The following is a 72089-nucleotide window of genomic DNA, read 5'->3' on the forward strand; positions in this document are numbered from 1 at the left end:
TACCACCGGAAACAAAAACGACCACTTCCGGTTATGAGAGAAAAACTGCATTATTTGAGTATTTTTCTTTCCCATAAATATTTTTTATAGATAAAGTATTTGTAATGATTTTTGAATATGTTATTTAGACTGCAACTGTCTACAGTATCGTCAAATATCTTTGTTAAATTCACTTCCGGTTGCGTGATTTTCTATCCTCAAAATGAGAAGTTATCATATCTAAATCTCGTAAACGGTAAGAGATTAAGACATCTACCTTATAGGATTGATAGATCTTGATGAGGAGGCAAATTTATTTGGGTTAACACTGTCCGCCGTCACTTCCGGTTTTCAAAGGAAGTGAACAAATAAACCAAAAATTTCGATTTTTTCTATAGAATCTTTCTTAGTAATATGTTATAGCATCTTATTTATAGTTTTGAAATATGTCAGTCCCACTGGAAACAAAAACGACAACTTCCGGTTATGAGAGAGTAACTGCATAAATTTTAGTATCATACTATCCCATAAATATTTTTTTATAAAAAGAGCATTTGAATTGATTTAAGGACGCGTTAATCTGACTTAAATGTCTAGATTAACCTCAACTGTTTTTTCAAAAAATTACTTCCGGTCATGTGAATTCTTGTCCTCAAAATGAGAAGATAACATTGCTAGATCTCTTAAACTGTAACAGATCAAGACAATAAACTTAAACTAATAATAAACCATGAAGATTTGGCAACATATATAGAATAAAATGCGTCTGCCCTTACTTCCGGTCGTCACAGAAAATAATAAAAAAAATTGAAAATGATTTTTGTAAATGTTATTAAGACTATAATTGTCTCAAGTAATGTCGAGAATCCTGGTAAGTTACACCTCCGGTCGTTTGTTCTCCTGAAATCATTTAAAATATTATATGCCTTTTTTAACATAGATAAAAGCTCAATCATGCAGATAAATAGAGGAGAGCGGAAGACCTTCTTTGTTGCTGCAGCAACAAGAGTTTCTAGATATTATTATTCTTCTTATTATTATTTTTCTTCCTGGGAAAATTTTGTACGCGAGTGATCTTGTAAACTACACATCCGACTCAGGTGAAACCTTTTTAGGGTAAGTAGGCATGTTATGTAGATTTGCGGAATCAAGGTCATTTTGCGCGCACGTGCTTGCAAGAGCGCGCACGTGCAAAACTTAAAATGACCAATATATAATGGATATAACCGTAACTTTTCTATTTTGTGACGAAATGTTTTGAAACTTATAATGTAAGGATATATTAGTAATATGCACAAGATGAAATCGTCAAAATAGCAAGATCGCACGCACATGCACGTGCGCTTCGCTCTGATTGGCTGAAACTAAAGCCTCAATATCTTTTTTGTTTTTTGATAAAATCATTTGAAATTTTGAACATAGTCATACATTAGGGAGATCTACAGCCTGTAATATAAGATTTATCATGAAAGCATGTGCATGCACATGTGCTTGCAAGAGCTCGCACGTGCAACACGAGAAATGTCCAATATAATTGATACAGACGTAACTATTTAAATTATTGATGAAATGCTTTGAAACTCATATTATTAGTATATATTAGAAGCATAGACAAAATGACATGGTCAAAAAAGTAAGATCTCACGCGCATGAACGTGCGCTTCGCTCTGATTGGCTGAAACTAAAGTCTCAATATCTTTCTTGTTTCTTGTCATAATCCTTTGAAATTTTGAACATATACCTACATTATGAAGATCTACAGCATGATGTATAAGAATTTTCATGAAAGCATGCGCATGCCCGCGTGAAGAAATCTGATTGGCTGAAACTTTAAATGGCTATATCTCCTTTGTTTTTTGACGAAATGCTTTGAAATTTAAAACATAGTCATGTATTAGGATATCCTACAATGTGATATAGGAAAAAAAATCATGAAATCACGTGCATGCACGTGTGCCGCAATCTGATTGGCTTAAAATTAAAATGGCTATAACTCCCTTGTTTTTCAACCAAACAGGATGGGATTTAGAATATAGATAGATATAAGGGACTCCTACAAGAAGGTATGGTCATCATGCACGTGCACGCACGTGCGTGCATTTGGAACGAGTGAAATGAAAAATACACTTGAAAGAGTGATTTTTCATACTTTTGGACTGAATGCTTTAATATATTGTATATTAAAATATGTAGATAGTGTCGACAAGATGATATGATCATAACGCACATGCATCACATGCGCACGGGTGCAATGCTAAAATTTGAATATAATTGGTATCCTTCTGAGAAAACGTTGTTAAAGTCAAAAGTGCACAGAGTTTGTCTTATTTAATGAAGCTTACAGGGAATATAGGACCAAAAAGGAGTTGGGGAGCGTTTGGGGAACATCTGTAACGGTTCCCGTTACAATTAGCACTAGTTACCATTGTCTTCTACGATAATTTATCTACACAACCATATATGGCATGCATATCTTAGTTTTCATTCAGCTCCGTAAACAGCGTCAAAACTCTGCCCGCCGAGTGGAAAGTCGAACTCAACCACGAAACGGTATGTGCTAATCCCGCACGAAGATTTTGACTGGTTAAAAATCTGTATCTAAGATTATATGGAAAAAATGTCGTAGTGTTATTATGGAAAATGAGACGTATTCAAATTTCATTTGTTCAGTGCAATATTTTAAATCTGAAAATGAATTTTTAACTCACTAATTTTTTTAAATTTTGCTCTTTGCCCGAGACTAGCACATACCGTTTCGTGGTTGAATTCGACTTTCCACTCGGTGAGCAGAGTGTTGACGCTGTTTACGAGGATGAAAGAAAACAAGGATATGCTTGCCATATATGGTTGTGTAGATAAATTATCGTAGAAGATAATGGTTATAAACATTTTGTTAGTGCATATCCTCTGAAAGTGTAAATGGGTGCGTTTCTGAGAAGGGGGGTACTGAGTGTAATTTGGAGTAAAATACCCTGTGTTATTATTATACTATATGTTAAAAATTTATTTCTGAAACAAGTGCCTGTGATGTGTACATGTACTCTGTATATAGACTGACATCAAATACTTTTTATTTTAAAAGTAAAGTAAATTTAATATGTTCTTTCTATGACTTTTACAAAAAAATTAAAATTGTGGCCCTTGACAAAGTCTTTGTTTCTTACTGAGCTAGAAAACAGTTAATAAGATGAAAAACAGCAAACGTGAAAGAAAGTCTACAGAAACTATACAGGCTATCACAAAAATATGTAAATACGGAAAGAAAAAAACTTAACAGCCAAGAAGTCTGTATACAATAACGATGCCTTTTAAGTTTTGCCTGAAATACTCAAAAACCAAATCATTGAGATAAATGCAAAATTTCTGGATCAACATATTTTAGTGTTTAATGTCCAGCTGATCTTTAAAATGCAACTTAAGTTATCATGGTAAGGCTGAAAGGGAAAGGGAGGACGAACATGATAGAAGTTCGAAATCCCTTGTTTGGCACAATATCTATCAGCATCCATAAATTTAATATTGATTTGACAGGAGCAAAACTAGGGAGAACTATATTGAATTGCAAATGTTTTATACGATTTTATACATTGTATTCCTATTTCTCTAATGTTACATGACTTGAGGAGTGCGACAGGGGCAACCGTGTAACACTTTTTAAGCTCACATTTTGCATGGCTCTAATTTTGTATTAAGCTCTATTGCTTAATAGATCTAGCAGGGAATGTTAATTTCATTGATTGATTGAAAATTTCCCAGAAGCATTACTATAGGGTCAGTAATAAGGTGGACACTTACTCAAATTATAAAGAAGGCCCAAAGGTTAATCATTTAATGCTATCCATTAAAATAAATTACGTGAAATCTATGTTCAGCTGTTTAGGACAGCAGAACCATGCAACAAGTTAAAGTTATATGTATTTTTAATAACAGTACGCATTTGAATAAAGCACCAAACAAATTAACATTTAGGATATATTCAACAAGAAAATATGACCTACCGGATAATGCACAGAACAACGATGGAGTCATTCTACACTGTACAAGTGAAGTTTGGCTAAATTAAACGCATGCGACGAGTCAAGATGCATATGTCTGAACAAGACAAGAATAAAAAAAAGTAGACTTGTATGATTGCATACAAGGATAAGAGATAGAAAATGTCAAACTATTTGGTCAAATAAAGAATATTTTTATATATAGCTCTCCTCTCTACATGAGGATTGTAGGGAATCAGCCGTACATCTACTAACATAAGGGTACAACAGAGATTTCAAGCTGACATATATGTATCATGTTCCTTGCATATAAGTAAACACATAAATATTGTTCATTAAATTAATACAACACAATGATCAAAGCCATATTTATGTTGTGTGTACATGTGTAGTTATCGCCCTTATAACTTTCAATTACATTATTTTTTCTTAAATAAACAACTCTGCTCAAAAATTTTCAAAATAAAAAAAGATCAACAATAAATATGTTATACATTTAGAAAAATAAAGTTAAGAATTTTTCTTTGTTTTAGAATAAGTATTTTTCAATTTATTTATTCATTATAAATAAACTAAGAAACATCTATGTATTAGGGATATATATAGTCTATTTCATAAGTTTTACAATAGATTAGTTAGTATGACAATAAGTAAATAAAGAGATGGTACAAGAGTGGTGAGAGTGCGGGAAGATTGAATTGGAGTTTGGAGAGGGGAAGGGAGAGAAGAGGAGGAGTGAGGGAGGAGAAGTGAAAGAGGAGGGATGAGAGAGAAGAAGACAGGGGGAGGGAGAGTAGAGGAGGAGGAGGATGAGAAAGAGAGGGAGGAGGAGGAGCCAGAGAGGAGTGGGAAGAGAGAGGAGGAGTAGAATGAGTGAGGAGGAGAAGTGTGAGAGGAGGAGTAGGAAGAGTAAGGAGGAGGAGTGTAAGAGGAGGAGGAGTGCGAGAGGAGTAGGAAGAGAGAGGAGGACGAGTCAGAGAGGAGTAGGAAGAGTGAGGAGGAGTAGGAAGAGAGGAGGAGCAGGAAGAGTGAGGAGGAGGAGGAGTGAGAGGAGAAAGAGGAAGAGAGAGGAGGAGAAGAGGAGTGAGAGAGGAGGAGGAGGAAGAGAGAGGAGGAGGAGTGAGAGAGGAGGAGGAAGAGAGAGGAGGAGGAGGAAGAGAGAGGAGGAGGAGGAGTGAGAAAGGAGTAGGAGTGAGAGAGGAGGAGGAAGGGGGGAGGACAAGTCAGAGAGGAGGAGTAGGAAGAGTGAGAGAGGAGAAGTAGGAAGAGAGGAGGAGTATCGAAGGAGAGAGGAGGAGGAGGCAGAGAGGAAAAGGAGTGAGGGTGAGGAGAAGGAGGAGTGAGTGGGAGAGGAGGAGATGGCAAGTTAATTTGTTAACGCACATTTGTTTTATTTTACGTTAATTTAACAGGTTATTTTTTAAAATTCAATTGAGTCAAAACAAATTCATTTTGGTGTTTCCTAATATTGAAAATGCATGTAGTTCCTACTGTGTGTTCTACCGCGCGGTAACACGGTTTCGCGTGTGTTATAGAGATTTGAACGTCTTAGATTTCTAATGGATTTTATAAAGAAAATTACACCGAATGTAAAAATATTTAAATATACGATAATTTCTGTGCATGTGAAATCTAATATTGTTTATGGACATCATGTCATACACATGTACCCAGTGTATATTTTAGTGAAGTAAACTTACACTTATGAATTAATATATATTTCACGACAATTGGACTCAATTCAAAAAAGTAAATTCAAAGAATTGTGGTCCTCCACTTTCAGTGTCTTTGTGGGTGGTATGTCATTATTAATATTTATGTCAAAATGTGTCAAATATGAACATCCCATCATATATCATTTAAAAGTTATCACCAAAGTTTATTTTTTAAATTAGGTCAAACATGAAGGTCAAGAGGTCAGAAATCGGAACATGCTCGGAAATATCTTCTCACAGGTAATGGCAAATATGAAATCCTTATCTCTTCTCATTCAAAAATTATGACCAAGGTTAGTTAAAGTTTTTGAAAAGTAAGTCAAATTTCAGGACCACAATGTCTAAAATTCAAATATTATGGCTTAAAGTAATGTTTACATTTTTGAAAAGTATGTCAAACTTCAAAGTCAAGATCACGGGGTCAAAAGTCATAGTGTACAACAGAAGATTCTCCTCAAACATGGACATTACTACAGTATTCTATATCATTCAGAGCCAATACCTTTCAATTACTTTTTAACAATCCACCTACAGCCTATAAAGTGATAAGATTTGGAAAGATTGTCCGTACTGAATATATTGTTCTACATACATACTAAGTATCAGGTCTGGTTTTATATGGATGCCTTGCTATCTATTGCATACCTCTGTCTCTCAGTGGATGTATACCCAATAACAGGAACACAGGACAGCGTGATTTACTATACCCGTGTTAAAGATGACATACTGTAAAATTGTTTTGGGCTTTGATTGAATTAAATGTGGTATGCGTATCAAATTAATTTTTTCGATATAAAGAGTGGATTTAATTTACAGCTTTTTTTTCGGGGAATTGTGTATCCTCTTTGCAATTAAAAAATTAATATTCGGAGCGATCGTTTTACTGTTTCTCCGTTTTCATCGAGTACCAGACATTGAATTATTAGCTGTTCTAAGATGTCTACATCTTATTCGAGTCAATCAGACCTCGTGTCCAATCTGTCCGTCCCTGCACCAAGCCAGACCATCAATAAACGGATCATCTACGGCTTCGCTGGGGCTTCCTTTGTTATTATCCTCTCTCTTTCCATTTCTCTTGGTGTTGTTTCAAGTAAGGGAAATGACAAGCCTAATATTTACTATGAGCAATCCAGTAAAGAGCCCACCACCAAAAGAGAGCAGTCGTGTTCAGGACAGACTCAATCGTGTCCACCACAGATACTGATGTGTCCAGAATCAACCAGACCAGCGGAGCCAGAGAAAATCCAAACGGCCACATCCTGTACGGAGCAATACGGATCGCACCCGACCGACCCTCAAATAGCAAACTGTGTTTTAGATAGCTATCCACTTATAGACGGGTATGTTTATATCAAGTTATTCATATTAAACATCATTCAAATTAACAGAAGTATTGAACATTAAAAAAACCACGATTTTTTTTTCTAAATTCTGAATTGTATTACAATAATCACGATTCAAAATAAATAATAACAAGCACATTCAAAAAGTTATGAGCCCCAGCTGTCGGCGTCTTGGAGGATGGGATGTCATTATTTATGGCAGATTGTGTCAAATATGAACGCCATTCAGAAGTAATTAATAAAATTGAGTTTTTTGAAAATTAGGTCAAGGTAAAAGGGTTAAAAAATCATAGCATGCTCGGAACATCTTGTCACAGGTAATGCAGAGTCATCTCAAAATATGACAGGTCTATTTCTTCTCAATCAATTGTTACATGGAAAGATTTTTGAAATGTACGTGGGTTAACTTTCAAGATGAAGGACACAAGGTCAAAAGTCATAATATTTAGAATATTTAGAAAGACGTCACAGGTTAAATACACTGTACAATTATTTTATATGAAAGCCCCATTATTTTCTCTTTTAAAGTCTGACTACTAGTAATTTTAAATATTGTTAAAATATTTGGAAAGTTTGTCAAACTTCGAGGTCACAGGGTAAAAAATCATGGTATATGTGGAATATATGATCATAGCTTTGGAATGAGAAAAGAAATGGCTTTCATATTTCACGACTTGTGCATTATCTGTGACAAGACCTTTCCAGATATACTATAATTTTGTGTTCGTGACATTGAAGTTTAACCTTCTTTCCAAAAAAATTAACATTACTTTCAATTGGTCATAACTTTTAGTGTATTGGGGTCTTATGAGCCAGCACCAAGAGAATAGGGTGAGGTAAGAGGTGAGGTCATAACTTTTGAATGGGAAAAGATAATACTTTCATATCAATCATTTATATTACCCGTGACAAGACCTTTCTAAATATTCTATACCTTTTGACCCTGTGATCTTTAAACCTACTTTCATATTTGAAGTGTTAATACATTTAACCCGTCCTGTTACAAGATGACTCCGAGCATGGTATGAGTTCTGACCCTCAAGCCTTTATGTTTGATAAATAATGGCATTCCTTCCAATAAGACACCGAAAGAGTGGGACCACAATCCTTTAAATCTAATTGTTTGTGTTACTTTTGCGAAAAATGTAATAGTCTGCTTTCATTATACATGTATATATTTATCTTCTTTTACGTGTTACTTTTGCAAAAAATATGATAGTCTGCTTTCACTATACATGTTTATATTAATCTTCTTTTACACTGTTTTTAACAAGTTTACATCACTGAAAACAGCTGTAACTCTCCGAAAAAAAAAATATATTTACCGAACAGAGAGCTACAGTGCCACCCTTTGAAAAAACTGTGGCAACGCACTTTGAAAAATTTTTTCAAAGTGCGTTAAAATTAGGACAAATTCAACGCACTTTGAAAAAAATTTTTCAAAGTGCGTTAAGAGTGTACATAAACATTTTTGCCATGGGGGCTTTTAACGCACTTTGAAAAAAAAATATGTATAAAACAAAAACTCTAGACTGAGATTTTTAGCATCTTCCAATGTCAAGGGTTTCTGATCCGCTCCGCTCCACATATGAGATTTTAGTAATTGACAGAATCAAATTGTATTAATTATATCTTTCGAAAAACGTTTTAATTTATACTGTATGTACTCATTTGACCTCACTGGGAACAAGGAGAAGACGAGTAGAAGGGCTATCAGCCCAACTCTTATTTCTTATACATTGTACATAGCCGTCGGTAGCAAATTGAAAGTGGACACACCCCCCCCCTCCACTTCAAAAGTAAGTCCCAATTTTCAATGCTTATATATCTTTGCAAAACATTTGTGTGCCCAAGACCCCCCTCCCGGTACCGATGCCCATGCTACACCCAAATATATGTATTTCCATAACTGGTATGACGTTGAAATCTTTCAATAAATTTTTAGTTTACATATAAAATGCATGCAAACTGGAAAAATTAAGTTCAGTAAAACATTTAAGAGAGAAAGAATTTTCAAAGTATGGAAAAATCAAAATCGCTCACTTTCACATCCTTAAGATTTGCAAGAATATTGACGAAGCCATACACATTATTTTCAAAGTGCGTTAATATCGTCGATATTAACGCAATTTGAAAAGAAATTTTACTTTTCAAAGTGCGTTGATTTGGTCCCAAATTTAACGCACTGAGTGGGACCACAATCCTTTAAATTTAATTGTTTGTGTTACTTTTGCGAAAAATGTAATAGTCTGCTTTCATTATACATGTATATATTTATCTTCTTTTACGTGTTACTTTTGCAAAAAATATGATAGTCTGCTTTCACTATACATGTTTATATTAATCTTCTTTTAACTGTTTTTAACAAGTTTACATGACTGAAAACAGCTGTAACTCTCCGAAAAAAAAAAAAATATTTACCGAACAGAGAGCTACAGTGCCACCCTTTGAAAAAACTGTGGCAACGCACTTTGAAAAATTTTTTCAAAGTGCGTTAAAATTAGGACAAATTCAACGCACTTTGAAAAAAAATTTTCAAAGTGCGTTAAGAGTGTACATAAACATTTTTGCCATGGGGGCTTTTAACGCACTTTGAAAAAAAAATATGTATAAAACAAAAACTCTAGACTGAGATTTTTAGCATCTTCCAATGTCAAGGGTTTCTGATCCGCTCCGCTCCACATATGAGATTTTAGTAATTGACAGAATCAAATTGTATTAATTATATCTTTCGAAAAACGTTTTAATTTATACTGTATGTACTCATTTGACCTCATTGGGAACAAGGAGAAGACGAGTAGAAGGGCTATCAGCCCAACTCTTATTTCTTATACATTGTACATAGCCGTCGGTAGCAAATTGAAAGTGGACACCCCCCCCTCCACTTCAAAAGTAAGTCCCAATTTTCAATGCTTATATATCTTTGCAAAACATTTGTGTGCCCAAGACCCCCCTCCCGGTACCGATGCCCATGCTAGACCCAAATATATGTATTTCCATAACTGGTATGACGTTGAAATCTTTCAATAAATTTTTAGTTTACATATAAAATGCATGCAAACTGGAAAAATTAAGTTCAGTAAAACATTTAAGAGAGAAAGAATTTTCAAAGTATGGAAAAATCAAAATCGCTCACTTTCACATCCTTAAGATTTGCAAGAATATTGACGAAGCCATACACATTTTTTTCAAAGTGCGTTAATATCGTCGATATTAACGCAATTTGAAAAGAAATTTTACTTTTCAAAGTGCGTTGATTTGGTCCCAAATTTAACGCACTGAGTGGGACCACAATCCTTTAAATTTAATTGTTTGTGTTACTTTTGCGAAAAATGTAATAGTCTGCTTTCATTATACATGTATATATTTATCTTCTGTTACGTGTTACTTTTGCAAAAAATATGATAGTCTGCTTTCACTATACATGTTTATATTAATCTTCTTTTACACTGTTTTTAACAAGTTTACATCACTGAAAACAGCTGTAACTCTCCGAAAAAAAAATATATTTACCGAACAGAGAGCTACAGTGCCACCCTTTGAAAAAACTGTGGCAACGCACTTTGAAAAATTTTTTCAAAGTGCGTTAAAATTAGGACAAATTCAACGCACTTTGAAAAAAATTTTTCAAAGTGCGTTAAGAGTGTACATAAACATTTTTGCCATGGGGGCTTTTAACGCACTTTGAAAAAAAAATATGTATAAAACAAAAACTCTAGACTGAGATTTTTAGCATCTTCCAATGTCAAGGGTTTCTGATCCGCTCCGCTCCACATATGAGATTTTAGTAATTGACAGAATCAAATTGTATTAATTATATCTTTCGAAAAACGTTTTAATTTATACTGTATGTACTCATTTGACCTCACTGGGAACAAGGAGAAGACGAGTAGAAGGGCTATCAGCCCAACTCTTATTTCTTATACATTGTACATAGCCGTCGGTAGCAAATTGAAAGTGGACACCCCCCCCCCCTCCACTTCAAAAGTAAGTCCCAATTTTCAATGCTTATATATCTTTGCAAAACATTTGTGTGCCCAAGACCCCCCTCCCGGTACCGATGCCCATGCTACACCCAAATATATGTATTTCCATAACTGGTATGACGTTGAAATCTTTCAATAAATTTTTAGTTTACATATAAAATGCATGCAAACTGGAAAAATTAAGTTCAGTAAAACATTTAAGAGAGAAAGAATTTTCAAAGTATGGAAAAATCAAAATCGCTCACTTTCACATCCTTAAGATTTGCAAGAATATTGACGAAGCCATACACATTTTTTTCAAAGTGCGTTAATATCGTCGATATTAACGCAATTTGAAAAGAAATTTTACTTTTCAAAGTGCGTTGATTTGGTCCCAAATTTAACGCACTTTGACAATTTTTTTCAAAGTGCGTAATTTTTCAAAGTGCGTTGTAACAGCGCTATTTAACGATTTATTTCTCCGTGTATTTAAAACTGTCATCTCAAAATATTACTAATCGTGTGTTCCTAACATATTTTTTCACTGTTTCCACAACAAAAAATCCTTATAATTGTTGTTAATAGACTTCCCGGCCCTGAAATTGAGATAATCGAAAATTTAATCCATTTATACTGCCATTTTGGTTTGCAAGATAATTCGGTCGAACGCGCTTCATGCAGATGTCAACAAACATATGAAAGGAATTATTTTGAATCTAGCTTTTTTGCAACTGAGGTAAGAATTTAAAAGAATTAATGCAGAACCAAGTGCAATTTTCTGTGCGCAATAAATATACAGTTTTTTTCAATGGGTGGCACTGTAGCTCTCCAGTCTGTCAATATATATCTTTTTTCGCAGAGCTACAGTTCAGCTTCTGCAGAGCTCTACATTGATAAGTACATAGTTTAAGAAATATTAAGGCTCTTAAGCTTCCAAGAAATTTGAGAGGAGAGTGTCAGCCAAAATCAATGTATTAAAGTATTACATTGTATTAAGTACATAGTAAATTATGGATAATTTTTGATAGGGTTACCAGCAGTATGAATTATTACAGCCTCGAACATATAATATGTACACGCATTGGCTCTCTACTAATCGAACCCACAGCTGCTCGATAAATAAGAAATACTTTTGAAATATTTTCTAATGGCAACAAATAAAATTATCAATTTAAGGACAGATGATACAAACAAACTTTTGTCAAAAATCTTAAAAATTACAACTTGGTTCATGTTTTAATGAATAAAATGAATAGGTTTCACCGCGTAGTTTTTAATTTTTTATTCAAAGTTGCACAAAAATGGAATTTCAAGTGGAAAATATTTGTATAGAATAATAAGGATGGTTTCAGAAGGGTAGAATTTTGAACGTCACAGAAGGTTTACAATTTCTTTATATTCTAGAAATTTATTATTTGCAACATTTACAATAAAATCAGGTCAAAAAATATATACCAATCCGGGTATCCATTTTTTTGTTTGTATCATTTGTCCTTAAGAAATTAACCAGGCTGAGAGATATCAGTAAATTAATTTAGGCTGAAGGTTATTTTTCAAACAAGGCAAGTAATGACAACAGGCATGTAGTATTGCATTCGAAAATGAGAGAGGGGTACATTACTACTTCCCTGAACAAATTCTATCCAGCCAAAAAAACCTTATCTCGAAAATCAAATTTCGTAGGGATGGATGAGGGGTTCCAACTTCATTCGCAACCAGGCTTGCTCTTGAATTTTCTATTGAACTTTCCAGGGTATCAACCTTTTTCTAGACTAAATATCAGACTAAGAAGGATACCTTGGCCAAAACACAATCGAAAATTGTCAAAATAAACCCCAACGAAGCAGGTGCCCTGATTTCCTTATCAATTACTTTGACAGAAGCCCTCAGACTGTGAAATATATAAGGAAAGAAACAATGTTCTATTGTCTAAACCACAGGTAGATGTTATCTATAAAGATTAATTATTCAACACTGTTCTTGCTGCATTATTATGAAACGAACATCTTAAAGATGCGAATTCCGATTAAATGTATTCGGTTAATATGGCACGCTATTTCCTCTTCATCTGAACCAGAAAGGGCACAGGTTTACCGTAAACATTCGGTAGAACTCTCCCGTACATGGTATCGTCCCCGCATAAAAAATGTCGATGCATAAATTATTGTCTTAGTTTATGCAAACAATTGTAAAAAAGACATCTATTCCTTGACGAAATGGGGTTTTATATTTCAGCCAGAATATTTTACATGTTCCGAGACAGGACTTGTTTTAATTAGATCTGTGACCAAATTAGAGCATGAATTATTATTAATTCAAGGCAACGAAGTCTGCATCCTAAGCAATTGTGCTTTAATGGTTTTTGCTGTAACAATCAATTTTACTTATTAATATTGGTGTTTGCGAATTTGCACATTGTTAGTCAGACGCAGCCGATGAGCACAACTTGCAATCTTCCGCATGTACCAATGTTTACCTGAAGCATATATGTAAAATTTGTAATTTGTCATGTAACCCTTCTTAACTTTAGATTGAAAACTAATACTAGTAAAAGAGTGTATCTTGAGCTGATTTTTATTTTTAATTTTATCTTCATTTTAGATTTTTAATACTTACAGTTAGTATCAAAATCGTATTAAAAACCCTCTAACACGCACATGCATGTATAATGTTACAGTAGTAAAAATATCACTAGCTTTATTACTTTGACACCTAAGCGCTATTTCAGTCAACAAATGCAATACTAGATATCATGATGGTAAAAATATAACCAGGGATATTCTTCCACAATCCTCTACCACTTACATGGATTTCAATGAAGCACTCAGGTATTTGAGTTCGATGAACGGTTAATGGTTGCCAAAAATGAGGTCTACAAATTTCCAACATAACTTCATATTAATAACCGAGTTGATTCCTGATACTTCTTATCGGGGATCAGCTGAAAAGAACATCCAACTCTGTCGCAAGTGCAAAAAATTTCAAGCCGACAATTTGATTTTTTTTAATTACATACATATAAACTGCGAGATATCGGTATTTTATTTGTTTTCTGTTAAAGAGTCATGACTCGGAAGAAAAGGGTTGAAATCCTATCAATCTTATCACGTGTCAAATAAAGAAATCCACACCTGATTTGAATTTCTTGTAACGAAAAAAATGTCCATATAGATTTTCCGTAAATGACCTTTCGGTTACTACACACAAGAAGTAGCTCATAGAAAAGTATACCGCCACATTGCTTCTGCAGATTTTTAAGATTGAGAATTATATTTAATTCCGAGTAAGACATTACCGATTTTGTTCTATTTGGATGCTATTTTGTTGTTAGACACAATGACCTGGCTTATTGGTACTACCAGACTGTCCAAAACAAGGTGTACAGCGTGGACATGAGACAGAACCTGAAGGAACTGTTCCCCAACTCGACAATCCACTCCGACATCCCGAGGTTACGCCAGGGAAAGCTATCGGCCCAGGTAAAAATATCCACAGAAAAACACGAAACACATGCTTTTGTTTCTGAAATCAGATGCGCGCTTAAAAAGCTAGCTTTTGAAAATAATTTTAGTATTACATGTATACACTGTACTTATGAATTTATAATTGCAACGTGAGCAAGCTTCATTAATTAAATTTGTCAACAATCAACGTCTCCATGAAATTGACACCCTATTTACATGTAATATTGTTTCCAGCTTTCACTGAAAGTGGGGGATATCAAATTCGGTTGGTCTGTCCGTCTCTTCGTCTATCTTTCTGTAAATTAAGTTTCTCCATGATATCTCGAGAAACCTGAAGAAAAGAACATTACTTAAATTGTTTTTTGCCCACTGTTTAGTTTTGGGCTGTGTATGTTGACTGTAACAGTCAGTATAAGGATGCGGTCAAACTCTCCTTGGATCAGGTTGATACAGTGAAGAAATTCATCGCTAAGTACCCAGACGTCTTCAAGTTTGTCACAACTGCACAGGGTAAGTGTATGTAGATAAGAAAATAAATCATATGTCGAAAAATACATATCTGATAATTTTTTTCTTCGTCCTAATCATCTATCAATCAAATTGTTTGATAATAATTAGCATTTAGCCGTCTACTACAATGTACGTGTATATCAAATTTTTAAAATTAGTGGTCCCTAGTCTCAGGATTTAGGCCCACTTACTTTGTACAAACATTGAAAAATCACAAAACCTATTTCTCCGTGAACTAAATTTTTGGACAGGTATCCTTGACGCTTTCCATGACAAGAAGTTTGCGAGTTTGATGGGCCTAGAGGGAGGTCATTCCATTGATAGCAGTCTTGGTAATCTGCGCATGTTCTATAATCTTGGAATACGGTACATGACAATAACGCATAGCTGTAACACTCCGTGGTAAGAATTTGTTACGGACTTGACTTGTATATATGCATCTTCTAACAATAGACCCACATGCATGATAAGACCTTCGTTCATGTATTTAAAAAAAATAAAATAAGTTTAAAAACTTCCCTGGGAAATGAAGTGGGTCGGACACGTTATCAAATCCTGTGAAGGCCTAAGTACGTGATCGGCCTTCATTGGATTTGATCACGTGACCGATGAACTTTATTTTCTCACTGAAAATTTTAACTTATTAAATACCTTACTTTGTGAAACCAGTTACATTTTTGTAAGCATTGATAGATTGATGGAACATGACATAAAAGTTTAAGCGAAACTGTTCATATTCTTGTTTCGTTTAATCGTTTGTCAATAGCTAGCTTGCCTCGATTAGAAATTGTTCGTATAAAGAGCATGCTCTACTGAGAGACACTGATCAACTTGATATGTTTGTGATAAACACAAGGAAGAGAAGTTCACGATTGAAAAAGTCATATATGTAATATGCTATATATCAAATATCATAAATAGCATGCCTCCAGCCTCCCTGCTCCACGGTTCATGCGACCATAATGGAAACATGACATTGTTTAATATGATAATGAAGTATTAACCTTTTTTGAAGGGCAGACAACTGGCACATGGACCAAACAAACAGTACAGAATTCAACGGTTTGTCTGAATTTGGCAAGGTATGTATTATTAACATACATGAACGTTGGGGATTTTTTTAAAATATATTTTTTAAAAGAAATCAACCTTTGAGCTGAATTACACGTTTTAGTAGTTAATCTAGTTATAATCCCTTTTTCTATTCTTACGCTTCATTATAACGCAAACATACATGTACGAGGGCTGATCAATAGATAATGTCCTCGGTGCTCGGAAAGAAACAAAAAGCTTCTCAAGGATTTAGCCTTAATGATTTTACTTTAATATTTTCTTTTAATTGAAACACATGTCCGTAACATTTTTATCTAATTTTTCATTGTTTTTAAAACGCATTTTTGAATATTGCCCTTCGAATACTGGAATATGGCAGATCCTATGATTTTCTTGACTTGTTTCTTCTTTCTGAATGGTGTTTTTTATCAAGTTTGGAAAATGAAACAAGTGAAAGGATGAAAGATCCGGGGAATATTGTTGGTTTGACGAAATATTTACTTTCTGTTTATCCCCAAAACTTCTTTACTCTTCATGGCCTGTGGGTTTGGACGCTATCATGACGAAATTTAAAGTAGTGGATTCCTGATTCTGGTTCCATCCTCTCATAAACCTTTCAATTTTTTTTCAAAGAATTACTTTCTAGACTTCTCCAGATATTGAACTGCCTCCCCGAATAAGAATTTGAACAACAAGACTACTAATATTCAAGAAAATGACATATAAAACTTTTTTGTGCTTTTTTCAGACCTTGGCTGTTTTTGTCAAGTGGATCTTATAGTAAATTTGTTTTGAGGGTTTAAAGCAATGAAATCACGTTTCATTATCTGTTTGAAGTTCAGACTAACGTGGATAACTTCAATTTTTGATTTAAAAAAAAAAATTGTTTAGATTTTCTTACACACTGTTGTTTTCATTTATTTTTCAAAAAATAGGGTGACCATTGAGTATAAAACTTTTTAACTGTCAAATGTTTCTTTAAAATATTGTAAGCTACCCTTAAAATGATGCCTATCAATTATGCTATGTGTCTTAAAGTCAATCAAACGTCATCAGCGATTATTTGTAGAATTTTTGCATACATTACATTGGTTGTTGTAAGTTTTGTCGCCAAGGACGGTTCCCATTTTTGATGCCCACTATATCATTTTTGTTCATTGAAATCCACCTACTCATGTTTCTATAAAACTGACATAAGTTGCTGTAAATTTAACATATTTCAGGGTATATTTCTTTGGGATTCTTATCAAGTTTTAAAGCAGCTTTCATGAAGCGTGTATTTTCGCTCTTGTTTACCGATTCTTTACCATTCATTTTAATGCCCTTGTTTTCCAGCTTCTCACAATGAAAATATGTGATGAAAAGTGGTCAAATAAACTGTAATCAATTCATTAAAGGTTCATTCATGAATGAAAGTCAAGCTTAATGTCATATGATTTCTATTGTATGTCTTAGAGCTCAGGACATTATTTATTGAACATCCCTCGTAAAACACTACTGAAGATGCAAGTATGTATTACCCTAGAAAAGAAGCTTGGAAGGTACAGTATACTGGAAACATCATGTCTGTATGTTTGTATGTAGACAAGTATCATCCAGTGATAATTATTGACGTACAACTTGAACTAGGTCACCTCGTATTTGCCGATAATTTTTCCAAATTTTGGAAAGGTATTGGTAGGTAAAAAAGTTAATTTTCTCTCTCTTTTTAACTGTCAAATTTGTGCTCTCTGCTCGTCAACAGTGTAAAATTCTTATCCATTCTAATCATCTTAGTCAAAATCAGAAAATTACAGGCAGTAAGAACAGCAGTATTATACTGGCCTAGAGTACTAGTTAATGTTTATATGTAATGATCCTGAACACGAATATTTAAAATAAGGTCACAGCTACATGTAACAGTGGTGTGAAATTCTAAATGTCTTGGCATGTAAAATATTTTTAACACTATGATTGACTAACTATGAGCAAACTTACATTCCCTATACCCAAGGATGCTTTGTGGTAGGGTTGGTTGAGATTGGCTCGGTAATTCTGGAGAAGATGGAATTGTAAAAAGTTTATGGCGATAACAGACAACGGACAAATTTTGATTAGTTGAACTAAAAAAAAATTTTACTGATCCAATATCCAACAAAAAGTTTTTTGGAAATGGATGGGACATTTTAGTATTTATTCGGAAAACGTCTGCTTACAGATTTCTCGTAATGCCTATCATACTCTTTGCACAAGTACATATACAGACCCCCCTAGTTCAACCATTTATTTGGCTGCATTGTTTATGCGAGTTCTAAGAATATTTGTCTAATGGCAAAAATAAGGAAGTCTCTGTAGTTAAATACATTTTGATTGATTGATAGTATGTTGTTTAACGTCCCTCTCGAGAATTTTTCACTCATATGGAGTCGCCACCACTTGCCGGTGGAGAGCTTCAAATTTTGTCCTTTACTCCGCACTTAGGGCCATTTAGCAGTGAGGGTTCCTTTTCGTGCCAGCACCTACTGCGACACGGAACTTCGCGGTTTATACGGTCTAATCTGATGGACTGGTCTCCATGTCCCACAGTGGTATTCAAACCCGCAACGTAGAATAAATTCCCTACTTTGCGACTCTAGAGCAGACGCTCTTACAAAGTGCTGCGCCACACGGACAAACACATTTTGAAAAAAAAAGTAGGAGCAAGATTATAAATTATCTAATTGCAGAAATCGCGCTCGGCCTCCAATCAAAAATTGTCCACCTCCCTGCAAAAGTTTGCTTAACAAGACAACACGATTGAGGCTAGCATACTGCGTCCAGTGACAAAACCTGTTGCATACTAAAGGCTGTAAACAGACGAATTAAAAAAAATGGAGTTTCTAATAGCAAAATAACTACTACAGTATCATAAAGGATTTTGAAAAAAGGGATATGCTACATTCACTAGGATGTAGTGCAATGTGCAATGGATAAAGATAGACCGTCTTCAAAATGTAATTTTCTGCACAATGACTAATTATATCATGCAGAATGAAACTACATGTACATGTGCTTAAGGAAAAAGCAAATGCACATTAATTTTACTCTTTTCAAGAACACAAAAGAGAAAAAAAAAAAACTAAGTGCGGCAGTAAAGCGTATCTGCTTAGGAGTAGAACAATATTATTCAAAACTATAATGCATTTAAGATTTTTAGACAACTTATCTCAAAGAATCTATCCAGAATCTTTTGTCCACTGAATATTTTCAGGTTGTTATCAAAGAGATGAATCGTCTTGGGATGCTGGTAGATTTGTCACATGTCGCTAAAGCTACAATGATTGCTAGCCTCCAAATATCAGAGGCTCCGGTGATTTTCAGCCACAGCTCCGCTTTCAGTGTGTGTAACCATTACAGGAATGTACAGGATGACGTCCTACAGCTGGTGGTAGGTTGTCAAGGTTACAGGATCTACCGGAACAGGGCACATTCTGTTAACAAATATGATGTAGAAAGTTAAATGATAGCGTAACGTAACACTTAAAAGTAGCAATGATACATTTTTGATGCATTTCACTAATACAACAGAAGAAAGCAAACGATTCGAATTCGATTTTGCAGAAGTTTAATATGTGTTCATTATTTTTAAAGAAAAAGAACGGAGGGGTCGTTATGGTTAATTTCTACCCGAGCTTTGTGAATTGTAAACCCCATTACAATTCCAGCTTTTTAGCCACAGTTCAACAAGTAGCAAGTAAGTGAATGATATTACAGCTGCTGCAGTTGTACATGTATTATAATGAGAAAAAAAGACTAAGCCCCATTTTCGGACACTTTGAAGAAATATTATGTTATCATGTTCAAGAAGATACTGTTTTTGTCCTAAGAAAATTCTGTTCACTGAAATTCACACTGCAAGACTGTAGTCTGTATTTTATTTTGATTTCAGCTGTTCACAACATTTCCATTAATATTGAGCAAAAGGAAAAACTGAAAATTTTGTTTTCTCGGGTATTAAATTGGCCTCTACGACTACATTTTTGGGAAATATTTAAAGATCGGTAAACTCTTATTGTCTTCAGAGAAGTGTACTACGACTAAAATCAGAACTCTGATTCCCTTTGTCAAAAGTAACATTTTCAGAGAAGATTATAATTTTTTTTTAAGTTTACTGACGAATATACAAGGGACTACATGTATCACAAAGGAAATTATCTATGAGCTTGTCAAAAATCTAGTAACTCTAGAACCATGGTAAGAATTCAATTTTTCTGGAAAATATTGACGACAGTGGAAAGATTGACATAACCTAGCTAGAGTTAATTCCAGGTGTCATGCTAGCAGATCACAGAAAAACAAGGATGTTTGAGACAGATCCTGTTTTAAATATTGCTTGTTATCCAAGATCGAATAAAACGGGGAGAGAGGATTGATTTTTTTGAAGATCCGTGTACTTTTTGAGATGACGATAATGATAATGTAGAAAAAAACTTTGAATGTTTTTTCATCTTCAAAAACACTGTGTCATATTTGGATATACAGTTAAGATTCAAGTTATGTCCAAAACTTCAATATGCCTATATGGTAATACTAGTTAGTGGAAAATTTTTGTATAGTTGTAGATCTTCCAAATATATCTGTCTTTTTAGTAGGAGTTCTCAAGCCTACTAAATGTAGTGTATTTCTTGATTTATTCAGAGCAGGCCTCTTCCAATCTGTAATTCTGGGAGTTCTCAAGTCTACTGAATGTAGCGTATCCCTTGATTTGTTCAAAGCAGATCCCTGCCCATCTGTAAGACAGGGACTTCTCAAGCCTATTGAATGCAGTGTGTGTTTTTATTTGTTCAATATAGGCTCCTGTCAATCTGAAAGACAGGGAGTTCTCAAGCCTACTGAATGTAGACTTCAGTGTATTCCTTGATTTATTCAGAGTAGGTCCCTGCCATCCTGAAAGACAGTGAGTTTTCCAGCGTACCAAATGTATAGACAAGTGTATTTCATGATTTGTTCAGAGCAGGCCCCTACCAACTCTGTAGGACAGGGAGTACTCAAGCCTACTGAATATAGTATATTCCTTGATTAGTTCATTATAGACCCTTGTCAATTTGTAAGACAGGGGGTTCTCAAGCCTAGTGAATGTAGCATATCCCTTTATTTGTTCAAGGCAAGCCCCTGCCAATCTCTAATAGAGGAAGGAAAAAGGTGGAGATTGAAGTGATTTTTTTTTCGTAGAAGCAATTTACGGAAATATTATTACATGTACTTAAATAAAACCTCCCAAAAGGCTTAAAATGGGTTAATTTTAATTACATGTAATTATTCACGTAGTGGGATTATACAGAAATATATGGAGGCATTGGCCAAAAAAATTTCTTTTTTAGGGAGATCGATGCCGAGTTCAACCTACAATTTTCCAAGAACCTATAAATTAATTTTTATAGCTCCCCATTAAGAATTTTCACTGTTTGGGATTATTGAATAAAGTTATATCAAACCTCTTTGTATAATATCTGTTGTTTACCGTGATTCTGCTATGACAATACTTAGGCTTCCTACGAGTGAAAACGGTATATATATGGATTGATACCAGATCATTTGGTTGATTTGAAGGTGGTATTGATTTGATACCACGTCAATTAATCAAGGAAAAACGATTTATGAGCAATGTTTTGTCATGATAATAGGGGTTTATACGTTATCCTTTTCGACCGATAAAACTTCTCGATTTTTATCAGAAGCAGGATAAATAATTTTTTATTTATTTATTTTTTGTTTATTTATTTTCATAAAAATCTCTTATATAACCTGATGGTAAAACAATCTGCATAAGGTATATGTTTAATTAGTAGTCGTCAGTTACAGTTGCAGAATATATCGGTACATATTTCAAATTGAATTTCTGAATAACTCCTTGTCCTTGCATTTTTTCTCTTTTTTAAGTCAATGGGCGACTTGTATTGAAAGCAAAGCGTGTAGATATGTTAAGAAGTTCAAATCATCAAATATGCACATACATGTTCAAGACTTAGAGCTTTTTAGCTCACCTGAGCCGAAGGCTCAAGTGAGCTTTTCTGATCAAAATTTGTCTGTTGTCTGTCGTTGTCGTCGTTGTTGTTGTTGTTGTAAACTTTTCACATTTCCATCTTCTTCTCAAGAACCACTGGGCCAATTTCAACCAAACTTGCTACAAAGTATCATAGGGTAAAGGGGATTCCAGTTTGTTCAAATGAAGGGCCACGCCCTTTTCCAAGGGGAGATAATTATGAATTAGAGAAAAATTAATGGCATTTTTATAAAATCTTCGTCTCAAGAACCACTGGGCCAGGAAAGATGAAACTCATGTGGAATCATCCTCAGGAAGTGTAGATTCAAGTTTGTACAATTCATGACCCCCGGGGTAGGGTGGGGCCAAAATGGCCGATCAAAGTTTTACATAGGAGTATATAGGAAAAATCTTTTAAAATCTTCTTTTCAAGAACAATTGAGACATGAATAATGAAACTCATTTGAAATTATCCTAATGTTGTGTAGATTCAAATTTTTTCAAATTATGATCCCCGGGGCTAGGGTAGAGCCATAATTGCCGTTGAAAGGTTTACATAGGAGTATATAGGAAAAATCTTTAAAAATCTTCTTCTCAAGAACCACTGGGCCAGGAAAGATGAAACTCATGTGGAATCATCCTCAGGTAGTGTAGATTCAAGTTTGTTAAACTCATGACCCCCGGGGGTAGGGTGGGGCCATAATGGCCGATCAAAGTTTTACATAGGAATACCGGTATATAGGAAAAATCTTTAAAAATCTTCTTCTCAAGAACCACTGGGCCAGGAAAGATGAAAATCATGTGAAATTATCCTCAGATAGTGTAGATTCAAATTTGTTCAAATCATGACCCCCGGGGGTAGGGTGGGGCCATAATGGCCGATCAAAGTTTTACATAGGAATACCGGTATATAGGAAAAATCTTTAAAAATCTTCTTCTCAAGAATGATTGAGACAGGAAAGATGAAAATCATGTGAAATTATCCTCAGATAGTGTAGATTCAAATTTGTTCAAATCATGACCCCCGGGGGTAGGGTTGGGCCAAAATGGCTGACCAAATTTTACAGAGGAATATATAGGGAAACCTTTTAAATCTTCTTTTCAAGTACTTCAAAGCCATGATTAGTGATATTTATATGGAATTATCCTCAGGTAGTGTAGATTCTAGTTTGTTCAATTCATGACCCCCTTGGGGGTTAAAGTTCAAGCCCCCCGCCTACCTCAGTAAACTTTCAGTTCTGAACTGATATGTGCTTTTTCCTAGCCGATGTGCTCAAGTGAGCGCTGTGGCCCCTGGGCCTCTTGTCTTTTTTATTTAGTAATAAGCTTGATTTGTGACGATATCAGAAGTAGGATGTCTTACCAAAAAAAATCTTTCAAATTTCAAACGCATACATGTATAATTACTAGAGAAATTAATTTTTGAATTCGTGATAAACAACAAATGTAAAAGTTTTCCCTGGTGTATTTATGATTCGTTCTTAAACATAGTGATTAATCATTTGAATTCGTTTAAAGGAACTGAATATAAATTTCTAAATAGATTTTAAAAGTCACAAAAAGATGAAATTTGATTTGATGTTGATTTACGTACCGTTTGAGAACATTTTCACCCATATAGAAACGCGCCATTATGATACATTTGTTTAAATAATTTAGACCTTTTCTCGTCCCTCAGCAAGGAGAGAACTTTATCGTGGTAACCTCTAACGTGACTCGGGGTTTCGAATTTTATGGAATCATTCGAAAGACCAGCATCTTTAACTTCAAAGTACCAAATGCTTAGAGCAGGAAACCTTTATCATTTTATGTCGACATAAGTCAGTCGCGACATGGGTTTGAATTAACGACCTCCTGATCACAGAGCGAGTGATTTTAGTCTATGAGAAAAGAAATTTTTTTTCTAACGATTTCAACATCTTTGTAACAACTGATTACATTCGTTATTATAGTAACGAATTCAACAAATCTATTATGTATTGGGTACATGACATTGCGATTGAGACATCGGTTGTTCTCAACTCTAGTTCCTTTAATTTTTTACTTTGATTTTTTTTTAAATGAGGGTTAGAGAAAGCTGACTGTTAATGCGTGGAAATGATGACTATACAAACTAGTGTTGTCAAATCGGATGAATTTTAGTAACCAGTTACTCGCCTACATTGTACTCTTCCGATCGAGTACCTCAGCTCTAAACTGTGAAAACTAATCAAAACAAATCGACCCTACTGTTGAACCATTAGATCAAGTCTAACTGTAAATAAAATGAGAGAAATGTGTTAATGTAGTATTTATTTATAAACTTTATACATGCTACATATACATGTATTTTCTACGTAATTTTTATGTCAAGTGTATTTTCATCAGAGTAACCGAATATAGCAGTTTTACCAACCGATACTCGCATCGCTCGACTGTTAACCGGTTATATGACCGGTTACTCGTTGATAAAATTTATTTACTTATTCTAAGATTTCATTGATACGTCTTAAATGGGCTCCTGTAGAAACCAATTTGAAGTTTCTACTCTGTGCCCTCTGTAGAGTGCTTCTCCAGTCAATAAAATTGGGCCAATATGTTTTTATCGGTGTAGTCAGTCTTAAACTAACCTTTCTGGACAGATGAAATGAACAAATAGGGAAATGTCTTCTCCTACATTTCCACTTTTAATTCACTTACAAACTAAAATCAGATTATGTTTGGTTTAAACAACACACCATTATGCGATTTATGATTATTGAAAGATAGAAAATAGGGGGAAAAGGATCGAATCAATAATTTGCTTGGCATTAAGCTGTTGTGTTTTATTCATTTTACCGTTTTATAGGTGTTTGTGATTTAAAAACAAAAGATGTTGGTTCATAATTAAATTTCGGGAGAAAAAAGGATAATGGAAACAGAAAGGTGTGATTTTATTTAAAAGTCAATGCCATTAATATTTAATCTCACAAAACAGTTTGAAAACGGAGGGATTGTTATTAAGTCATGATTTGAACTTGTCAGTTTATATTCTAAAAGGATGAAGTTTGGTAACACTACTGACGGTAGTATTTCAGTGAATAAGGAGGATGTATTGTACGAATTTTAAAAATTTACCATAAGATATACATTTTTTCTTATTCTTTATCTGTAAAAAAAACATATTTGGTATCTTGAAATTTTTATGTAGATTATATATATAAATATATTTCAGAAGCTGGGTGCTTCTAGAAGTATTTTGATTTCTTTCGCAAACTAACTTTCAGCAAATAGCCGGGAACGTCTATCCTTCTTTATAAACATCGTATAATAATCCCATTGAATTGTATTATGTTATATGCATATCAAAATCAGTTTAAAATAGCTTTATTTTCTTTATTTTTACCACTTCTTTACTATACTATTCCGACCGTCCAACACAATGCTTTCATTTTCTCCAATCTCCTGCCAGATCTCCAGTATACAAATCAGCGTGTCCTTTCTATACATTAATTGTTCACACTACCCTTCGAGTAATTTCCTTGTCACATTATCAACTTTGCCGTATTTGTTATCTTCTACTTCTTTCACTCGTCCTCCAATTAATTATCATACTCATCTTACAGTTAACCATCCTGCTCATGCTGCAGTTAATCATCCTACTCATCATGCAGTTAACTATCCTGCTTGTCCTTAAGTTAGCCATCCTGCTCATCCTCCAGTAAACCATCCTGCTCATCCTCCAGTTAACCATCCTGCTCATCCTCAGCTAACCATCCTACTCATCCTCCAGTTAACCATCCTACTCATCCTCCAGTTAACCATCCTATTCATCCTCCATTTAACCATTCAACTCGTCATCCAGTTAACCATCTAACTTGTCCTCCAGTTAACCATCTTGCTCGTCCTCCAGTTACCATCCTACTCTTCCATCAATTCAGTTCATCCCACACGGTCGTATTTAACCATCCTACTCGTTCATCGGTTAACCACCCTACTCGTCTTCCATTTTCCTACATGTCCTCATCTTTTACTATTCGACCCCCACAATCATAATTGTTCATCATTTTACCATCCTTCCTACCTAATATTCCTACCTTCTCTACCCATTACTCTCTTCATCCTCGAGCTCTGTTTACCCTTTAGTGACTTCTTTTACCTGTCTTCCACATCTCCACTCATCCTTAATTTTCATGCCTTTTCCCCGAGTTACCATGATATATGAAGAAATCGAACAGTCATAAAGCTCAAGTACGTTTTATTCCAAAGTAACTATAACTTTACTCGGTCTATATTTGCATTGCTGGTGCATCAAAGGATGCACATTTATTTACCAGATTGCTTCAGATAAGGATTCATACTTTTCTAGCTTGGTTAAAAGGTTAGAAATCCCTGCAACATCCACTCGATTGTCAGTAGCCATGCTCAAAAATTGATCGTTCTCAGAATAAGTTCTTAAGTATTGAATAAGCTGGAAGACATTACCACCACACTATCCTACTCTATCTCCTTTCTGAATTATACTTTATTGATTTTCACGCTCTCAAATTAACAGATCATGTGGAACATATAAAAAATCTCATTGGTGTGAACCATGTAGGCATTGGTGGTGATTATGACGGAATCCCGACGTGAGTGTTTTGCTTAGTAGACTATGCTTTATAAAGTCAAACGTTTGAGCTAAAGCAAAACATATAAATGTAACATTTTAGCGTTGTTATTCTGTTGTGTCCCGTATTTTGATAAATATTAAAGTTTTTGTACAACGCAGAACACCAGCTGGTTTGGAAGACGTGTCTAAATACCCTAATCTTTTCGCCGAGCTTGTGAGCAGGGGATGGTCAACGCAAGATCTTGAAAAATTGGCGGGAAGAAATTTGATAAGAGTATTCAAAATGGCTGAAAAGGTAGAATATGTTAAATACTTTTCATTTGACAAAAAATGTGTTACACGGGTATTCTTGACTTTTGCTGTAAACATGCATGTCAAGATAGCTTAAAATAAGTATGAGCACTGCAATTAATATATGAAATGGCTCAAAAATAGTCATGTGTTGCGTTAATGTTTAATTAATATTGTAGAGTATTACTGTCGGAAGCTGTATACAATTATAAGATCTGAATATTGTAACTTATCGCCTATATATTTTGCGTGAAATTACTTTCACGTACTAGTATATTACGTAACTTAATTAGGTTTTGATATTGATTCTCCCTCTATTTTGACTAATCACAGTTCCAATTTACATCTTCATATCACTGGTTTTAAATTACAAAGTACAATATCCCTTTTTAGTTCTTTTGAGTAGCTATTAATGAGTATTGTGAGAGAAAAAAACCAACCAGTTTAAGAGTTAAATTTGACTCTATGTTATGAATTATATTTTGAGGATGTACGAGACCGTTATTTTTCGTTGAAAAAAATGTTAAGTGGTTACAAAAATGTTAATCTTGAATATGTATGAGGACGATGTCATCGGGGAATATTTGACATGGGGAAGGAAATCCTTATGCAATAAATGTATAAAAATACTCAGTACCAGAACAAATTCTTTTCAAGAAAAGAAAACTTTATCTTGAATTTTATGACGAGTTTTTACACCCCCCCCACCAAAACACATTCCTAATTTACAAGCACGTTTCTATTCAGCCCCAAACTTTCTGCACTGCAACCGTCACACATATATTCGTCATATTGCTTACTTTTTATCCCTGATTAAGGTGAAGCAAATAGATATTTTATCGGAGCACATACAAGCCATCACTGGAGCACTGCTCCCAGCAAATGGCGATGACTTCCACCATATAATGTTATAACAATGTATAATTAATCAAGAAAACTTGCTGGTAGGCTTACTGACAATAAGAAACACAACACAAAACATCAAAGACAAAAAAATATTGAAATACACCAATCCATTATCCTTATATCCTTGTTGGCGGAGAAATAACTAAAGAATCACGGAAACCTACTATTTGCAAGGGATGTATGGAAATTTTTGAGGGTACCCTATTAAATGTTTATAAGAAAGATGACTTGTTAATTCGTACTGCGTTTCAGGTTCGTGACCGGATGTCCTATCTCCCGCCTTATGAAGCTGTTCTTCCTGTCTCCGAGAGGAAGGGAAATTGTTCTACGCTTATCGAATAGAGTGCTGGAAAAATAAAACAGCAATGAAAAATGCGGAAGAAAATCACTCCCGGCACATCTTCGAACAACATGCGATTTTTGAATAATGCTGTTTCATGTATCAACATCATTTGTATATGCTATGGTTTTCCATAGAGATTGTAAGTTAGAACATCTGCATAATCAGTATTTGATATGTAAATAGTGTTTATCAAATGAATTTACGAATATTAAACTGGAAATATTTCAATTATTTTCTCCCTGAATTTCTCCAGATTGATTATTTCAGTTGGCATAAAGCAAATCGATTTGTTTTTTCCCTTTTGATCATACTTTCTGAGCAATAGTAGATTCAGAACTTTAAAAACGTTCCCTGGTTCTTCATTATTTAAGGTATTCTGATTCCCAGGTTCTGAAAATAAGGCATTAAGTAATTGAAAATACATGCACAGAAAATGTCTTTGAATTCTCTAGGTAACGGAGTATTTACCTATTGCAGTTCTTCAAACTTCATCATTAAACCTGATAATATCATTTAGGGAAAAATCTCAAATCTCATAAAAGTTTTCAGGTAATGCAAATAGCAATACACATGTACATGATATGCATACTTTCTAAGATAAGAAAAATTATGTACGATGGGGTATCAGAAAGTTGGTGGACTAACGCCTTAAAAGTAAAACCGCTTTAGGTAGATCAATGAATTTCGAATTATCTAATTAGCATCATCTTTTCTATCTATAGAATAAGCAAAGTCATAAAATTTAATTTTTTTTACTAAAATAATAATGATTTTGTAAGCAATGGTATGTCCAGGCGGTGCAACCTTGATCACGGCGTTTTTTCGACCTAAGTGTAACTGAGAAAAACTCTTTTTAAATGAACATTTGACATTCAAAAATCCCGTTAATTTAGGTATGTCTTGGGACACTGTTGTTCCATAAAATATGGAATTTTTACTTCATTCTGGAAGTTCTGTCAAAATTAATCATGAATTTTACATGGAGTATCTAAACAAATAAGGCCTTGAAAATGGCGTCAAAAGAGGGGAGGGGTTTCCTTTTCGAACATTCTATAAAGTTTTGCCCCTGAAATTACTGGTAAAAACCTGTTTAAAGTGGCTACGGAAAAATAAAATGCATCCAAAGTACTTGTATTTAATGCCAAAAGAGATTCATAAACGAAAGGGATGCGCATTTAATATCTATTTGTAGTTAAGGTGTGAAAAATCAATCACGTCAAAAATGACGTTGATCATGTTTTGTAGATATTAAACTCCAAAAAGTAAAATATGCTGGCACATCAAGATAGGATCTCTCCCAAAGAACAAATTCATTTGCAATAATATATGCATTTAAAGCCGCCCTTCATGACATTTTAAAGTCATATAAACAAGACAGGTTAAAGTCCTTAATCAGTTTTAGGGAATCTCATCAAATAAGTATATGAGGTAGAATTAAGAAGCAGACATTGAAAAACAATGACGTTGACGGATGTACGTCATGAAACTAAACGGCGACGACGCCAGGTGATCATATAATGTCGTCTTTATTTTATATTAATTTGGCAATAATGAACGTAGCAAGCTAAAATGTTCAACATTTCTTTATTTTTTTTTGTTGTTTTATGTTCCTAATAAATTTTGAATGCATAGACTACATAGTACTAACTTTATAACCTCAATTCACGAACATTTAGATTACCGCTCGAATTTAGGCCCTTGGAGAAATTGTATCTGTGTTTTTTTATTTTGACTTATAATGTGCATTATTTCTTCTGTTTATTTTACATTGTTATTAAACTTAGTGTACCTACAGAGCTTTTACTATTACTGCAAAGCATCATATACTTGTAAAACTAATTTCATATCTTGCCAATAAACGGCTAAATAAAGAGGATATTTGTTTTTCTCTAAAGATATATTTTTGTTCTTTCAAGGGGTACTAATGTCAACTTGTTTATGAAATTTTGAATTTTATTGAGTTCAAGAATACGTTTATCAAACTGTGATGGAAAGATTAAAACATAACTAAGAGTATATTAATGAAGTGGAAAGGCCAGGTTATCCCTATAAATATGAAGATATGCTTCTTTGATCAAAATGATTTTATGTTGACTGTACAAAACGTCCACAACTGTATTGCTTTATAGAAATTATAGAAACTTTTTGCATCATCTACAATGTATACAGATTTACTAACAAAAATACTTACATGTTAATGTGAATTATCACAAGAGTAAATCAGTTTTCACGGTTATCACAGTGACTATAATGACATGCATGTAGTGATTACTATTAAAAAAAATTGCAAAGTTTTCATAGTTGTCACTTTTATAATTAAATTTTTTCATAGTGAACACTCAAATGTACGTAAATCAGTTGTCCTACTTAATATATACCACTTTCATGTCATAGTTATCACCATAGTACATTAAAGTTTCAACGTTAACACTTTGGTAAATCAAAATTTTAACGTTATAGCATTATGGTTTATTTACGTTTAAGAATTATAATTTGAGAAATTCTAATATTAAATTTATAACTACAGTAATTTTTTTTGTTGGTATTTCACAACATTGGTTTCATCTAATTTTGCAGATTATCTCAATTTACGAAAGATATCTGTGTCAGATGTCTTTTATTTCCAATAATTCCATGAATTTCGAATGCATTTTTTTTTCTTAAATTATTTTAGGTTAATACTTATGGTTTTCAAAGACTTCTTATGGATAATATTTTTTAAAATGAATATTGTTTATCTTTCATTTCAATTCGTTTTTTCAAAAATATATTGATAAGTAACATCATCTCATCTTAATAAGTATGTCGAACAAAACACATAGTTACCATCTTCATCATCTTTATACAAAGATATAAAATACATTTAGAATCGAGTTATAAACTAAAAAATGTTTACACAGTGATCATTGATATTTTTTTTAAAGTTTTCATAGTGTCAAAGTTATCACTATGACAAAAAGTTTTCTTAGTTGTCATTATGCCTTAGTCACATTTCCCGGTCGGTGGCCGTATACCGGTGGTAATCGGTAATAATCCTTGGTGTGAGCGATGCCCCAACATCGGTCCACATCGGGCTAGTAGTCCCTAAAGTATCAGTCACATTATTCAGCGGTGGGGTTTATGATAGGCAACCAATGCGTTTGTTGATAAAAATGGCGTGGTTGCCGGTGTAACGACGAAAAGTGACCCCCGTAGAATATTGACCCGGGGTCATTTTTCTACGTAGAAATTTGACCCCCTGGTCAAAATTCTACGTAGAAAAATGACCCACTTTTCTGTAGAAATTATGGCCTTGGGGTCATTTTTCTTCGTGTGCATTGTAGAAAAATGACCCCGTAGAATAATGACCCCTTGTCATTTTTTGATGCAAAAACATTCGTTTTGGTAGAAATATTCTTTTTAAGCGAATGTATACGGGTAATATCAAGCTTCCTTATGCTTTGAAGTGTTACTTCTGAAAGCTTTTAGGATTAGATAACGAAATCAAAGCTATACAATACCTTATATTAATAATACAAATCGTTTTATCCCAATTAAAGGACAACAATATCTATTAAAATGTTTAAGGTTATTAGAGCAAAGATACGCGCATTCATAGAAACGTTTATTACATTTTATACAGTAAGTTTTCACAGTTGTCAATTTTAATCTTGAAATAGGCCTAAGGTTATTTTCTAGCTGGTGTTAGAAAAAAGTTTCCATGATCAATTAATTATACATCTCTTTGATTTTACCCTGAAAAAATAATTTGCAAAAATCAAAATAAAGTTTTATTTTTCAAAAGTTTAACGTTTTTGATCCTTTCTTTAAAATATGCGCGAAAAAGGCACTAGCTTAGAAAATTAGATCTTTAAAAATATTTGGTTTTCTATGAATGAAGTTTCAAACTTCTAATTAAAAAAAATAGGGATGATTTAATTTGTAAAAATAAGTACAACATTAAATTGCCTCTGACGCATGATACGAGGGAAACAAAATGTGGTTAGCTCAAAGCCTGTAAAATGTCTTTTGTCGTTTGCTAGTGTTAACACAACCTTAACAAAATGAGGATTGTAGCATAAAACATGATTAACTACACAAAAAAGGAGTGCTCGTCTTTCCAAACATTGGCACATGTAGTATTGTTTTCCCCGTTCTACATGTACTTACATATAATGATTTTAGGAGTTTTTTACCAATAGAAAAAAAACCAAATGTTGGATGATGAAAAAGTTGTTACTATAATGTTATACTTATGCCCCTGTAAACGACGTTTCGGGTGTATATAGATTTTTACCTGTCCGCCTGTCTTTTTGTATATTTGTCCGCATAAATCTTGCCCATATTTTTAAACTGGGCGGGACTATGGCTTTCACATTTCACAGTTGTATTTTAATGACAAGACCTTTTTTGTGTACAACAACTTTGACCTTATGACATTGACATTGGAGTTTGAGACACTTTTCCCCCAAAATTCCACGCTTTTACTCTAGCATTAGCTTTTGGACGGTATGTGCTGGGACTTTATATCGAAGTAATGGCATGATAGACTAATAGAGTTCATTAGTTTGCAAAGGTGATGTCTATAAAATCTCAGAAGAAAGGGGATGTAACAGCAACCATTGGTCAGGTGTCTGTGGGCTAAAATTCATTAATATTATGGATTCTGTTGAAAATTATGCCAGACAATGGGCCAGATATGAAAAAGAAGACGTTGACACTTTGTCAGAATGGACTAGATATATCAGATCCATGATTAATAAGTCGCGTATTAAAAGACTGAGGGGCAATATGAAAGCCAACTATCCTTCTGTGATCAATAATCCAGAAGTGAAAAAAGATTTAGATAGATTACATGATCAGTACGTACTGGTCCCTGCTGACAAAGCAGGTAACAATATTGTCTTCGTTTGTAGGGCTCATTATATAAGTTGTATTTTAGAAGAACTTGGATTTAATTCTACAAGTGGTAATCCTACTTATACTCCTACTTCCCTTTCTGAGGAAGAAATTCTTCAAAATCATATGTCAGTTTTGAATATTTTTTATATTCCACAGAGCCAAAATGAATTTGAACTACCCTTTATATATATTGGATTCCGAAACTTCATAAGAATCCTTACAAACAAAGATATATTGCGGGTTCCAGTAAATGTTCAACCATGCCCCTTTCGTTACATCTCACTAAGATATTGACATAAATGAAGGAAAAACTTCAAGAGTACTGTGCAACAATATATTCAAGAAGTGGTGTGAAGCAGATGTGGATACTCAAAAATTCCAAAGAATTTTTAGACAATTTGAAATCACAAGATTTTACCAAAATCAACAGCTTGAAAACTTACGACTTTTCAACTTTATACACAACCATTCCCCACGATAAATTAAAGTCCAGACTTTTTTTTATATCATTGACAGCTGCTTTTTCAGTAAAAATAGAACTGATAAATTCTCTTACCTGGTAATTGGTCATTTGCAAAATTATTTTGTTAAAACGCACTCTGATCACACACACAAGTACTCTGAAGTTGACATCAAAAAGATGCTTGAGTTTCGGATTGAAAAATCTATGTGTTTTTTGGAGACCAGGTCTTCAAACAATGTATTGGAAATGCCATGGGTACCAATTGCGCTCTGTTATTAGCAGACCTATTTTTATATTCTTATAAAGCAGAATTTGTGCAAGATATTATGCGTGAACAGAAGAAAACACTTCCTGTGGCCTTCAACTCGACATTTAGATAAATAAAATGTAGTGACGACAGATTGTCAATTAACAATGGTAATTTCCATTCCTACGTCGATACGATATATCCTGAAGAGCTTGAGATAAAAGATACCAAAGAGTCTGACACATCTGTTTCATACTTGGATATTTTACTTGAAAAAGACGTTAATGTACAATCTAGCAACCAAGCTATATGATAATCATGATAACTTTAACTTTTCTTTCGTCACCTTCCCTTACTCACGCAGGTAGCAATAAACCTTCATCATCTGCATACGGAGTTTATGTATCACAGTTGATTCGATACGCAAGAGCATGATCTACGAATGAACAATTTTTTAAACGAGGTAAATCACTGACAAGCAAGCTGATGAAACAAGAATATTCGTTTAAAGTCATCATTTCGTAAGTTTTATGGTCGATACAATGACCTTGTCCGCAAATACAATTTATCATTAAGTCAAATGCTGACTGACGTCTTTCGTGCTGATTGTTAGCCCATTATTTTTACATTGAATTGACGACGGATTTTTCCGTTATTTCTAGATCATGACAAGGATCACACTGCGGGTGTGATCGATCAGCAGGGGATGCTCACTCCTCCATGGCACCTGATCCCACCTCTGATGTTTCGGAGGTCTGTGTTTGCTCTGCTCCTATTTTGTTTTGTTTTAATGACTTTGATACTGTTCGTTATCTCCATATCCTTCTTCCAAACAGATGTATATGTGTACGTTTAAATGTAAGAGGTAAGGGAATTGAATTTATATAGAGTTAAATAACGTTGCTTTTCTTGCTTCTATATGCTATGTTTTTTTTTATTTGTAAAAAATTTCAAAGTTTATAGTTTTGAGAAACATATCATGCCCTTTTCGGAACAGAACCTTTAAATGATAAAAAAAAAAAAAAAAAAAACCACACCCAAAAATGTAATAATAAATTTATGCTCTTCAATGAATAAATATTCATTGGGATTCTGCAAGCCAAAAAAATCCATACCAGATACATTGATAGGGATGACACTAATAAGATATGCAATCAAATATATGTTGGAAAGGATTAAAGTACATAAAAAAAATCCCCCTACTTGCATTTGAAAGTATTAAAAAATATCAGGAAAAACATATATAAGGTTTTATTGTATGAAAAGGTAGGGGGTCAAAATTCTATGGGGGTCATTTTTCAACGTGTTTGGAGTCGTAGAATTACTGGTCTGGAATGTTTTTCTACAGTCGAAAAATGACCCTACTTGTCGTCGAATATTGACCCGGGGTCATTTTTCTACGTAGAAAAATGACCCCCTGGTCAATATTCTACGGGGGTCACTTTTCGTCGTTACACCGGTGTAACGACGAAAAGTGACCCCCATAGAATATTGACCAGGGGGTCATTTTTCAACGTAGAAAAATGACCCAGGGCAATATTCTACGACAAGTAGGGTCATTTTGCGACCGTAGAAAAACACTCCCGACCAGTAATTCTAGACCCCACACACGTTGAAAAATGACCCTCATAGAAATTTGACCTACTTTTTTATACAATAAAACCTTATATCTGTGTCTCCTGAAACTTTTATACTTTCAAATGTAAGGAGGGGGAATTTTTTATGTACTTTACTCCTTTCCAACATATATTTTATTGCATATCTTAAGTAATAGTAGCATCATAATCTGATACGGATTTTTTTTTTTTGCTTGCAGAATCCTAATAAATATTAATTCATTGAGGAGCAAAATTTTTGATTATATTTTTGGGTGTTTTTTAATAATTCAAAGGGTTGATTCCGAAAAATGGCATGAAATATTTCTGATAACCATAAACTTGTACATGTAGGGAGGTCCCCGAAATTAACACTTTAACCATTCGAATACTTTTTGAAAAGATCACCTTATTATAAATAGGGATCTGACCTATAGGACCGGGCTTGGTTTTTTCTTTACAAAAAGCTTGTCGATTTCCGTTCCAATTAATGACATTAGGCTGAATATATATAACAATTTTGTTTTTCCTAAATCTTTATTTCAGTGAGTAGAGGTAGGAGGAACCCTTTCATTGATTTTCTGAGTTTGTTATCTCCAAATGTAATAATCTTCTCATTGTTCATAAAGGTAATGTCTACTTCTCTGAAATTCTATTCTTTATGCGTGGATATAATAAAAATTTGACATTAATGTGTGCAAATTATATAGGCCTAAATGAAATCCAAGGGAATGCATTTACTGAAATATGTAGCCAAATCAATGTGATTAAATTCTAAGGAATGTATACATTTGAAATTCATCGCAGCTCAATGCTGCCAAGAATACCCGTATTGAGTAACACATAGTGAGTTATTCTTGTTCTCGGAGAAAGTGTGCTTATACTAAGGATCGTTTCACTTGACTGACAACTGTATATTGGATTGTTACAATTTTGATCTCTTTAGTGTTTCTTATATCAAGTATCGGCATGCATAAGGGATAGATAATTGAAGGAAAAATACACGTCTAAAAAAAAATTAAAATAGTCTTTGAAACTTTCAAAGTGTTGTACCAGGTGACCAGGTGGATTCGAACCCTCGACTTTAAAAAGAGAGTATTCAAGGTGTAAAAGTCAGCATATATATCAACTGAGCTAGTCTGAATATAAGATTGAACGGCATAAATTTAAAGCAGATTATGAAAATCTGGTTTCCTTATTTTTTTGTAGGTTTTTTGTGAATTTCGACCCCAGGGCAGGGTTGCCCCTAACAAAATCTTATCTTAAATTATTCCTTACATCCTAACCTATCAAAATATCACAATCTTTTTTAGGGGCAGGCCTGCCCTGATGGACTTCAAGGCCAAAATTCATGCAAAAATCAACGCTTTAAAGGACAAAAAGGTGTTTCGATCAACTTTGGAGGTTTATTGTAAAGTTGTAAATAATAAATTTTAGGTGTAAAATACAAATTTAAAAAATTTAGACATATATACGGTAGAAAACAACAAATAAAAATTGATTTTTTAAATGTCACTTTTTCCGGGAAATTGTTCTCTCCTATAGGTCATTTCTTTTGTTAAAAGTGAATACATTCTTCTTACAAATCCAAAAAACATAGTCAGTAGCATAGAAGCAAGAACACTGCTGGTAAAGTGCGAATCGAGAAAATCTTGGTTTCGGACACCAGCTACTATTGGTTTACATCAATGAGGCAGTTTATAGCAACTAAACGATCAGAAATGATATTATATTTGATTAAGACGTAATTATTGATGTTCAGTATGATTTTATGCAGTAGAATTGCTTGTTAGTTGAATACATGTAAGGAGCAATCCAGTAACTGCTTCAGAGTACACCCGTTCAATGTATTTCACTAGATCTATTCATATTTGCTTTTTACATGTTAAACACGATTTACACTGCGTTATTTATGTTAAAAGTGACATGAATATGTATCGTACGAGTCATTTATGATTTCCCATGCCTTTAATGTTTCACAAAATTAAAACTTTTGATGCAATATAAAGTTTTCTGATATACAGCGCGAGTATGGTTGCTGTATGTGCGACTTTCGGCACCTGTAATTGCTACGTTTGGCTTCTGTTCTGTTTAAGGCGCGACGTTTTACTGCTGTGTCATTGTTTTCCTAGTAAAGCATCTAAAGACTTTATTTTCGCACATTAGATAGTGCAATGTCCTTGAATACGTCCCAAAAACATATACCTCCAGTCCTTGACTAGTTGTTTCATACATAAAGCTTCTATCAAATATTTCATGTGTATTGCATATAACCCCCTCCCCCCACATAAATTGTTCGATTTTGTGATTAAAGTTAAAGGATAAAAAAATGCAGAATTCACTCTGTTTAGTATACATTGGATATCATTCTTTAAAAATAATCTTTTTCACTAAAATATGTTATATGTCCATTAAAGCTCTATCCCATAGTTCAATTTTAATAATTCCACTTTCATCTTGTTAGTAATCTTCAATTGACTACCTATGCTTTAAGGGTTACTAACTTTCAATGTAGAAGGAACGAAAAAAAAAGACCTTGGACCCCCCCCCCCCGGGAATAAGAGATATAGGAAATAGACGTTGAAACATGAAAGTGTGTTATATCTTTTTTATTCACCTCCTGAATAAGTTTTTAACCTTTGACTTGGAAATATGGCATGGACAGGCATTAAGTATATCCGATATTCAACTTGTATGGAATATTTTAATATTTCAACAAAATATTCTCTTATTTGAATGACATAAATAGACCTTCTATTTATTAAACAAGCAGACCCGTGAATTTTTTAAAATGTATATGGAAGAAGAATGAGAGTCGCAGGTGATTGACAAGCCAACAAAAATAAACAGCCCAGTCTCGGAAGAACAAATCTGCAGAACTGTAGTGTTATGGTTTTATGTTTTAATCCTTGACTATCAAGACCAATAAAACCATAACGTTACATACAGTTCTGCAGCTAGGAAGAACAGTCTATTTCTTGGTGTGTGGGAGACCTTTCCTCAAATATTCCATTTTCCCCCAATGGCTGGATTTGCCAGAGTTCAACCTTACGGTTAGCTGCAGAACTGTAGCTCTCCAAAAAAATATATTGACAGACGGGCGAGCTGCAGTGCCACCAACTGGAATAAAAGTGTATATTTATTGTGCATAAAAAATGCACTGTTTCTCGGTTTCAAACTGTCATAATTATATTCTCAAACTATTTCTAATTGGATGTTCCAAATACAAGTAAATTCCTTTACAATATCCACTTACTATTTCCACAACTGTTGTAAATAGCCCTCCTTGACATGAAATTGAGACCATCGAATTTCGCATTTTTACTTCCATTTTTAAAGAAAAATCATTTCAATTGCAACGCGATTCGTGAACAAGTCAACTACAAGAGTTGTTGCTAGAGGTCTTAGGATTATGTTTTTTAGCTTTTGTGCAGTTGAGATAAGAATCTGGAGGAATTAATTTAGCACCAAACAGCTATTGTGCGTAATAATTTTTTTAAAACAGATTTTTGTATGAGTGGCGTTTTGGTCGTCTATCTCATTTTTTTTTCCAGACCAGCGAGTTACAGGAAGGCAGCTACTTTAAGATTACTAAAAGAGGGGGAGGGCAAGCACATCTGCATAAAAATATCATGAACATGAATTAAAAGAATATCAAAAGACAATTTTCAGAAAAAGTATACCTCAACTTGCATACTACGGACCTGAGATGTTACTGGATAAATTTAGATTATAAGCAACTCAACTCTAAAGATACTCACATCGTGTTTTGAAGAAACATATACTGCAAGGAAAATATTTCCATTATGCATTCGTTTATTGCTTTAAAAAGCATATTGGCTTGATCACAACACTCGTATATGTATACCTGGTGCAGTTTTGGATTATTTGGTGTCATCGTCTTACTCATTCACACCATATCACTGTATTTAAAAGTAACAAAATAATTTAACCAAAAACACAATATCCGTAAAAAGAATTGATGGAACACTATGTATTGATTCAATCAATAGTCAAAAATTACTTTAAACTATAAAAACAATTATTCTTTTCATGTAAATTTGAATAATTTCATATTATTCACGTTAAGTAACATAAACCAACAGTCTCAGAGACGTAAACCAGTTGTCGCATTTACACAAATCAAAAGTCGCCTGTGTCAAAATTTAACAGAAACCAGTTGTAACACCTATAAAATGAATTTGCTAGTTATTGGCAAATCCCATGGAAAAAATTCATTTAAAGCACATTGTTTGTGTCCATAGCATAGAAAAACGTTGGATTAAAGTTAAATTTATCAACTTAACTGTCCAATTAGTTCAGTAGTACTTTATGTACTTTGCAAATGCGAGTACGTGAAAAACACGATGTAAACAGTCATTTACAAGTAATATTTCGATATGAGCCCTTTTCGGGTATAAAAGCAATCCAATCGCTTAACTATATAATGAATTTGCTTTCTAGAGAGTGTTTTTTATTGTGTTTTATAAAAAAATATGTATTAAACTAGATAATTCACAGGTGCCAATAGTAGCTGGTGTCCGAAACCAAGATTTTCTCGATTCGCACTTTACCAGCAGTGAAGAAAAGCAACGTATTTTTTTAACGATATAAATTCAATTCCCTTAGCTCTTACATTAAACTTACATAATTTAATTCTGGTTGTAACGCTGTATTTGATTGGATAAAAAATTTACTTTATATCGTAGAAAATGGGTTGCCTACGTCACAATGACTTGCGTCAAAAACGTATCAATCCTACTGACGTTACATTCAAATTTTGTACAAATTGAAGTATTTTGATAGAACAATCATCTTTTTTCTTACATCAAATGAATGAAAATTAAATTATAAGCTTCGCGGTTTATAAAGCGTAAACTGCCCCAACCAGTTTATACCGTATAAAACGGGTAGCTATTAAATTCATTCCTTAAATATATCTATAGCAGCATTATGCTTTAAGGACAGATGATACAAACAAAAAATGGATGCCTAGATTGGTATATATTTTTTGCCGTAATTTTATTGCAAATGATGCAAATAATATATTTATAAAAAATAAAGAAATTGTACACCATCTGTGATGTTCAAAAGTATGCCTTCTGAAACCATCCTTTATCAATCTCAGGCGCGGATCCAGGATTTGAAGTTAGAGGGGTCGCCAAAAGTAGGCAAGGGGTCTGGGGGCTGGGAAGCTCCTGAATTCTAGAGATTTGGTAGGGTAAAAATGAGGTCTAACAAGTATACATATTTGCATTTTCTAGACGAAACTGTAATTTACGTTAATTTTGACAATTTTAGGGGGGCGCGCGCCGGGTGCGCCCCCCTTAAATCCGCCACTGAATCTATACAGATATGTTTCACTTCAAATTCCATTTTTGTGCAAATTTGAATAAAAAATTAAAAGCTACGCGGTGAAAGTTTTTCATTTAACTCATTTAGATATGACCCAACTTGTTATTTTCAAATTCTTTGACAAAAGTTTGTTTGTATCATCTGTCCTTAAAATACATATTTTTAGCTACCTTATATAAGATACTACTAGTATACTCAATCCTGTATGTACGGGAAAAACCATACGAGGACTGTTCAATACTCTATGACATACAAAACAGATATCATATGATATTAAGCTTGACTTTCGCTCATGACTGAATTTTTAAAAAATTGATATCAGTTTATGTGACCACTTTTCATCTCATATTTTCATTGTGAGAAGCTGGAAAACAAGGGCTATTTGAGACACTGCATTAAAAATGAATGGTAAAAGAATCAGGAAACTAGACTAGAGTGAAATTAAATGCTGAATTTAAGCTGCTGTAAAACTTGATAAGAATCCGAAAGAAATATTTTCTGAAATTTGTTAAATTTCCAGCAACCAATGCCTGTTTGATAGACACATGAGCAGGTACGAGATAAACAATAATGATATAGTGGGCATCAGAAATGGGTATCGTTCTTGGCGACAAGAACTAAAAAAAACAATGTTCTGTTTGCCAAAATTCAACATATTATCATTGATTTGACTTTAAAACACATAGCAAATTTAACAGGCACCAATTTCGGGTTGTTCACACTATTTTAAAGGAACATTTGACAGTAAAAAAGCTTTACGCAATGGTCACCCTATGTTTTGAAAAATGAGCGAAAACGACGTCGTATAAGAATATCTAAACAATGATTTTTAAAAATCAGAAATTGTAGTTATCCACGTTTTTCTGAAATTCAAACAGATAATGAAACTTGAATCCATTGCTTTATTACCCAGAAAAGAGCAAAGAATTGCAAGAGGACAAAGACAGTTTTATATGCCATTTTCTTAAATATTAGTGGTCTTTTTTTTTTTTTTTATTCTTATTCGGGAAGGCAGTTCAGTTTCTTGAGGAGTCTAGAAAGCATGTTTTTGCAAAAAAAGGTATTTAAGAGGAAGGAACTAGATTCAGGGATCTACTGCATTACATTTATTTTGACAGCGTCCAAACCCACACGCCATGAAGAGTTAAGGAGTTTTGGGGGATATAATAATAATAACGACAGTATTCGCCAGATCTGTCACCCTTTGACTTGGTTCATTTTCTAAACTTGAAAAAAGCACCTTTCAGAAAGAAGAATCACGTCTAGGAAACCATAGGATCTGTCATAATCCAGTATACGAAGAGCCATACTCAAAAATGAGTTCTAAGTAACAACAATCAGAAATGGGATAAAATGTTACGGACATGTGTTTTAATTAAAAGAGAATATCTAAGTTAAATCATTCAGACGTAATTATTGAAAAGCGTTCTTTTGCTTCTTTCCGAGCACCGAGAACATTATTTATTGAACAGTCCGTGTACACATCGAGAAACGTTCTTATAATGACCCCCCAAAACGGGCAAAAATTTTCTGACACTAACTTTGCAAATACAAATCAAATGAACTCTTAGTCTATCATGCCATTACTTCGATATATTAAGGCCTTTCCCAGCCTTCAACTCGACATTAAGATATATCGACGACGTATTGTCAATTAACAGTGTTAATTTCCATTCTACATCGATACGATATATCCTGGTAAGCTTGAGGTAAAATATACCACAGAGTCTGACACATCTGTTTCATACTTGGATATTTTACTTGAAAAATACGTTAATGGTAATCTAACAACCAAGCTCTATGATAAACGTGATGACTTAAACTTTTTCATCGTCAACTTCCCTTACTTATGAAGCAATATACCTTCATTACTTGCATACGGAGTGTATATATCTCAATTGATTCGATACGCAAGAACATGCTCTATGTATGAACAATTTCTGAAACGAGGTAAATTATTGACAAACAAGTTGATGAAACATGAAATTAGCAGTCTCGTTTAAAGTCATCATTTTGTAAGTTCTATGGTCGATACAATGACCTAGTCAGCAAGTACAATTTATCATTGAGTCAAATGCTGACTTATGTTTTTCATATAATTGTTAGTCCGATTTCCCCGTTATTTCTCGATCATGACAAGGAGCACCCGGCGGGTGTGACCGGTCAGCACTGCACAAGGGCACTTGATCCCACCTCCGATGTTTTGGAGGTCCGTGTTTGCTCTGCTCCTATTTTGTATTGTTTTATGGACTTTGACATTGAATACTGTTCGTTAACTCCATATCCTTCTTCCATAAAACCAGTAAAACTTTCCAGCTAAAAGTGTTACCTATTTTCCAATAAATATACAAAAATTTTATGTTTTCCGGTGATCCTTAAAAAATATACAGCTTTATTAATTTGATAAAACATTCCTCACAGAGCATGCTACTTTTCCGTAAATCAAAGTTTTCGCGAACTTTTCTAACAACCCTCAACCTTGCTCAATTTTGTTTGATAAAATTTATCAAAAATAAAGATTTTATTATGCTTATATGTGCACAGACTACCTTCATACGGCGCATGATCAAAAAAGCAGGGTTTCATTTAAGAATACACGAGTACTACTAGTATTTCAATATAGAAGTATTTAAATAATAAGAATGATTATCATTATCCTATTTTCATTCCATTATCTATTGTGTCGACTTTTGGAAAATAACAAGGCTTTTGCTTAATTTTTGGCAGTTTCCCGGGCATTCGAAATTATGTGAAAGTTGTAAACACAACACAAGAAAAATGGTAACGTTTGATGACATTACAGCGCACCGGAGAGCAGTTCAGTTTGATTTAGATGTAGTAATTAGATCCTAAGAGACTTTAAATGAATGCAGGAGAAAGGAAACTCATGTGTGTGCATCAATGAAATTTCTTTTTCCTTATCCAACTTCTTTTTTTTTATAGAAAAGATCGTGACGCTTCTTCAGACACTTTGACGCTATCGTGCGTCTTAAGGCTCTATAACACATAATATGAAATATCATAATTTGTTTATTTATGTATATACATGTATCTACTTGAAATTTGCTATATATACATGTATGTATGTTGATGAAACAAGTGAACATTTTCTAACGCAGTGATGATAATTTTTGACTTTAGACAAATTGTCTACGATTTTGCTGGACAACCCTCGTAGTTTCAGATCAAAGGTCCAGGAATACTTTCGTCAACAAAGCATTTAAAATAAGTTAGTTTCAAATGTTCACACTTTTTTGTGAAATAAATTTATAATCAAATAATTGATTATTTCTTGAAGCCGAGTCGATAATATTGCAGCCATATTTAGATGAAAGAAAGAAATTGAGGATAGATGCAATGTGAAATTTTCCAAAGGGAGAAGCATCCCTAGAAACTTGTTTGAGACGCAGTAAGTCACCCAAACATCAGAAAATTCAAGCTAAGCATAGTTTTATCAAAGTCAAAATACTCAAGTATACACTATTTTAAAGCATATGAATTTCATCCCATATTTTATCTACGATTGGTTGAAGTCTCGGGCTTTTCCAACCCCAGGTATCTTTAAACAAAACAGGTATGTAAAGAGGAACTTAATTTGTTTTAATGCATGATGTTCAGATGTTAAATAAGTACAGCTTATTATAAATTACTATAAACTTACACATTCGGGATGTTTTTTGCATGTGTGATAGATCATATTCGAAACAGAAGTGCACTTTTTTGTTTTGTATAATATTTTGTACAATAAAGTTAAGCCAAAAGTTGAACATCTGAACACTACACTACTCAATGGTTCTAAATGGAATCCTTATCTAATGTTAACAAAAAAAAATTATCAAGACTTATCTTTTTTGGTAAAATGTCAATTCATTCTGTTTAAAATCAAATGAAATGTAAAGCTGATGAACTGTGATCGATATAGATCTCATACACCTTGTAAACAACAGATATTGTGCTCAGTATAAAAAGAATGACACTTGAAACTGCACAAATGGGATCAGCTCACTAGAAGGAGAAAGCATTCCTTGTTGACAGGTCACATCCACTGTAAGCCCTATTATGATCAGAAATATACCGTAACCTAAAGCTTGCTTAGTTTTTGACTTAAGTTACTAGGGTCATAAGTTTGTTTATAGGCGCAATCATATGACCTTACCTAAGTATGTCCTTAACCTAAACGTAAAACGAACATAGCTAGGTCTTTGCTGAGTCAAAGTTATGTTCATATCTCATGATACGTGTGGATATAACTGACTGTCTAATGACAACAGCAACAATGGAAATTTTGTAAGACACATAATAACAAAAAATCTTCCCCAAAAAGATATCAGAAAGGATTCGAGACTTAGAATAACCGTCTGTTGGCAAAAAGAAAGGCAAGAATTATAGTGTCAATGTATAAAAAAAACAAAATGCTGATTTTTTTAAGGTTGTTCCAGTAACATATGTTCAGTTCAATTATTTCATTATCATTTCATTGAGGAAAAGTAACCTCAAAATTTCTTCACATTACACAAATACCCAACAACGCCAACACCTTGCATAGATGATGTATTAATGTTTTATCAAATCAAATGTACTTTACGTTTTACTGTCTACAAAAGCAATACAACATATAACTTCAGTATCACTAATGGCCACAAAATCGCACATATAATCATATTTGACTAAGTTGGATAAAAATTGGAGGGCGGACTGCTCAATATTGTCACCCTCTTAATGTGGCAAGGTTAGCCTGTAGTTAATTTTGCAAACCTACGTAATGTTTTCGGTCTTCTATCGATAAAACGATCTTAATCAGAAACAATAAATATGAAAGCAGAAATCAGTCAATATGCTAGAAAACCAACTGGTCTGGTATGAATATTTTAAGGATTGATTATCGTTCGACTCTGGAGGATTTTGTTAGACAGCATTATATAGGCCTTTCTGAGACAACAGAAGCAGTCGTAGAGCAGCTAAGGATACCTGTCTGTGGTTGGTTAGGGTTTTCTGATATATCCGCCCCTTTAGCGTGTCGCGTGCATTTAACAAGAAGACGTCCACTGGTAGCAGAGCGATACAGAAATCACAGCCGTAGCAAAAACCTTCCTCGACAATGAACAGCTTCATTTTGGTCTTCTCTCTTGCCGCCTGCTTAGCATTAATCACAGGTAAGTTAAAATTCAGTATCAAATTTAAATGATATGAGGTGAAAAATTCCTCACATTTAAGATAAAAAATTAAATATGATCTTTGATAATATGAAGTAAACAATTAAGGGGAACTTAAAAAAATTTTTATTATATGGTAAAGAAGAAGTCGTTTGACACCTTTCGTCCTTGACATTTTCATAAACTATATAAAACTTACTCTTGAAAACATTCCAACATTAAGTGCAATTGATAAATAAATGCGTACGAAATCAACATATAATATTTAAAATTAAAGGACTTCCCGCTTTTCCATTAAAAAAAACATGCAAAATTTGATACTTGCTCTTACATAATATGTAACATATTGTTATTTCGAGAATTCACAGTGAATCTTTGAAACCGAGAAGTATTATTCTGAAATTCAATAGAGCATATATAGTAACATGAACCTGCCTGGTTTTATTAAGTTGCTTTGAAGTCGGGAAAATTAGGAAACCTTATCAAAATTCTTTTCATTGTATCTTCTTAGAATTGGAAGTAAAAGCAGAAACAATTGTGATGTGATGCGTCGATAGAGTTGGATTTATTGTTTTCTTACTGCGGACATATGAATACAAATATCATTTTAACGACTTCTTGTAGTATGCATCTCATGTTCTCATGAATGCAGAATTGAGTTCTAAAAAATGATGACACTGTCATATTTGCTGCCTTCAAAATGCGAATTCAAAAAAAGATCATTTAAAATTTTAATTGCATGATAAAATAGAAACTTCTTGATTCGCATTTTGAAATACACCTTATATACTTGAGAAATTTTTTTTGGTGAATAGAACTTAACGTAATATAAAACACTTTTAAATAAATGTTACACATGTACTACCATGTATTAACGGTTTACTTTTTTCAATATTATATCAGTATATATAATGATTTGGAGCTATCTTAAAAATTGGTCTTTGGTATAAAAAGAGTTTGTTATACTTCATTTTAAGCAATTTCAGCAAGAATTAACATATAAGACTGGTTGGCGCTTTTTATTAATCAGAAGTGAGTCAGATTTCATTTTCTTCTCGCCATCTGAATCTGATCGTACATAGTTATGAAAATTAACTCTGACTTGCAAATAAAATTTCATCGTGAATTCTTATCGAAATCAAAATATCTATAAAAAAAAAATTAATACCCAATAATGCTGTGCTGATTTTTTAATTTGCTTCCATTATTCTTTTCGCTGATTCTGTAAACGTAAATCATGGTTCTGAGACACCCATTTGACACAGTAATTATCTGGTATCTGGTAGTTTAATCCTCAATGCTTCTAAACAATATTTCCCATTTCAATTTCAATAAAAATAGCATTTCATATTCTAACAATATCATTTCACTTTCCACAATAATGTATACATCCTTTTGTGTGCACTGCAGTTAAAACTAATGAAGGTTTTATGTTCCGTGGTCATAGTATTATCGGCGGATTTTCACTGCATTGAGAGATTGAGTGCGAAATATATCTTTAATATTAATGGAAAAGTTTTCGATGGATTACTGTCTATTTGTCATTTTTTTCATCTCCTCATGTTTTAAATATAGCCGAGAATTGATGCCAAGTTAATTATCAAAAAATCTGTAAAAAAATTGGTAATTAGAATCTAATAAATGACATTATATTAAGGAAGCATGGGAATTTATGTTGTACACACCAACACGTTGTATAAATCTTGTAGTGTCGAGTATATAAGAGAGTTATGATGTATACCATATGGTTTGATTGTTGTAGAAGACAGTATACTAGGGATTTACGTTGTGGTTAGAATATTGTGGAAGACAGTAAATTAGGAATTTATGTTGTATACCACGTGGTTAGAATATTGTGGAAGACAGTAAATTAGGGATTTATGTAATATGTTGTATACCACGTGGTTAGAATATTGTGGAAGACAGTAAATTAGGGATTTTGGTTGTAAACCACGTGGTAAGAATCTTGTAAAAGACAGTAAATTAGGGATTAAATAAATGTTGTATACCACGTGGATAGAATCTTACGGAAGACAGTAAATTAGGGATATATGTTGTATACCACGTGGGAAGAAACTTGTATACACATCATATTAGGGACTTATGTTTATACAACAAGGTTAAAATGACAAAATACTATGAACTTTTCTGGACAAAAAATGTCAGAATATGATGAAATACTATTTAAGGAATTCGAACCTGTGCTGCCCCTTGTGTTTGAGATTTCTTTTAAGCAGATGCAGAGTGTCGATTTTAAACGAGCTTTTATAACTACACCAACAAAAAATTTTACCCCGACATGTATCAATACAGTAGTTAGTACTGATTTTGAACAAAATAAGCATTGAAAATTCAGTTACTTTATTAAATTTATTTGGATACAAAACTCAGTAGTAGTGCAAAAGTTGAGGGTTACGAATAGCGACCGATCTCATATTTTTTTTAACATTTCAATTTGGAAACATGGCACAAAACGAAGACCCCTCGAAACACCAGAGTCACAATCGGGTGCGATTGAGGAGAAGAAGTTCTTGAGAAGATCTTGAAAGATTTTGCTAAATGTTTTGATTAAAAAAATAACTTATTGTAATCCCACCCTACATCGGAGGGTAATGAATTGAACAATGAAAAATCTACACAATCTTTATCAGTTTTAATAAGTTTTACCATTTTGGGGGTGCTAAATAAAAAAGAATTTTAAAGATATTTCCTTTATATTTCAATCAATATTAATCTTTGTTTCTTTATTTTGGCCCCAATCTAGCCCCCGTGGGTCATGATTTTAACAATTTAGAATCTATATTACCTTTTGAGAAGACTTTTTATATGACCCCTTCCTATTTTTGTGCTTCTTAATTTTCTCCAATTGAAAGGGGGCTTGGTCCTTCATTGAAACAATTTAAATTTCCCTTCGTCCAATTCTGCTTCGTTACAACTCTGACTAAAATTTGCCCAGTGGTTCTTGAGAAAAAGTTGAAAATGTGAGAAATAGACAGAAAGACGACCAACAGATGACTGGAGGAGCTTACTTGAACTTTTAGCCGAGGTGAGCTAAACACATTTGCAAACGTCGTCGATAGAAGTTATTGTTTCGTGTAATTTTCTTTTGAATAAATTATGCTTCATAGGATTACAAAAGCAACAATATATACAATATTGTTGGAAGAGCTGGTCTGTCAGCTGAAAAGTAAAAAAGGACTGGTATCGTAAATAAGGAGACAAGCAGCTTATGTATTTATAAAATCATTTTATAGTATTTTGTTGATGCTACTAAATATGTAGATGATGCAACTGAAAATTTGTTTCCAAGTAACAATTTTTTTTTCATTTCAATCCTTAATTAATACGTGATAAAAGGTTGAATTAAGAATGCTGTGTTCTGCATTTTATTCCCGGATAAAACAAATCAAATGCTTACAAGATCTTTTCATTTGTTGCAGTTTTAACATTCAAAACTGCACCTCATTCAATAATCATGGCGGTAAAAGCCAATATATAGCAATAATTTTTAATAACGGCGGCTTATCAGATTATCAGGCAAGTTAATATCTACTGCTGCTTTTAATATAAAGTATCTCAGAACAAGGCAATGTTACTCCGAGCAAATATCAATTAAACGCAGAAAACACAATTCGTTCGACGACTTTTTATTTTCCCGTTGTAAATGAGACATTATCACGATGAATAATTACACTAGTATAATTCTTTACATCAGTTATACCATTTCAACAAAATATCATTCATCAGTCTAATGTTAGAGATAACGACAAATCTTGTTGGTGTTTTATTAACGTTATGACACTCCTATACAGTCTTTTCCCGAGAACATAAACCAGCAAACCAGCTTTAACATGTATTAAGACAAAGATTTTTTTCAAGCACAGTTAATACGTTGTATAATTTGAAGTAAAAAAAATATCAGATGGATCTGTAAAAAAGACACAAATCTGTCTTCAAGTAATTATAGTGGACTTACATAGCATTACATTTGACCACAAGGGTGTCTCTTTCAAAATTATGATTTTCTTGCACTATGCAGAAGCTCGTATGTAAGGATATGTCTCTTATTGATTATGTATATATTTGCTTTTCTGTCAGATTATTTTATAAGGAAGTCTTTTATGAGACTTGTCAAGAATAATTATGCTTGATTAAAGAAATTGTTCTCAAACCCTTACTGTTTACCTTTTTTCCTTGGCGTCCACAGAGAGAGAGAGAGAGAGAGAGAGAGAGAGAGAGAGACTATGTTTATAATACTACAATTAGTATCTACTTGTCCCACTTGAAGCTGCAGGTAACAATGTTTTTGTTTGTTTGTGAGGATCATTATCTTATTAGTACTAAAGAGGAACTGGGATAGAATTCTACAATGTAGAACCTTCCATACCTTACTTGGATTCTTAAACTACATTAAAATCATTATAACGGGTTTCAGTTTAAATGTTCTACTCTCTATCCCACACTAAAATATAAACAGCAGTGAAGGAGAACCTCAGGAGTACAACAAGGAGTTTAAGAAGTAGTAAAAATCAGATGTGGATACTTAGAAATAATTAATTCTAAGAACATTTATAAGCAACCTTTATATTTGATCCTCCTCCTAATCCTTTTCATTATAGTTTTCTTTATAGACCAATATAAACTAAACTGGTTTTGAATTTTCTGTCTTCCAACAGCTATGTTGATTTACTGACTATACCTTGTTAAAGATTTCTTTAAATGTCTATAGATGTCTAAAGATGTCTTTAGATACAAATATAAAGGGTAAGAAGGTGGAAAAATATAAATATTGGTCATCAAATATGTCTAGAATAATGGAATGAAGGATAGTTGATTTATCAGTGCTGGAAAGTTGAAAAATACACCCCGACCGCGTGCAGAAAAACTTAACGCCGTAAATTGCACCTTATTTGAATTACGTGATCTGTAGCGTTGTAGTCAAAGTGAAATATAAAACCTTACCCCACCTCTGTCGATTTTTCCGTGAAATCCTGGCTTACTATTGGTTGAAGTCTGTCACGTGAAGGCGGCGGATTACTTATACCCGGTCAGTTGTAAATCGATACCCGGTCAGTTGTAGATCTATACCCGGTCGATGTATTACGTCACAAACACAAACGTGACATCATAATAGGCACAGTATAAGCGTGATGAAGCATTTAGCAGAGAAAACCATTTATAAAGTATAGATAAAACGTAAATGTTTCATCGGTGGGGTAAATTCGTTACATAGTCTTTTGAAATTTACTAACCAGGTATCATCCCATACCCTGTCACTAAAAGACTTTGTAACTAATATTACCCCACCTCTGTTGATTTTTCCGTGAAATCCTGGCTTACGATTGGTTGAAGTCTGTCACGTGAAGGCGGTGGATTACTTATGCCCGGTCAGTTGTAAATCCATACCCGGTCAGTAAATCTATACCCGGTCGATGTATTACGTCACAAACACAAACGTGACGTCATGATAGGCACAGTATAAACGCGATGAAGCATTTAGCAGAGAAAACCATTTATAAACTACAGATAAAACGTAAATGTTTCATCGCTGGGGTAAATTCGTTACATAGTCTTTTATTGACAGGGTATGGGATGATACCTGGTTAGTAAATTTCAAACCTGACTCGGCTCCGCCTCGCCAGGTATGAAATTTACTAACCAGGTATCATCCCATACCCTGTCACTAAAAGACTATGTAACTAATAATAACGCTTCAGTTCTGCAGCGATCAAAACCAATAACATCAAACGACATATGACTTTTCAACACTATACAACCTTTATCTATGATTAATTAATGTCCACGCTTTTTGACATTATTGACAGCTGGTTTTTTCAATTAATTGGGACTCGTAAATTTACTTTGTAATGCCTTGTCACCGGTAAAATTATTTATTGAAAAATTATTCTGGTTGTACATACAAGCACTCTGTTTACATGTTTATTGAAAGGATACATGAGATTCTGATTGTCAGTATATATTTGTTCCTTTTGAGCCTAGATTTCTCAGCAGTCTATTGGAATTCACATGGGTACCAATTGTGTCGTGTTATAAGTAGACTTTTTCAAGATCATAACGTGAAGAATTTATTCAAAACCTAATATTTGAGAAGAAAACACTTATTGTAGCCTTCTTTCGACAATATTTACATTTCCAATGTTTTTGCCCGAGATAAACTTACAAATAGTCAATGTACTTTATTTCTATATCAATGCACTATCATCGATAGCACCCCTACTAATGCTATTGTGATTTAAATTCAAGACACGTGGTTTAGGTTAACCTATTCAAAAGTTATAGGGCAGAACCGGATTTATAAATAAAATTGACCGTGAACAGGAAATTGCTATAGTCTGTTTCTTCTAAAAACATGCCATGTGAAAAATGTGTTTTCACACCTTTTTTCAACAGAAATGGGTGACTTAAAGGGGGGGGGTAAATAACAATTGATACATCTTATTATAGTTTACTGCAAAAATTACAGCTCACTAGAGACCGATACGATGGTTAAAAAAATGTGTAAGATAATATACACTGACAAACCTTTGTTTGCCTTATATGGCTATTGCTATTAATGCGCACAGAGGATCTTACCACGAGCAACTGACCAATTGTTCATTGAATACGTTTACGCCAAATACATGTTTACACGTTACTTCGAACACGTGGTTCAGGTCATTCTATGATCATGTCAATAGAGTGCAAAATTAAAATGTTCTTATGAACAAAATGCAAACATTAGAAACTATTAAAAATATTAAGGGCGTTTTTAATTTATTGTTAACTAGAGAAAAATATGCTTTATGAACAGTTAGTGTCATGTTCAGAACACCAGCACTTCAAGGGTAAGGAAAACGAGCAGCGCTTTTCGTATGCATTTAAATGAACAAAACATTTTTACATAACTATACTCCTGATCACGCGTGTTGGCCAGGGAATCCCCCTGACAATTGTATTCACCGATATAGTACAATAAAGGAATTTATCGCGCGTAAAATTCCTGTAGTATTCCTATAGTAACCCACAATGCAATTCTCATTCATCTGATTTGTCAGTTAAAGTCACATTGGTGCCATATTTGCTAATCTGACGCCAAAAATGTAGTCCCGGTTCCCATGCAAAATATTCGTCCAAAGAGAATTTTTAATTCATGAAAGCAGAAAATTGTATCATAGAGAATACTTATGACTTAAACTTGAATGAATTCAAGCAAGATCGATTGAAGTGTATTTCTACAGAATGATATTATAGGGTGATGAAAACTAAAACGCAACATAACTTTTCTGTTTACCATGTCTCCACGTGCTAGTCACTTCCTAGCCACATTTCCGTGAATAATTTACCCCCATCTCGCTGAAGTCTCGCTAACTCTCGCCAGAGCCACTGTCAGAACTACTCTGAACTCATCGGGTTTTATAATTTGCAGAACACCGTGAAATAAAAGGTTCCGAACACATTAGTAGGGGTGGATAAGCTCGGTAAAAAAAAATCAAATAGGACAAATAGACAGAAGTGGGGCTTGTAGCACATGGATTAAATCAACGTCCAATCAAGAGAATGTAAATATAAGGAAAAGCTGTCAGATTTTTTGATTTTATGACGATGATCAATCGATTGGCTTGCGTGATAATTTTTTTGCATAAACGCAAGCCACTCGATTGATCACTTCACGAAATAAAAAAAAATAGACATTTATTCCTTAAATAGATATATTGACGACGTATAATAAATATTACTATCAATAAACTAGATGTTAATGAGCAGTGTAAAATTTCTATTTTTTGTATTCAAGAAATTAAGATAAAGATTTTAAGCAATATCAAACAAAAATGCATGAGAATTATGTCTGCATATTGTAATAAATTTACTATTTTTGAATTGAAAATACATATGTTTTCAATTCTAACGATAATTGATATCTAAATATTTACTTATTGATCAGAATGAAAAATTGCAAACAAATAAACAAGTTGCATCAACGATTGCACATTGACAAAAGGCAGTTCTCTTGAATTGAGAAATTTGACGTTGAAAACCATTAGCGTCGACACCGACATTTTTTATACATCGGCAAAAATATGACGTGGGGCTAATGCTTAGTGCATGCGTTCTTTGATATAATCTTCCTTTGCTCTCTACAAAAAACAAATACGAGAATCAATTGTTACCGTGTTGTCTTTATATGTAATAATCAAACAGATGTTTGAAACTTAATGAAAAACTGATAATGGTAGGTGCGATGATGTAGAAATACTGTTTAGAAAAAGAGCTAAATCCTGCTCATTTAATCCTGGTCAGTCACAACTTCGGTCTTGGATTTCTTCCAAATACAACTCTCTTGCTCTCTCTATCTCTTCTTTCTGTTGAATAATGATTACAATGTGAAACTCCTGTCTATTTTCGAAACCAGAGTGGGATGAACTAGGTTTGATGTGGCGTTGCAGAAGTAGTTGTAATTAGAATATTTCCCAAGAAAATACTAGAAACTTTTGCAAATTAATTTGCCGATGCCCGTGATATATTTCAGTTGAAAATTAAAGAGTTGATTCATTGCAGCCCGGAGGACCGGGCTGCTCTATACATATAAGTTTAAGTGTTGGTGCATGGGGATTGGGGTGGGAGTAGTTATTCAGAATTAATGGTTTTCTAAACATTGTAAAGTTTGTTAATCAGAATATTCTTTCCCTTTATAAATTACGAGATAGATAATATATTTACTTCCACAGAGTGAATCTGTAATTATATATATATTTTTCATATTTAATATGTAAAGTTGCTTATCACTTACTATAGAAAAACGACAGGTCCTTTTTTTAAGAATATCAAATTTTTCTTCTCGCATAAAAACGTACTATGCACAGTTCGTGTTTTATATTCTAAAATTGTAAATTAAATACATTTTTGAATATAGGTGATGCATGTGTCAGTTTATATCATATTTATATATTTATTCAATTTATATTTTATGCAGCCAACATTTATTTGAAAAAATTGATCAAGTTTAAAATGGTATCGTTTTTGTTTGATCTTTATCCGACTATAAGTTTTCAAAATACTTGCGACTATCGTCTCCATCCATTTGACGCATGTCTTTTTCACCTATATCGAAGCGGTTTGATGAACAAGACTCATTTCCATTGTTCACTTTATATATTTCCCGGGCGAAAATTGATGGTTACATCAATGTTTTCTTGTTTTGTTTAGAAGTGAGTTTACCATCGATGTACTGTCAAGGAGAGGAACTTGTTTCCAATCCTTTTGTTTATACAATAAAATATGTTCAAAATGATGTACTGTTACTCGGGAATTCGTAATAGACAGTTTATGTTTATTACAGTGACAAAATCCAAAACGGTTGACTTACCATTATAAACTGTTGATGTAATGATCTTATCATTTAGAGAAGACTTAAGGACAATTAAAACAATGTGGTTCTTTATTAGTACATTTGTTAGTGTTTCTTTTTATATTATATTACGATCATCTGTAATTTGGTGTTTTTGTTAATTACAAATGTAAAAAAATTATTGCTTAATCGAAGAAAGAACTGCTTTCACTTAAGCAACCGACCAGTGAAATTCATTCAGAATTAACTGACAATTTATTTATGTGCTGGAATAAACATGTATTGCAAGCGCAATATTCATTTGAGGGTTCTAAAATTACCAAATACCAGTATGTAAACAAAACAGTATTGTTTTTACCTGGGCAATAGCAGTTCCATTTGAATTTGCATACAATCAGATGATTTCTTTCCACGGCAACGGTAAAAAGCGTTGATTAATGCAAATTTGATAAACTGGCCCAAAGGATAAACTTGTCCCAAAAGCATATGTCGTAAGAATAGGTGAGAAAGGTGAGCTTCTAAAGATAATACTATATAGATAAGGATATATAACTCCGGAGAACCACAAGAGCATTCTGAGATCCGAGTATCAATCTAGTTGTAAATAGGATCGCTAATTGTTGGGACGCACGTTTATCACCGTCTGCTAATTCGCTTTCATTCTGGCTTTCAGATGTGAATCTATTTCCCTAAGGTATAAAAGCGTGAGGTTCATAAGAGGAATAATCACTAATTAAGGCAATATTAATTATTTATCTGTAGGTTATAGACACGGATTTAATATCCCAATGGACTTAGACTTTTGGAAAGAACAATGAATTCGAAATAGAAATGCAACCAAATATGTGCAAGTGCTCCGTTGAAAATTAAAAATTAAAATTAAAATCTTTTTTTTCTTGCATTCTAATTATAATACATGTATACTTAAAATGCAAAAAAAGCTTTTAAGGTAGTCCGATCCTCAGGTTTATAAAATTTGCAGTTAAATAATCAAAAATACTCTTTAAAGTATCTCTGAATCCACAAAGTTATGTAAATTTATCCACAGTATTTCTTTAAAGTTAAAGATTAAATTTAATCATATTACATAGGGAAAATTGTCAGATCTCCAATATTTTTGCAGAAAAAGTGAATTGGAATATCATCAATGAATTTTCTAATTGCAAATTGATCAACAAATGTATTTTAGGTTAAAAAACGATAGGTATCCAGGCATTCAGCAAAATTGCTTTGATTTTTATACTTATTTAGTATTTTTTTTTGGTCTTCTATTTTCGTCATGTGTTCTACAATACATAGTGTTAAAGGCTTTTGCTATCATTGCAAGACACCACAAATCGCTTTTTATTTCATACCATCCTAATAAGCATTAGTATCTAAGGCTGGATTCGAGAAAATCTCATTTCTCTAAAACTGTATTAATTTTTTTCTCCTTTTATAGGGTGCAAATGTCAACTTTTATAAGACCTTTTCTAAGACTTCCAAAAACCCTGAATTTATAAAGATGAATAAAATGAAAATTATTGCTTGAAAAAATGTCATTTTCAAGCTTCATTTTGATGCATTTCAAATAAAATATTAATTTTTGGAGTTATCCTTCCTGGCTGAGGATCGGATATCCTTAATTTCGACTATAATTATATATATACTTTTAATATATATATAATGTACTTTTTAATCCAGGGATTATAGAATTTTGACCTTGTCCTGTCACATTTGACCTTCAAATCGATGAGTGATTTCCAGTTATGGAAAGTCGTGAAACAGGAAGCCATTTTATGAATTTATTAACTTGGCTTTGACCCCTGAGTCAATATGTTTATTTTTAAGTCATAGGGAGGTATCACAAGAAATAATTATTGTCACTCGCTTTCTCCAAGCAGGGAATATTAATTTCGTTCCATCTGCCCGTCCGTCAGTTTTTCTTTCTGTAACACTTTCGTTCCTTGCGATACCGGGGTAAATCAAAAGGCTTTCGAGAGTTAGCAATGGAATTTTACACAGCAATGTCAAAAGACCTAAGGACAATATTTTATAATTATCGATTTTGAGGTCGAAAGGTCAAAGGTGAAGGTCTAAAATTAATAAATAGTGTATATTCAAACACTTTCGTTTTCCCCACGACATCTCGAGAAACTTTTGCAGTGAAAATTTAGAACCATAACTTCCTATGGCCTAACAAAGGCACCAGTAAATTTTGAGTTTAAAAGGTCAAAGTTGACCTTGACGGTGGTACAAGTTGATATATTTTTATCAGGTTACACCCGAAGAGTACTTTAAAAAGACTATGATGTTTCATGTTCACGTGGGTCAAAAGTGTCCTAATTTTGCCCTTAAATATATTATTCAATATATAATATACTAAATTTTTTATTAATTATGATTTGAGGTATTGATGTCCTCCTATTTCTGGGTATTGTTGGTACATATAGGGGATGTAATGATCTGTTGCACAACTTAACCTTTTTTTCAAAAAAGAAAATACGCTTTATTATTAAGTTGAATGCTAACTGACGTTTTTTCATACTCAATGTTAGACAATGAATTGTCCACGGATTATTCCGTTATTTTCCGATTATGACAAGCAGCACACGGTGGGTATGACCCGAGCGGTTGGCAGGAGTTGTTCATTCCTCCATAACACCTTATCCCAGCTATGATGTTTTAGAGGTCCATGTTTGCTCATATATTTCAGTAAGTACTATAACAATAGTGTTTTCCATAATAACTGTAAAAGCAGGTAGTTTATTTGCCAGGATTAAAATGTTCTATTTAAGAATTCCTAATCATAGAAATTGCTTGTTTTACCATTTGTCTTTGCACAGAAATTATCTTCTAAAGTATATTTGGTTACTTAACTTAGCTAAACCTAATTCAAAATGTGATAGCCAGAACAAGGAGTGTGAAGCTTAATATGCAAAAATTGCTATTGTGATATTTAAATTTAAAAGAATACCATTTGATATCATTCAAACTAAAGAAAGACTGCCATCGTATTTTTGCAAAGAGAAGCCAATGCTCCAACAGATTTTTGTGTAGGTTAAATTTTACTCCAGTTATTTGCCTAAACCAAAAAAGGCCATTATGGTTGCCCTTACGTTAAGATTGCATGCAGGAAAGTTAAGCTAGGTTTTTTTATTCTTAAGGGAAGTGCAAATTAAACCCCCAGAGTAATTTCCTTGTACCTGACAAAACTGCTTAAGAGGCTTAAAAACCGAGGCCCCTTGTCACTGGCCCTGAGTGCCGAGTATACATGTATGTAGGTCCAAATTTGAAGCCTTTCACCTGTATATACGTATGGTGACGTCTCTATCTCAATCATAGTTCCAGACCAGACCATACCGAGATCCAGAACACAGATAACAAAGAATGAACAGGAAATAGAAAGTCACTTTGAATCAATGTATTTTTGATAAGTATTGATAGTGTTCTGTTATTTCAGTTTAATCAAGACACTAGAAAACATTAAATACCACAAGGAACATGTTGAAGAAAAAGCGACAGTGCTCTCCTCTAAATCTTTTGATATAAAACAACTTCCAAGGGAATAGATGCTTCACAACAGCGTTCCTTGGTTCGAGCTCCAGCAGCTTTGTGTTCATATAAATGGACTGAATTACTCACCAAAGTCTAATTCACCGACATAATGTCACGGAGCATCAGAATTACAATAATACTTCTGGGTCTGTATTCTCTATTCAGTGACGTTTCCAAAAGGTCTTGGCAAGTTAACAAGTCGCAAAAAAGGTTAATTGATTTACTACTTAGTGTTATTTTGATAGGTTAAACTAATTTGTACTGATCCCAGAAGAAGGAGAATTCAAGAACAAAAGCATTAGCACAAATGAAGTAGATGGACCACGGATCTAGGGTTGTCTATATATTTTATCCTTTATAATCACTTCATATTCACTAATCTCGTTTATTCCTTATTAAAAATACATATATCATTGTAAAACTGCTTAATAAAAATTCTCCTGGTCATTTAAGAGACAAACTTCATGCAAAGTGACAATAACACCAATGTATTCAATTTAACTTAAACATATAGATTTACTAGTTTTGTAAAATGTATGCCCCGATACATAAAATCCGACTCATTGATTGATTGTATGTGGTGGAAAATTTTCACCTCTTATAGAGATGTTGCCATATACCAGTGAAGGGCTTCAAATTTTGATCGTTACTTGCACTCAGGTCATTGAGCAGTAAGAGCTTTTAATTGTGCCAACACCTACCGTGGCACAGGACCTCGGTTTTTTAAGGTCTCATCCGAGTGACCTGTAACTTTCTCTTCTTATAACGGGCATATCTCGAAGTAACAGCCACTACCTTTGTTGACGTCATAGGTTTGACGCGGATCTGTGAACGAGAATCGATCGTCGGCGTCCCGATCACAAAACTAACACGCTACCATTAGGCTAACGTAAGCGTTAAAAGTCTGAGGATGGGGTTTCATTATAACATATTTTTAAAAAATTCTTTAACTTTATATAACCATGAAATATATGGCGATAAGTTAAGCTCATAAATCCATTTAACAATACAAATTTTGGAGCAGAGCAAACACGGACCTCTAAGACATAAGAAATGTGATCAAGTGCCTTGGAGAAGTGAACATCCCGAGAAGAAGGTCATACTTGCCGTGTGCTTCTTCTCATGATAAAAAAAAACACGTAAAATCCGTCTGCAATTCATTGTGTAAATAAGACAGCAGTTTACAATAGTATACTGAAAGGAAAAAGAAACGCAGGGTAACATTATGTTCGAAAAAAAATTAACCACATGACCGAAAATTACGAAAATTGGTCAGAAGAGAAATTTAGTTACTGTACACCAAAATCAGTATTCAGAATTACTCAACCGTAAAATTTATGACGTCACGTAGGGAAAACGCTAAAAAGCCCAAAACACGTGCAATTTGATAACGACGAGTTTGTCAACAAATCTTGTTACATTCATTGATGCATATAAGGCATGCACATCGTTTTTCAATATTAAGAGACATTATGAATTTCTTGCAATCTTGGCACAGTTTACGGAAGTTCAATGGGGTCTTGTTTTCGAATTGCCTAATGAATGAAAAAGGCAACAACGGTTTACTAACCAGTTTCTTGTAAATTATCCCCCATAAAATTTGTTACCCGTTGTCAGAGAGGGTACTGATCCCAGAAGAAGGAGGAATGGTTTTCAATCAACCGTGACGATGACGTTAAAGCGAAACAGAGCCATGTTACGAGTGGTTTATTCGTCCTGCCATCTCTTAAATCGCCACCTTACTACCACAAAAACAGCCATTTATAAAGTAGATGATTATAATCATTAAATTCATAAGACATTTGAAAGAAAACAATTCTGCTATTTGGTTTTTTGAGCCAGTTCAACTTACTGTTGTATTCCTCTCACTGGCGCATGCGCACGCCGTTTGACTAATTTTTTTGCGTGGTTACACATGCCCAGTATAGCCACGGTTTGAAAGATAAACACTCTGATGAAATTCCATGCAAAGGAAAAGTAAGGCTCTGACAGATGCACGGGAGAGACATTGAGGATAATGAGAGTTTTCGATTTTCACTTTTGGGGGGTATCGTCATTTGAGCTTTAATAACTCATAAATTATTGGACAGAATCAAATGGGAATTTGGTTATATCTTTGTGAAAGATGATTTTTAAAGTTAGAAAGGAAAACAAAAAAATATTTTATGAAAAGCTAATTTAATTCACCTCAATAGTTTACCCTGCGTTTCTTTTTCCTTTCAGTATATATTGTATTTGATGACAAGGTCATTTTCTCGACCATACAACTTACAAAATAACAACTTTAAATTAGAATGTTGATATTCTTGTCTCATTAACTTGTTTGTCAACATCTTACCTCGATTTAGAAATTGCTCATACACTGTAAGTACAACATGCTCTTGCGTATCGAATCAACTATAAGATATAACCCTCGTTTGCAGGTGATAAAGGTATAAAGCTGCACAAGTAAGGGAAGTTGACTATTGAAAAGTTTATCATAAATATTGATTGTAATATTACCATTAATGTCTTTATATGGTAAAATATCAAAAATATGAAGCAGATATGTTATACTCTATGTTTTTTTTTTAATTTCATGCTCATCGGGATTTATTGAATTGGCATAAGATTGGAAATATTAGTATACTCGATTCTCATTATATCGCGGGTTCCATTGTATCGCGGTATATTCCAAAAAATCATATACATAGCTCATATCATTTTTGTGGATAAGACTATCTGATTGTCGTCTGAATAAAAATTTTTGTGATGATTAAAAAAAATGGAACATGCGTCGGAAAAATTTTTATTCAAATAAAACGTAATGTTACAGATTTCCATTCCCGTTTTTATTATATTTAGACCACCGAATTTTAATATCTAGTAAAATCAATAATGTAGTTCGTGTTTTGAAAGTCATTAGTTTGTATAATTGTTTATTTTTTATGTAGAATTACATCGTAAAATTAAAAATAGAAATTGAGGTGCATGTCATCTACAAGTTTCCATGTTTTCCCATACCGCGATACTACGAGACTCTCCAATTTAGGAGGTAAATAAGACTTCTTGTTTTAAAGATAGACTACAAAATAAACGATGAAGACTTGGAAAATAATTTGACATTAAAAAGTTAGACCATAGGTTGGTTTATGAATATCATTTAATGAAAGTTAGAGTAAACAGTTGGAATTACATTATTTATGCAAAAATTTTTAAGTACCGCGATATAATGAGACACCAGTATAAACATTGTGAATTGACAATACGCCGTCGATTTATCTGAATGTTAATTTGAAGGCCACATCTAGTGTTTCCTTCTATTAGTGTACAAGTTTTTTGAACAAATTCTGCTTCAAATGAATACAAATAGTTCTGCTAATAACGGGGCGCAATTATTACCCTTAGGAATTCCAATACATTATTGAATTCATTGGTCTCCGAAAACCACATAGGTAATGTCAATCAGAAACTCAAGCTACTTTTTGATATCATTTTCAAAGTACTTGTGTGTGCAATCAGAATATTTTTAACAAAATAATTTTGCAGTTGACCAATGACAAGGTAGGGGTAAGTAAATATACGAGTTTCTTTTTATTGAAAAGTAGCTGTCAATGTTACCAAATAGCCTTAACTTTTATTTATCGTGGGGAATGGTTGTATATAAAGTTGGAAAGTCGTATTTTTTATGTTGTTAATTTGGTGAAATTTTGTGATTTTCCTTGGATTTATTTAGTATCAAAATCTGATTTGCACCAGTTCTCGAATATATTGTTGTACAGTACTCCTGAAGTATCTCCTTCACTTCTTTATAATTAGAATTAGCGAGGACTTAAGAAAGCGCCTTGGTAGAACATTTATTGGAACACACTATGTATATTTGTTTGTTAGGATTTATAAAAATTTCTGAAACAAATATAAATATGGTAATTTATATTCATTTGGATCGTTGGGAACGTTAAAAATATTTAAAACTGATACTCAATTTTTAAGAATTTTCTCTATAAAAAGGGAGAATTGGGTTTAAGATGGCCTTTCATGTTATCGTGCCATTATCAATTCTCTCCCCTAACACATTTTCAAGTTAAAAAAAATAAAGTCTTCATGCAAATGAAAGTGAACACAAAAGCTTTTACAAGTTATAAAATTCTTGTCACGTAAATCCAGGGGAGGCTGATAAATTTATTATTTTTTACTTTATATACTGCCAGCTTCAAGGCAATTGGACTCTTGATTAACTCACAAAAAGAGAAAAAAGATATTTTTGTGGCCTAAAGTTTATACATGTACTTTCATCAGATCAATTTATAATTAAAAATTTAAATCAAGAAGAATAATACATATTTCATTTTAATGGCATACTTATGTAAGGTTCCCCCTTGATTCATGAATTGTTTAAAGATAAAGGATTTAGTATATGACTAACACTTTAAATGCGACACTTAGGAGTCGAATATCTTTCTTTTATTGGAGCAGATTTCAATGACACGCCAAGGCGGTATTGGCAATTAAGAATCAAGCAGAAACCTAGCAATAATTATGCATGGGTATTATAGTACTGCTTCTAATTTAGATTGTATTCCTACTATATTTATCCACTGAAGAAAATGAAATCAATATGCTCTCGTTTTTACCCGATTTGTCCGTACTCCGTTGTACATCATTCAATATAAATATGCCTCACTCTTTTGAAAGATTTTATATTTAGAGAAGGTTGTGTTTGAAACTTACTCAGGACTTCATTCAGAATATTATTATACATTTGATGACAATCTTTAAAATCTACTTATTTCCACCTTTTATTTTCATACTGTTTCACAAGTTATATCTTAGGACGATGAGTTAAGTGCGTTTGGAATATTTATGAAGCTTGGTTGGTATCAGTAACCTCTGAGAGTCATCTAAACAATTTCACAATCTCCCCCATGGACTATATAAGAGGAAAGAGCAAACATTAAATCGAGGGAAGCATCATAAATTTTATGTCTCAAGACACCCATGACTATCAATCCTAAGCTGTATGTAGTTCTTGTTTCTCGTTGACAGACCTTGTATTAGCTAACCCATCATTGGACACCGACTCCGAGAACATTGATCTGGACACTTACATGGAACTACTTAATGGACACCAGCCAGAGAAGCGGGGGTGGTGCAGGCCAGGCTTTACCATGAACCCAGTACTGAATATGTGTGTACCTACAATGAGAGCGGTATGAAACAATACATGTATAACATAATTATAATAATTAAATCAATATAATCAATGTTATATTGATGTCACTTTAAGATTCTTACTATAATAGCATAAATAACAATTGAATAAACTGCAAAATAAAAAATGCATTACCACCAGTAGCACACTACCAAATTAAACTTATTCCAGTGTCATCTCCAAAGAAATTTGGTAGTTACAAATTAACTTTTCCTGGTGAGTTCAGACACGTACATGTATGAAATATTTTCAAAAAAAAATGCTCGAAGAATTAAAAAAAATATATTTTTGCGTAGTCAGGGTTTTTTTTTAATAACAAGGTAAATTATCTTGACCTGATTTGGAACAAATAGTTGGACATAAAAGGTAGCAGGCAATAGGTATTGTTTGTTGTTTTTCGTCCCACTCGAGAATGTTTTACTCAAATGCAGACGCTACCACTACCTAGTGAAAGGCTGCAATGTTATACTTATACTCGGGACCGAGGGCCATTGAGCAGTGAGGGATGTTTTTGTGATAATATCTGCTGCGACATGGGGCAGAGATACGGTCTCATCCAAAGGACCGAGAGCAAAAGCGTTAATCATTGCTCCGTATGGGCGACGTAAATGTGTAAATTGTTTAAAAATCTGACAATTCGTTATTGTGAAACAGCAATTCGAAATCCGTATAAACTAATACCCCATTTATTTTATTTTGTATTGTTTCTACGCGTGAAAAATGTAAAAATTTTACAATAGTAAATTTTAAAGAACTAGTGAGAGAAAAGGTGATCTTTAGAGAACATTAGGAAAATTTGAAACCGACGACTAATACTTCTTGTCGTGTTGCATAAACATAATTTAACTTCTTACTGTGTGAAGTTGAAGAAGTAATGTTTCAGTCTAAAGAAACATTATGTACGAAACTTGACTTCATCATGCCAATCTGCAATCTCTCTGACTGACTTTATTGCTAAGTCCGTGGGATATATCTCTCTTTCGTTTTATTTAATTCACCGTATGTGGCTATACCTCGCAGATAACTATTACATCATTTGCGACATTATACAGCTTCAGTCGCCGATTTCATACTGATGTGTTTTAATCTTTTACACAAGAGATCAATGGATATTAATTTGTCTCGTGTGATGACACTGATCAGATCTGAAGTAGTGTCATCCAAATCAAACCAGATACATGGACGTTTTATTCGTAAAACAGCAAAACACTCTGTATTATCTTTGTCACTGATATTAATCTTAAACAATTATCAACTTATCCAAACTTTTTATATTGTACAACATGTAAAACAAAATGCCCCCTTCCCGCTTGACTTGGAAAAATAACGGATTACCTTGGACTTTCTAAATGCCCGTGCTTTATGCTCTGTTAACAAATTGGTATCGCATATTGTCGTCTTCCGTGTAGGTCGATAACTGATGTTATCTGTACATTTTTAATCATACTAAATCAAGATATCCGTCCAGTACTAAAACTGATGAAAAATCTAAATTATTTACAGCCTCAGTTTACTTTTTTACTCTTATTCAGCTGGTTTCAAATTCATACAAGGTAATTCATTAAATTATTGACATATTCTATCCGGAATGGCTTATAATTGGTACATATTTTACATTTTCTCAGTTGCATGTCTTTCAAGCATTTGTGATGAAACATGAGTTTCAACTAACAAAATATTTGCAAAATGATATACAAAAACATAGAAACTTAATTTTTAGGTTAATATCCTTAAAAATAGGTTTAAAAATGAAAAATAAACAAATAGAATTAATTTCCTTTCCATTGCATTAGTTTTTGCAAATGTTCGCCAAAAGAAAAAAAAATTCCTCTTGTTATTCATTTCCTGTTTATCACATATTTATTTTGTCTGTTAAATTTAATATCTACACATTAAATAAAGTTTATTTCAGTTTTTCTTGATAACAAAATTCCCTGACTGATTTTAAAGATTTATAAATTTAATTTTGATAAACTTAACAATGACTTTTAATATATGTATAGTGTTTATTTATTTCATTTAGTTTTACAGATTCATTGATCGTGTTTTCTAATTTAAATATAAACATGTATATCTTTGGAGATTGTTTAAAGAAATTGTTCCATTTAATCTAGTTAAGTTTTATTCTAGTATAAATTATATACAGGTTAGAGTTTTGTGACCTTTGACATTTACCCTCAGTCTTACCTTTCTTCCTGCATGTGCATAATAATTTTTTTTATGCGCCCGGATCGAAAGATCCGAGGCGTATATTGTTTTGTCCTGTCTGTTTGTCTGTTTATCTGTTTGTCTGCAAACTTTAACCTTCGCCATAATTTTTAAACCATAAATGATTGAGACTTCATATTTGATATGCATACTTCACTAATTAAGTTCTTTCAAATGACACCAAGGTTAATGACCTTGCGACCTTAACTGTGACCTATATGCTAAAATTAGTTTTTTTCTGCAAACTTTAACCTTCGCCATAACTTTTTGAACCATAAAAGATAGAGACTTCATATTTTGTATGTATACACCACTGATTAAGCTCTTTTAAATGACACCATGGTCAATGATCTTGTGACTTTGACTGTGACCTATACGCTAAATATAGCTTTTTTGTCGGCAAACTTTAACCTTCACCATAACTTTTAAACGAAGAAAGACTTTATATTTGGCATCTATACTCCATTAATTAAGCCATTTCACATGACACCAAGGTCAATGACCTTGTGACCTTGACTGTGACCTATATGCTAAAATAGCTTTTTTGAACCTTCACCCTAACTTTTGAACCATGAGAGATAGGGAATTCATATTTGTATGTATACTTCACTAATTAAGCTTTTACAAATGACACCATGATCAATGACCTTGACTGTGACCTACTAGTATATGCTAAAAATATAGGTTTTTAAAACTTTATTGCCGCCGGGCGCATAGTGTTTCACAAACACATCTTGTTTTTCAAATGTAAAATAAAATTTAATGCACAAGTTTTCTATGCTTCCTTCACTTTTTTCATAAACAAAAAGTTTTGTCTTTATTGTACGGCTCATTGGATTTCTCTAATGATAACACTTTGAGCCGACCAGCTACGCAAATGGGCATTTTCTAATGAAGTTTTTTGACAATATGGAAGAATTCGAAAATTGTATATGGTAACAATCTTGATTTCAATATTAGTGGAAGAAAATACCCCATGCAATCCGATTTAGACGATATAAGTTTTTGTAATGTTATATTCATTTTTTAGTTTTAAATTTAAAAGTATTTTATTCTATTGACTAAAAATTAATATATATTCAAGCTTTAAACTTTTATGATCTAAAGTAGTTCGAAAATACTCGATCACAAAATTGATTAAACCTTTTTGCGACATACAAATATTTGAAAATATTTAAAACTTATTTTGAGCTGGGTTTTTTTCTTTTATGAAGAAAACTAGAAGTAAACGTTATACAATAAAACAATAAAAGAGAAATAATTTTATTAGAAGAAAGAAGATGTTATTAGGAAAATATCCAACTTTTTCTCGGTTAAATGAAAGTAATTATTTATGAGATAAATTATCCAGGGCAGAATTTCACAGGAAATACCAATATATTGATATGTTTAGGCTGGCATATACTTTTAATTATTCACAGGTACAAAATTTGTGTTATGGCTGAAATATTTATTATATTTCCAGACGCGTATTTCAAATATTAAATTTTATTAAATTTTATTTTCATTTTATTAATAAAGTAATCAAGAAAATAACGTTCGAATCTTAGTACTATATAGTGTTCTGTATGCAGTGAGAGAAAAGAATTAAAAGAGCAGTAACACTCATTTTATAAGTACATGTAACTATTATAACGGATTCAGAAATGGTATAGTTGAAGGGAGGTATATAATCCTGTGGAAATCCAACAAAATTTGATGAATATTCTGAATATTTCTTAAGCTTCATATATAAAATAGATATTATAAGATATGCACTATAAATACAAAGCTCAGAAAAGCTATTGCTAACTTTTTCTTAAGTCGTCGTTGTATTGTGTTCTCGTAGACCTTTTACCAAGTAATATCTGGTAAATGCTGTACAAACAGCGACTATGGACGAAGAGGAACAAAAGTTATGAAATTTATGTATCATTTACAAGATTTAAGTAACAAAGAACTTTATTCGGTAATAACCAATATTTGCCCCCCAAATCAAACTTTGATGGAGATATATTTAATTAAGTTCTTAAACAGGGGAGTATATGCTGACTTCAAAGCACTGAATATTTTCACAAATATTTACATTTGCAAGTGTTTTCCTTTGTATAACACTACTGAAAGCAAGCGTTTTTATAACTGTATAAATACAGGTACGGGGTTAAGAGGTCATAGATGTTCGTATGGATAAACGTTCGACGTAATTTCTCTGTGACGTCATAAAGGGTCGACGCGCGTTGGGTTTGAAAAATAATGCATTTCACACGTTAAAAGTCACAATCAGGCAAGTTTAAAGTATGAATAAGTCACAAATGTAAAAATAAGTAATAAGGTATCATTTTTTGAGTGTTATTGGGATGTAAAACGGGTTGGCATATGATCAAATCTTCCATAAAGCCCTTTGATCACGTGACCAACCCGTTTTACATCCCAATAACACTCAAAAAAAGATACCTTATTTCTTAAAGTAATGACGCCATATGTACGTAATGACGTCACAAACATGACGTAAATTTCAGTTTTTTATGAATTTTACAGAAAATTGTACATATTTCGTCGATATTTTGAGTAAAAGTCACCGAGCGCATGTGTGTTCAGGATCAATATTTTGATATAATGTGTAGAATGATAATATCAATGAAATATGTCAATATTGTTCCTGAACAAACTTGCGCTCTATAAATTTTAAAGCTAAAATTGTTGAAATTTTGTCCATTTTGTCCTCTTTCTGAAAAAAGGATATAAAATCGGACTAGTTTGTGACGTCATAAAAACAAAAATTCTGAATACACTGCTTTGACACTATAATATTTTCTGTTAATTTATATTTCTCATACAATTTATTGAATTCAGCACATTTCAGAAAGTTTTCAAAATTTGACTTTTGTGGTGGCAAATATATGCAATATACCGCATATAGTTCTTTCATGGTTAATATTCAGGCGTTATATCTGAACGTTTGCAAACAAGCAAGGAGGAAGGATTAGAAGTTGTGAATTCCATGGTTTTGCTCCCCTTGGTTTGAGGGGAGGGTAAAAATGAATGCAGTCTTCAAACGTCCGTCCTCTGTACTCCTGGATAAACCAGGACAAGAGTAAGACGGTTATTATGATCAAATGATGAGAAATCAGCATAAACAAACATTCATGTATAAAAATCCATGACTTAAGTGTCAGGGGTTTTTGTCTTAGGGCGGAGCAACATTGACAGTGAATATTCAGAAGAGTATACGTGTAGTTATATTGAATATGTGTGCTCCTTTCAAAATTAAAAATTTATTTACCATAGGTGAGGATATTTGTGCTAGGACAGGGCTTTATATTTAAACATATAAGTAAAATTGAGTTTCTTCTGCAACATTTGTACAAAAGCAAGCAACGATGCATTAGCCTTTGCCATAATCATTACTTTTTTTCTTCACAGTTAATTCGAGGAAAAAACTACAACAGATTTCGGAGATTTGGAAAATGAAAGATGAATTGTGTGTGGACATACGTCGTCTGAAGAATATGCACATTATATCTCTATTTTATGTACAGAAAAATATTTCGATATGTTGAAAATAAAATATTGTCTTGAGTGGTTATGAACTACTACTGGTTTTGGCTCCAAGAAGCTGTTTTCCACGAATTTATGTAAGTGACTATAAAATGCAATTTTTCCAGGAATACCTTATATCAAATGCATGCGCATATATTGATTTTTTTTTTATTTTTCGACCTCTTTACACACCACCACTTGAAATTCTTGCTAAACTTAGCCTTTATATAATATGTTTCTAATGAAATGAATCGATAAAATTATTCGAAAATTGATGTACTTGTCGGTATGATCTTTGCATTTCAGAATTAAAATGTTTCTCTAATACAAAACATACTACATGCTCCAACAAAAGACTTTATAAATTAATGTTGTCAAAATGTTTGGTAAAACACATTTTCATGTTGACTACAACATGACTTTATTTTTTTTTTTTTAAAATAAACCATATAAGGAAGGACACCGGCCAAAGACTTTGATGAAAACAAACTTGGATCTACAAACAATAACATGCTTCGTACCTCGCATACTAACCTCGGACGTCAAAGGTGTTCAACCATCTTGCTAATTCAGTCATGGGATCAAATTTGTATTTCTTTCAAATGTAATATATTTGATTGTTTGGGGGTAGGGTGTGACCACAATAAGGAATCCAATTTTAACATTTTAATTCATTTGAATTCGGTTAAAAATCTTCTTATCAAGAACCACTGTGTTAGAAACGCTGAAACTTATTTGGAAGATTATTGGGATAATATTGATTCTATATTGTTTTATCTCCTATCAGAGTTTCATAAAATTTACGAAAATTAATGCTGTCTGACTGTAAACGAGTCCCACGTAACGTAGCCCGCCTTAATTTTGTTTAATAATGGATCGTACTCATAGCACTGTTGTGTAGCATGTACACGTATGTTGCGAGATATGAACACTATAAGCAGGCGATAGTAGGATATTACTTATTAATAAGGGACGTTGACGATAAATAAACTCAATACATCATTTCGTTTTCCTACAGTTGGTCCTTATTATCTGTATAGTCAGTATAACATCCAACTATGAATCATATTTGACAGACTCTGTGTTGTCTTTAATTTAAAGATCACTTTGATATGTTGAGTCGAAATATGCTTACGTTCGAGATATTGGAAACAATCCTTTTGGCATGAACCCTGATAACAAGTCCTTTTTTTACTATAATACTCAAGTATTTATCTGAAGATGATACTAAAAATATAATTCAGTTTCTGATTTACTTTATCTATGTAGTTTTTGGAGACCAGGTCTTCTAACACTCTGTCAAAATACCCATGGATACCATGCATTTATAAGGGTACAATTACTTCGATCATAGTTCGCCAATGAAAAGCAATGTACATGTATTCGTATGATGCCTTTATTTATGTAAATCATATACACATGAGAAGAAATAAACACTTGCTGGGACCGACATTTAAACAGATCGACGAGGCATTTTCAATTAACATTAGTTACATTTATCGATACCTGGATAACTTAACCTCCTTATTAAAGACAAGACATAACATTCAGTAGAGGAATAGAAGAAGTCATTTATTTACTAAAATAAATGACAGAATAATCAAACAAGACATACACTACCCTCCATAAATAAGTATCCACTGTTATTTTTTCACTAATTTTAAATGAAAAAAGCTAAAAAGTTTATAGAATATTTGTAATTGTCTTTTATAAAGAGAGATAACCTATACTGAGCATTGTAACAAAAGAATCCAATGAGAAATTAAATTTTTAGACAAAAATTAATCAATTAACACCATATACATGTATTTTGTAAAATTTATTCTCAACATTATTAAATGGTATTTGTATCATAAAAATCTCAGACTTTTACTCGCCTACTTTGAGTATTTAAAAGAAAAATAAACTTAAAAATAAAGAATGTTAATAACCAGTAACCTCTTATAACATGAAAAATTACATTTGATGGGTAAAAAAACTTAAAAATTGAGAAGATGGGGCGACTGACGTTAGAAGAAAGGATTCTCTGCAACCTGCTGCATCAACAAGGAAACACGATATCGGAGATTGCCAGAAGACTTGGAACTACAAGGTAAGTGAGCACTTTTGATAGAATTTAATTTTTTTTTAACATATTGCTTAAAGTTACAAAAAAAAACTTAATTAATTTCCTTTCCTTTAACAGAAAGACGATTCGGAAAACAATCGAGAGACGACAGACAACTGGATCTTATGAAGATGCTGCACGACCAGGGAGACCCAGGATATCAACAGCCAGAGAAGATAGAATTCTTGTGAGAGAATCTCTGCAGAACAGAAGAGAGACCGTTCCACAGCTAAGGACTGAGTGGATGCAGAATGGAGTCCAAGCATCCAACACCACAGTAAGACGGAGACTGAAGGAAGCTGGTCTTGTAGCACATGTGGCTTTGAAAAAACTCTCTCCTCACAGCTGTTAT

At 33.2% G+C, this 72089-nt stretch overlaps 3 protein-coding genes across 3 annotated transcripts in view; all 3 read left to right on the forward strand.

Annotated features, from left to right (window-relative positions):
* Positions 1 to 4783: 4783 nt before the first annotated feature.
* On the forward strand, positions 4784 to 5152 carry LOC134259749 (protamine-like). The gene has a single exon (XM_062742351.1). It carries the CDS (start codon positions 4784 to 4786, stop codon positions 5150 to 5152), a length of 369 nt encoding a protein of 122 aa, XP_062598335.1.
* A 1163-nt stretch (positions 5153 to 6315) lies between these two features.
* On the forward strand, positions 6316 to 30215 carry LOC134259758 (dipeptidase 1-like). Its single transcript, XM_062742361.1, has 10 exons — positions 6316 to 7029; positions 14329 to 14476; positions 14839 to 14971; positions 15223 to 15373; positions 15987 to 16053; positions 19254 to 19430; positions 19634 to 19736; positions 26539 to 26614; positions 26755 to 26890; positions 28045 to 30215. The coding sequence occupies exons 1-10, from the start codon at positions 6626 to 6628 to the stop codon at positions 28132 to 28134; spliced, it is 1485 nt and encodes a 494-aa protein (XP_062598345.1). The 5' UTR covers positions 6316 to 6625; the 3' UTR covers positions 28135 to 30215.
* A 41392-nt stretch (positions 30216 to 71607) lies between these two features.
* Positions 71608 to 72089, forward strand: part of LOC134259753 (uncharacterized) — a 701-nt gene continuing 219 nt past the window's right edge. The window contains exons 1-2 of the mRNA XM_062742353.1: positions 71608 to 71722; positions 71816 to 72089. The exon at positions 71816 to 72089 is cut by the window's right edge and continues 219 nt beyond it. Of these exons, the coding sequence (XP_062598337.1) occupies positions 71625 to 71722; positions 71816 to 72089 (372 nt within the window). The 5' untranslated portion in view covers positions 71608 to 71624. The remainder of the gene's footprint in view (positions 71723 to 71815) is intronic.

This window comes from Saccostrea cucullata, unplaced genomic scaffold, assembly GCF_032062105.1.
Source record: "Saccostrea cucullata isolate Sc308-1 unplaced genomic scaffold, CSIRO_AGI_Scuc_v1 ctg680, whole genome shotgun sequence".
In the NCBI taxonomy this organism is placed as follows: Eukaryota; Metazoa; Mollusca; class Bivalvia; order Ostreida; family Ostreidae; genus Saccostrea; species Saccostrea cuccullata.

Coding starts and splice junctions, on each gene's coding strand:
- LOC134259749 (XM_062742351.1), top strand. CDS start 4,784: ATGAGAAAGAGAGGGAGGAGGAGGAGCCAGAGAGGAGTGGGAAGAGAG.
- LOC134259758 (XM_062742361.1), top strand. CDS start 6,626: ATGTCTACATCTTATTCGAGTCAATCAGACCTCGTGTCCAATCTGTCC. Junction 7,030..14,328: donor AGCTATCCACTTATAGACGG/GTATGTTTATAT, acceptor TTTTGTTGTTAG/ACACAATGACCTGGCTTATT. Junction 26,615..26,754: donor GATTATGACGGAATCCCGAC/GTGAGTGTTTTG, acceptor TGTACAACGCAG/AACACCAGCTGGTTTGGAAG.